At 33.7% G+C, this 51,178-nt stretch overlaps 4 protein-coding genes and 1 long non-coding RNA gene across 5 annotated transcripts in view; 3 read left to right on the forward strand and 2 right to left on the reverse strand.

The window, feature by feature from the left end:
* Positions 1 to 7,111: 7,111 nt before the first annotated feature.
* On the forward strand, positions 7,112 to 10,950 carry LOC144560871 (putative disease resistance RPP13-like protein 2). The gene is made up of 3 exons (XM_078310094.1): positions 7,112 to 7,824; positions 8,983 to 9,777; positions 10,261 to 10,950. The coding sequence occupies exons 1-3, from the start codon at positions 7,112 to 7,114 to the stop codon at positions 10,937 to 10,939; spliced, it is 2,187 nt and encodes a 728-aa protein (XP_078166220.1). The 3' UTR covers positions 10,940 to 10,950.
* Positions 10,951 to 12,304: 1,354 nt separating this feature from the next.
* Positions 12,305 to 15,078, reverse strand: LOC144560088 (putative disease resistance protein At1g59780). Its single transcript, XM_078309242.1, has 2 exons — positions 14,107 to 15,078; positions 12,305 to 13,567 (listed from the first exon to the last, which is right to left on the reverse strand). Exons 1-2 carry the CDS (start codon positions 15,051 to 15,053, stop codon positions 12,436 to 12,438), a joined length of 2,079 nt encoding a protein of 692 aa, XP_078165368.1. The 5' UTR covers positions 15,054 to 15,078; the 3' UTR covers positions 12,305 to 12,435.
* A 28,471-nt stretch (positions 15,079 to 43,549) lies between these two features.
* LOC144560103 (uncharacterized) lies at positions 43,550 to 46,635 on the reverse strand. The gene is made up of 5 exons (XM_078309255.1): positions 46,020 to 46,635; positions 45,335 to 45,903; positions 45,053 to 45,235; positions 44,741 to 44,945; positions 43,550 to 44,293 (listed from the first exon to the last, which is right to left on the reverse strand). The coding sequence occupies exons 1-5, from the start codon at positions 46,567 to 46,569 to the stop codon at positions 43,587 to 43,589; spliced, it is 2,214 nt and encodes a 737-aa protein (XP_078165381.1). The 5' UTR covers positions 46,570 to 46,635; the 3' UTR covers positions 43,550 to 43,586.
* Positions 46,636 to 48,975: 2,340 nt separating this feature from the next.
* Positions 48,976 to 50,798, forward strand: LOC144560867 (uncharacterized). Its single transcript, XR_013513503.1, has 3 exons — positions 48,976 to 49,019; positions 49,627 to 50,255; positions 50,311 to 50,798. It is a non-coding gene; the product is annotated as an uncharacterized LOC144560867 (long non-coding RNA).
* A 44-nt stretch (positions 50,799 to 50,842) lies between these two features.
* LOC144561022 (uncharacterized) overlaps positions 50,843 to 51,178 on the forward strand; it is a 7,177-nt gene continuing 6,841 nt past the window's right edge. Inside the window, exon 1 of the mRNA XM_078310242.1 lies at positions 50,843 to 51,178. This exon is cut by the window's right edge and continues 1,256 nt beyond it. Within this exon, the coding sequence (XP_078166368.1) occupies positions 51,084 to 51,178 (95 nt within the window). The 5' untranslated portion in view covers positions 50,843 to 51,083.

Consider the following 51,178-nt stretch of genomic DNA (forward strand, 5'->3'; position numbering starts at 1 on the left):
AATAAATTTTAGCACTGTGTTTGACTGACCACTTCTTGTTTGATCCCTATTCAATAACTGACTTCCTCCACTACTACAAAAAATATGTTTTTCATCGTCCCTTTACCATCGAATGTGCTTCCACACAGATGGTGTACATCATGAGTGGTAGCGTTGTAATTACGTTGAAATTTCTACCATCGTTTGCCGTTTAAAAAACCGATGGCGCTGACGGCCCCCTCTTTTCCATCGGTTAATTTTTAACCAACCGTTGGTTTTCATTGACTCTTTCACATCGGTTGGGCTATTAAACAGATGATGTATATGTGGTTATCTTTACCGTCCGTAATGTAGATGAACCGTCAGCATTAGTTTGATCAATACCAACCCTCTAGTTCATGAAAGTCCCCGAAGGATTTATAAATATTTAAAAGTAGGAGTTCAATTGGTACTCATCATGCAACAACATATTTATATGGTTCACTTGACAATAACATATTTATAAAAGTCCCCAAAGGATTGAAAATGTATGAAGAATATAAGTCAAAACAAAGAGAAGTGTACTCTATAAAATTAAAAAGATCTTTATACGGACTAAAACAATCATGTTGAATACGATATAATCGACTGAGTGAGTACCTTCTTGAAGAATGATATAAAAATAATATAATTAGTCCATGTTTTTTCATTAAAATATCAAATCTCGTACAATTATTGCAGTGTATGTTGACGATTTAAACATTATTGGATCTCATGAAGAGATTAAAAATACTGCAAAATTATTGAGAAATGTGTTTGAAAAGAAAAACCTTGGTGTAACTAAATTTTATCTCGGTCTACAGATCAAGCATCTAAATAATGGAATATTTATCCATCAATCAAATTTTGTTGAAAAAATTACTAAAGAGATATAATATGGGTAAAGCTTATCATTTGAGCACACCAATGATTATACGATCGCTAAATGTAGAAAATTATCATTTTTGCCCACAAGAAAATAATGAAAAAATGCGGCCATTTTTATTAATATCCCTGAAAAAAAAGAAAATTTTAAAAATGCCCCTCTCTCTAATTTTTTTTCATACATGCCCTGACCGCCTGGGCCTGGGGCGGCCCAAAACAGCTAGTGAGGCGCCCCAGGGCCCGGCGGCCCATACCTTAAGTGAGGCGCCACCCCCTGGGGCGCCCCACTAGTCCTGTGATTTAAACGCATTTTCTGCCTCTGTCACTTCCCGATCTCAGACCTTCTCTGGAGGCGATAACTGGGGAAAATAGGTATGTTTTTTTAATTATAATAATTAGTAATTATAATTATAATAATTAGTAATTACTGTTCCAAATTTACTGTTGCACTTACTGTAGCGTACTGTACATTACTGTTGACATTTACTGTAGCGTACTGTACATTTACTGTTGACCTGTACTGTATCGTACTGTACATTATTGTTGGTATTTACTGCAGCGTACTGTACAATTACTGTAGCAATTGCTGTACACCTACTGTAGAAAAATTGTAATTTTTTTTAATTTTGTTTATTTATTTTTCAATTAGTCATTTATTAATGTACCCATTATTATGTCATGTAATACTTGTAAATTTTTTTTTTAAAATGTAGTTTGTTAAAGAAGAGATGTTAGTTGCACTGTATGTCGGCGGCAAGCTAGAAAGGGATGAAGATGGCGTGCATTACACGAAAGAAGTCGCATTTGGCTTCGAGATTAATGAAAATACCACATTTGAGGAACTGAAGCAGCTAATATACGAAAAGACATCTGTAAACCCCAACAGGTATGAAATAGAGTTGGCTACACGGATTGACAACTCACGTGGGGGGGGGTAGACCTTACTTTGTTAAGTTTCCAATAACAGATGCCAATTTGTGGAGAGTTGTGTATACTCAATTTGTAGCTTGTGGGGTCCCGGTAATGGACATATATTCGAAGAGGGTTCCCCGCACGAGGGCTGGACCTTCAAGTTCGGCTGGGGCTGGACCTTCAGGTTATGACAACCAGGGGTACCATCAGCACTCCCCTTATGACCACCAGGAGTACCACCAGCAATCCCCTTATGACAACCAGGGGTACCACCAGGAGTATCACAGCCCCGGTAATGACAACCAGGGGTACCACAACTCCCCAGAAAATACTGAAGAGTTACCACTACCACCCAGACAGACACCCATAATCCCGAGATTTCCAACTATGCCAGAGTCAGGACCGGTACCCGTTAATCGAAATGATGTTGATGTTGATGTTGATGCTATTGATGCCGTACCAGAAAGAGAAATGGAAACGGGGGATGAATACCAAGGGGTTTGGGAAGATGATGACTTATCAGATGGTGATGCAAATGTAGCAGGGTTGTCCAGGGCAGAAAAATTCCCGATTAGAGGTCGGGGGAATAAGCATCCGGTTGCCACATTCAACGACACCACAGCTTTCGAAGAGGCAGACATTAGTTTCTTTGGTCCTCGTGTTGTATACAACAAAGAACTTGCCGCAGGGCAAGTTTATACCAGCGTAGACGAGCTTGTAAAGAAAATATATGAGACTCATGTTCACGGCAACTGGGAATGTATAATACACAAAAGGGACCAAACAAGGTTAGTTGTGCTTTGTTCAACTCACCCGCACTGCGAGTTCCGCCTTTTTGCAACCCCTGCGGGTTCAGGGGAAGCATGGATGATTAAGAAGTGTGAACCACCTCATACATGCAAGTCTGCGTCCACAAGGACAGACCATTCAAATCTGACAGCATCACTAATTGCCGATGCAATTGAGGAGGACATTAAGTTGGATCCATCGATGAGCATCAAGGCGGTGGCTATGACCGTCAGACACAAATACAAATATGTAATCCCAAAATACAACAGGCTGTGGAGAGGTCGTGAACTTGCGATTTGCAGGATATTTGGTAGTTGGAAGGACTCATATGGCTATCTGGCACCATTGCTCCAGGCCATGGCAAGTACAAATGTCGGCACCGTATATGAGCGATGGCATGGCCCTTTTTTTGATAAAGACGGTGTACTAATAGAGGGAGCTAAACAATTCAAGGGCATAGCATGGGCTTTTGGTCCTTGTATCCAGGCTGTGCCATACATCAGACCTGTTATCAGCATTGATGCATGCTTCATGTCTGGCCGTTACGAGGGGAGACTACTCATAGCATGCGCATATGATGCTGAGAACCAGCTGTTGCCTTTGGCGTTTGCAATTGTTCGTAAAGAGGACGGCGAGAACTGGGGATTCTTTATGCAGTTTTTAAGAAGACGGGTGATTGGGGAAGGGAAGTTTTTCTGTGTGATATCAGACCAGCACAAAGGAATAAAATATGTTTTTGATCGTGAAGATTACGGTTGGTCAACACGTACTGGCCAGTGTGTGCACAGGTTGTGTATGCAACACGTTGCGGAGAACCTTTCCAAGGCAACCGGAGGCGACACGTGGGTTACTGATACATTTAGATGGAATTGCAGAAAGAAAAAGCCGAGAAGGGTGGTAGAGATGACTAGCAGTTTTGCAAGGGTACATGCATTTCAATTGTTTACATATATTATTGTACTTTAAGAAAACAATTTTTTTTTACTACAATTGTTTACTTACATTATTCTATTTCCTTATTTTCTATGTAGTACATGCCAAAGGAAAATCTCTACTTAATGAAGGTGGGGAAAAATAATCCCCGAGATGTCAACGAAGATCCAGCATACGAGAAAATATATCAATCCCGGGATGGAGGTTGGCGTTGGGGAATTATGACCACCAACGGATCCGAGTCGCTGAATGCAGTATTCAAGCAGAGCCGGATGTTGCCTGTGGCTGCAGTTGTAGAGGACACATTCTACAAGTTAAATGCCTGGTTTCAGGAACGGCGTGCTAAGGCCGCAGAATTAATAAGGATGAACCAGTCATTTTCAACAAGGGTGGAGGAGAAACTAAGACGACACAGAGACAAAGGTGCAACCATGACCGTGATCCCGATGGGTAACGATGGAACAGAATTCGAAGTGCAAAATCCAAATGAGTACGTTCCTACCACCCGTAAACCAGACGGCACTATGGCGTTTGTCAAGAGGGCTTGCAAGTACGTGGTTAAATTCGGAGATGCCAGGGCGGTAACCTGTACATGCCAAGGACCCCAGCTAAGTCACATACCCTGCAGTCACGTGATGGCGGTATGCCGAGTGAGGAACTACTGTGAGGATCACTATGTTGCTGACATGTACCGTACCGATTACCTTGCTTCCACTTGGGGTGGATCTTTCCATTCTTATCCTGATCAGCATGAGTGGCCTGCATATGTCGGAGATAGAATATTACCTTCAGAAGGATGGATAAGAAAGGGAAGGAGGAGACACAAGCGTATTGTAATGACCATGGACGAGATGGGTGGTAGGCGACCGTCGGGAAATCGGGCTCGCCGTTCTGTTTTCGACAGGCGCAGGGCAGGTACGTAGAATTGTACAAAATTTATTTATTCTTTAATTATATTACTAACTAAATTGCATTGTTACATTTAGATGCAATAAACGAACACAACGAAAGAGAAAATGCCAGAGTTGTTGCTGAAGCAACCGGTAGAACACAACCCCCTCCTCCTGTAAGCCAATCATCTAGTAGCCAAGCCTCTACAAGTAATGCCGCACCTGCCACTGGTACCAGAAGAACTAGTCGTTTGTTAGGTTTATTCAGACGTGGTGGCAGATAAACTTGCTATTTTGCTTATGCGAATTGATTTATTTGGTATATGTGTATGTGTATGTGTATGTGTATGTGTATGTGTGAGTTTTTTTGTATGTGTATGTGTATATATGTATGTGTATATGTGTATGTGTATGTGTATGTGCATGTGTGTATGTGTATGTGTGTATATTATACATATAGTTCACCAAAGAAATAAAAATAAAAATTAAAGTTATAAAAAGTTACGACATCACTTCGTAAATATATCAAATATTATATTTTTTGGCATACACATACACATATACATAATATTTTATTTTTTGACATACACATATACATAAACCCAACACTTTTTTCAACAAAATTATTCAAATCAAAATACTAAGATTTCTCAAAAAAAAAAAAAAAAAAACCAAATTACTAATGGGGCGCCCCAGGGGGTGGCGCCTCACTTGGGGTATGGGCCGCCGGGCCCTGGGGCGCCTCACTTGGTGTTTTGGGCCGCCCCTGGTCCAGGCGGTCAGGGCATATTTAAAAAAAAATGAGGAACAGGGTTATTTTTAAAATTTTCTTTTTTTTCAGGGATATTAATAAAAATGGCCGGAAAAAATGCTTGGTCCTGAAGTACTATATTTAAGTGCAATTGGAGCATTATTATATCTCACAAATAATAGAAGACTTGATATCACATTTTCTGTAAATGTGTTAGCAAGATATAGTTCTATACCAACCCGAAGACATTGGAATAAAATTAACATGTGTTTTTATATCTCTGTGGAACTTGAGATATGGGTTTATATTGTCAAAAGGATACAAAATCCAATTTAATTGAATATGCAGATGCATGATATATTTCAGACCCACATAAAGCATGATCCCAAACTGAGATACGTATTCACTTATTATGGAACTATAATTTTATGGCGATAAAACATGCCGGACTGATCACCTTATACTCGACAGATCATGATAAAACAAACTCTAACGGCAACATTATCAAATTATGTCGAATTGATCACCTTATACTTGGCAGATCTAGAATGAGTTTGGTTACGGTCAATTATTCAAAGCATTGAAGAAGAATGCAAACTTGAAAACATCAAGAAAAATCCTACTCTGCTATATGAAGATAATGCAACATGTATTACACAAATCAAAGAATGACATATCAAAGGAGATCGAACTAAACATATTGCCTCAAAGTTCTTTTCGACACATGATCTACAGAAGGAGGGCGTAATAGATGTTTGTCAAGTCCGATTATTCGACATTCTAGCAGACCTATTCAAAAAATCTTTCCCAACAAGTGTTTTTGAACAACTTACAAAGAAGATAGGTCTACATCGATTGAAGGACATTCAATGATATCAAAATATGGAGGAAGTGTTATATGCACTGTACTTTTTTTTCCCTTAAATCGAGTTTTTATTCCAATGAGTTTTTTTGGTTGGATTTTTAATGAGGCAGTATACATGGACCTAATGTATCATTTTAATATTGGTTCAGATGTATCATATTAATAGCGTATAACGGAAAATGAACATTCAAAGAAAAGTGTTACAAAATATGATTTATGTGGATATTCATTTTGCATCTCCCAATATTAATCCTCAATTCATTGTCTCATTACTCCACTACTAATGACATTCATTTTCTCTTTTATTATTATAACTTTTCTTTATCTACAATTTCTAACCTATATATAGATATTTTGTAAACAGAGAAAAGATACATAAACATACAAAACAAGATAATAAAATTCTATTATTACTTCTATCTCTATTATTATTTAATTTACTTTTATTACAACTGCATTTAATTTTACAACAATTTAATTAATAAATTTATTTATTCTACTAATCTAATTTTATTTTTTACAACAGTTTAATAAAAAATTCGGTGCACTAGATATAACTTTAATTTTTGTTATGGGATCTACGTACAAATGATTTTCTGTCCATATATCAGTAAATAAATATAAATAAATAGAGTTTAGAAAAATAATATATTTTTTTTGTTGGGATAATTCTTGCGGGTCACATGTTCTGTTGTGACCTACAAAATAATTCTCCACAGGTGTTTCCGGCCCAAAATTATTTAGAGTTTGTTCACCCTTCAATTGGAAATGGATATGGGCACAAAAATTGAACTGAAAAGTACTATTTCCGTGAACTGAATTTTTCTTTTCTCATGGGAACAGTAACGCAGCCCACCATAGCCTTGTCTTCTGTGACTGATCTTGGGACGAGATAGGGACAAGGAATAATCCCGGACACCAACTCCCATCTCGCGGAATTAAATTAATTGTGGAGATACCCACAAGTCCCACATGAGTCATGACTAATGACTTCACAAATTGTGAAAAAAGCGACGACTTAATTATAAACCAATTCCAATTATTTTACCACAATTCGAAAATTTCCTTCATCTCTCATCAAAGAAAGAGATGTCCACTCTCGAAAGAGTTAAGCAAGTAGAAAAAGCAAAAGCGTTTGTTGAGTTTGCATTACAAAAACTTGATGATGTGTGGAATGTCGAAGCTGCTTTACTGAGTGGAGCTACATCTTTGAGCGAAGCCTCCAATCCGATGGTCTCGGTGAAATCTATGCTGGGAGAGATCCAGTTGGTACTAATCAACGCTGCACTGGAATCCCCATCCGTACCCTGTTTGGAAGATGATTATAATAAACAAGTTGTTAGTCCAGATCTCATGGAGTGGATAACTGCAGTGGCAGATATCTGCATCTGTACTGAAAGAGCCCTCTTCGATTTCTGGCACAAAGCTGGGAGAACAATACCATTCCTTCCTGAAGCTGTTAAGAGGATAAGCACTAAACCTGTCGACCTATTTGCTCTAAACAGGCTTGCAATTGAGATGAGAAAGATCCAATCACAACTCTACAACATTACCAACCATGATGCACTCATGTACTTGACAAATCACAATCATGCTGATGCTACACTGCAGGCCTTCCCACCACCTGCTTTGTCGTCCCCTCTTCTTAATAACGATGAGACGGACCTTGTGGGCTATGAAGCCCTCCAGAAGAGCATAATTGACAAACTGCTTGATCCATCCATTCCTGAACTTTTACAAGTTGCTATCCTAGGACCTGAGGCTGCTGGAAAAACCACACTTGCGCAAAAGATTTACCAGAGGTCTGTTCCTTTTATGGCATCACAAATTATCTTAATTCTTCATACATACAACTTGATACAATCCTACAACAACTATATGTTAGTTAATAAATAAATAAAAATAGAGTTTAGAAACTTTTTTTTTTTTTTTTTTTTGGAGAATTCTTGCCAGTCGCATGTTCTGTTGTTCATGCTATCCAGTACTCCAAAATTTCCATTGAGCACCGCTCATTGTAGAAAACCAAAACATACACATTAGGTCACCAGTAATCACACAAATTATTTTTCTCAAAATATTAGTAGAATAACTTTTAAATATATATAAATTAATTCTATTAATCACAAAAGATTAGTTTTTGGGGGGAATATAATGAACATTTTTGCGCACATTAAAAATGAAGAGGTGTCATATGTATGTGGATCCATCTCTTGCAGAATGCCTCTTTTGGTGGAGGCACGTGGGAAGGTGGAGGCAGAAAAAGAAATACAAAGAACTGGTGAGGTGGGTCCCAGTAGGAGAGAAAAGGTTAGGTAAAGAAAAATGAAGTTGGTGTCCGTGTTTTTGAGCCCAGCATTTTACAAAGAAAAATTGATTTTAAGAGTATATTGAACCAAAAATAGTTCAGGGGCTTAATTAAATCGAATGTAATCTTTTAGGATTCATAGCATGTTTTCGTCATCTTTTTCGTAAGGTTAGCTGGAGATTACTAGCCACTAATATAGTAATAGTATTACAAATAAAATAAAATTCTTGCTCAAGTAATACAAGCTTATACACTGAAGAACTGAAAACGCCAAATCAAGGAGGTTTACGATCCTTACAATTAAGTTATTTGATGATTCTTGAAAGATCTTGTTGACTATTTTAGGTGTCAGCTCTTACTTGAAGAGTCTCAATTTAAAAATGAAGGACATTATTTCTTCTACACTGTCCAATCTAAAATAAGTACAGTTGAGATTTATCACTGATATTATGGATACCATACAATTGTAGAGGAGCTAAATCCGATATTTGTGAGCAAGAATATCAGAAGTAAGCCACAAATTAATGTTTTAATATGATAGATTTAGCTAGATGATATGGCATTTGGACATTATTATCCAATTTCACATGCTAAATCAAATTTTATAGATGTTTATTCATTTGTTTATTTATTTCGTTCTTATGATTTTTTTTAGGATTGTGGCGAAGAATCACTTTGATGTCTGTTTCTGGTTATTTGACATGAACCGCTTCAATTACCAACGTCCTGAACTGTTCAAGCCAATCGACATATTTAGAATGATGTTGATAACTCTCGAGCCCGGAAACTCATCGGATGACCATGATGAGAAAGTTGTGATTCAGAGGATCCATGAGTCCTTGAAGGAGAAAAGATATCTTGTAGTCATCGATAATGTACAGAGGTACAACATATTCAAAAAAGCTCTTCCCAGTGAAAACAATGGGAGCCGGGTGTTGATAGCCTGTCAAGAAATGGGTAATTTTGAAAGAATCTGTCTCGACTTAGATCCTGAAATTAAATACCAGTTGCCATCCTTAAGTTATGAAGAGAGACTAAAACTAATATTCAGAAAGCCCTTTGAAAAAAAAGATACCCTTGAAGAGTATCCCCCTGATTTCCTACCAACAGCAAGCATAATTGCAGCCAGTTGTTTTGGGGATTCACCAATGAACTTGCTACTTTTAAGTGGTCACATACTGTTCAATCAACCATTTTCTCACAATTTTCAAGTCCTTGGGGACATTGCTGCTGCAGACAATTTTAGTGAATTTCTCACTATTATATACAATAAATTGCCAATACTTCTTCGGACCTGTTTCACATATATGGCTGCACTATTCCCTATAAATTACCTAATACATGCTAATTCACTAATTCGGCTGTGGATTGCCGAAGGAATGATACTAAAAGAAGATGAAAGAACACTGGAGCAGACAGCTGACCTCTACTTAGATGAACTCATCCAGAGGTATTACATTATATTATTAAAGATATTATTATTATTAATTGATAATTGCTTTCAATAATTAAGATTAGTTAAATCGAGCAACAAACAAACTAAATTGTAGGGTGTATTTCATCAGGAATGAGGACAAGATAAACATATTCATTTATTGTGTTGCTTGATTATAATAAATCTTAGTTGTTTTTTACAAACTTTTTAAAAATTGTTTATTATTATATTAAATTGCATATTAAATATTTCAGTTTTCGTATTTGTATTACTTGTACTAAATCTATTGTATGCCAAAGAGCAATGCGGTCAAATTTAGTGGTTTATCACAAGGCAAAACTTGTTCCATCACAATTCAGTGAGACCATATATATAAGGGAAGATACAACAATAAGAACACTTTATGAAAGATATGGTTGCTTTTAATTTTTTATCACCTCATGTTTTTGCCATTGCCCTGTTGGTGCTCTATTTTAATGTGAAAATTTTCATTCACAGGGGCTTTGTCCGTAGCATTTGGGCAAATTACCATAATCAACCGAACCAACCAATTCGTGTTGTTACTATACATCCTATGTTGCAATCTGGATTATTCGACATTTATACTGGCATAAATAATTGTCCCCCTATCAAAGTCATTCTTGGGGACGATGCTGTAGACATATTTGGCTACTATGGGGAAGGTGATGACAACCATGCAAATCTTGAACCTTTGCGTCGTTTGGCATTGCATTGCTCCTATGAGAATGATCAATTCTCTTCCTTTCAAGAAGGAAAAGCACGACATGGTTTCAAATATCCAAGCCTCCACTCTTTGTTCTTCTTCGGTTCTGTCGCGCCTTTAATGTTTTCTGAGTTTGTTTTCCTTAGAGTGTTCACGGTGTTCAATTCTCGTATTCGGTTCTGTGAGGAAGACAGATCATGCTGGTTGGAAGGTTTAATCAATTTGCGATACTTGGGTTTCATAGTGTGTTGGGTAGAAGGTGGTTCGCTTGGAAATATTCTTAGCCGTCTTACCAATCTCAAAACCCTGGATTTGTCTGAGTCATCCGTTTCAGGAATTTCAGAGTTCATGGAGCACAACACCAAAGTAACGGTGATAGGTCCTATTAAAGAAGAATTGCACGGATGCTGGTCCCCAATACCAGATATGACCCAATTAACCTGTCAGCAGTGATTCCATGTTTAGGTCGTTATTTGTATTTGTGAATTTGAAATTTAGACATCATGTTTATAACTCTATAGATTAATTGGGGCTGAAGTTCTATCATAATAAATATTTTGACAATGAACTAACAGATTGATTGTATATCAAGTTTTATGCAAATTTAATGTTATTTGATATTCCAACAAATATCGTTAAATATATATTATTATTAGTTCTAGATCGGTTAATTAATGTAAAAATTGTATAAAACTCAATTAAATTTTTTTATCTATATAAAAAAACATAAATGATATTTTAAAAGTTAAAAATTAAAAATTAATAATTATCTTTAACATTATCAACTGATATTTTTAAGATTCCTTGTAGGAATATTCAAAATTAGACTAGATGTAGGACAAGAATTTTTTTTATTTTTTTTCTTATTTTTAGGATTTGTATGGAAGTTGTTATAATGCGGGAATTCAAAAAAATATGATCTAAGCAAAGAAACTAAAAAAGAATGGCAGAGTTAGTACGAAAACCTTAAGTGCAGTGAGTACAATGATGACTTTGAGTGGTTTGTATTCTCCACTAATACAAAAAAAAAAAAAACGCTACAAACCATGGTTTTCGGGTTCTTCGACGTTCAAGTATTTATACTTGTTTCAGAAAGTATACATACCACTTTGAGCTAGTATTTTTACCTCGTAATGCAAGTATTTATATCTAAGATAGTCACTGTCAAGATTTTAAAAAAAAAAAAAAAAAGAGAGAAAAGAAGAAGAAAGGTCTTGTACAGCGTTACAACATAGTCGTGCCACAACGAGACACCGTTAATTTCCATTGTTGCCTAGACCCAACTTTCAGTTTGACCCTCCACTATTTTTTAATTCAACCAGTTTTCAAATTTGGCCCCTGGAAGAACCAACTTTTTATTTATAGCATTAAAAAATTAAATTAAATGAATATAAATATCATTTTCCTAAAATTTGAAAAATAGCAAAGCCGAAAGGAAGTGTTCGAGCCATCCACTATGATGGAACGTACCATCTTTATTCCGGTGTTGATGAAACATTTGGTCACAACCAGATGATCGATATACTTCATTTCAGTTTTATTATTTCAGAAAATTCTAAGAAATTGATACTACTCATTTTATTTATTTATTTAATATTATGAAAATTTAGGGCTCCGAAGTGGAAGATGCTCGTCTAACAAAGGCACAAGAGACTTATGCTTTGTAAAAATGATAAATAAACCTTACTATTAAGTCGCACGTGATTTACATAGCATCTGAATTTGTTAAAATCTGAAAACATCAAATACACTTGTAACTTCTAAGTTCTAATTCACTCTCGATGAAATAAAAAATTAAAGAAATACAACATTCGTCCACTCATTCCTAATATCTTGATAATTTAAACATTTACACACTCACCAGAAAATAACAAACATACATGAAAACAGGCACAAAATACATCAAAGAAACACACAAAGAGAGAAAATCAAAGAATCATTTCAAGTATCTAAGACAGCAGTATAGTAACATGGTCTCGCTCAGGAAGGTTATTGAGGTTGTCGCATTGAACAACACGTAGTGTTCTAAGCTCTGACATAGAGTTTTCTGAGACCATCCATTTCTCCAATTTTTCCAATTTCAATAGTTCTAAGGATTGTAAACATGGAAATCCCTTTTCTGAGCAAGCCATTTGCTTCCCTATGTATGCTCCATCTTGTAAGCTTAGAAATTTCAGTGTATTTAGCATCCCTAGCCGTGGCATAGGATCTTCGTTCAAACCAGACTTCTTTAGGGTGAGTTTGGTAATATTTGATGGGAACTTTACATTATCAATGAAAAGCTTCCTACAACTCCACTCTCCCTCTAACCGAATTGATTTCACAGTATCAAGATTTGGAAACGCCCGTGTATCGGCCAACTCCGATGGTACAGAGTCACCTATTATTGTCAATGATAGGAGATTAACTGACTGGCTAAGAAGATTACAAACAAATTTCCAATCCAGACCATCCGGATTTGAAAGGGCCAGCTTCCTCAGGCTGATTAGGAATTTGGGACACTCATTGATCCATGATTGAGGAACCACAAATGTTTTCAAGGTTTGTAGGTCAGTTATGTTGGCATTTACAGGAGGGCCCTCAATTTTACGGCTGGCTACATATACATGACGAAGTGCTTTGATTTTCCAAAAGGATTCAGGTAGGGTCTTTATGTTTGTATTTCTAACATCAAGTGTTTGAAGATTCTGCATGACCTCTATATTTTCTGGGAGTGCATCTATGCTAGTTCCTCTCAATCCCAGATAACGTAAATAGGACATCTTTGATATTGCTGCCTGTGGTACTGAGGACCTAAACAATTCCAACACTCTGAGAAACCTGGCATTTCTAAGAATGTTTCCATTAAACTTTAAAGCCAAAAAGGAATGCATATGATTAATTTCAAGTTCTCCATAATCACATTTGTTATCCCTGTGGATTGCTACACGAAACAGGGATTCAATCGTTCTCTCATCTGGGTTAGCAACCAAAAACCCCTCCTTGTTGGATTTATCTATGGCAAAATTATGGATAACTGGATTAACCCCACAATACTTGATTGTACCAGTTAAGGATCTCTTCGAAACATCAACCAAGGACCTACAAACAACAAAAAATGGCAAACGAATCCGGTCAATGTAGGGGAATGTTTAACAGTAGAACTAGCAATCTATTATACCCAAGATATTCATGCACAAGTAAAGATGAAAATTATTTTATATAAGCTTCAAAAATATTATTATTCACCGTAAATGGGTGAAGCAAGACTTGATCGGAATTAAATATCAAAAATTAATTGACATGAATCTACTATAATATAGGGGCTAATTTGTATATCAAGTATTCAACTATTCATAATGGCATCTTGCGAGTAGGACTGAAACCTTTCAGTGTTTTGTCCCTACTAGAGCCACTAAAGACCAAAACATCTAAACTTTAGGTAGATTTCCAATGACAAACACCCAAATTTTGGTCAAATTTACGTTCTCCTTAAATTTTAATTTGCATTGGGAAAATATGACACTATGTTTATATATTGTCATCCTAGCAGCTCGTCAGGGCCTCTTATGCCAGGAAATAAAAAAAATGGAATTTAAAATTCCATATAGATGCGTGATTTGAAAAATCATTGAAAGTACCTTTTCACAAGTTGCTCGAGGTACTTGTATGCTGTCTCCTCTACCGTGTCCTCTTTACTCTCTGTTGATATAAATCCTTCAGCAATCCATATATTAATTAGAGATCTTGTGGGGATCTTATAGCCTTTGGGATAACATGCTAAATAGAGAAAACACGGTTTGAGAAAGTAAGGTAAATCCTCATAGGAGTAGTTTATAATGTTCAACAATCTATCGTCATGATCATTGAACATGTACAACTCATCTTTCACTTTCTTCCATATATCGTTGATCATTTCTTTGAATGAAAGGAGACTGCCTACTAAAACCAAGGCTAGACGTAAACCATGACATGCCTTACAAATCAATTGAGGGAGATGATCCAGCTCTTTAGACAACTCCAGTAAAAAGGTTTTCTTTTTCGAATTTTCGCTCTTCTCGGTCAGAACAGGAAACGCCTTCAAGAGGAAGAGTTGTACGCTATGCTGCTCATTCAACCTTGTGTTTATTGGATCATCTAAAAAAATTCTGTCTAACTCTTCAAAATTTTCCCCGTAAACCTCGTCAAGAGCAAGCTCTTTCTCTGCTTGATTCACTTTCAACACGTAACAGCAATACACAATACCAGCAATAATATTCAGGATATTTCCCCACTCCTTTACCAGTTCATCAATGGTCTTATGGGTGTCATGGTCTTCGTTTAGAAATCTGTTGGTGTCATATTCCTCATGAATATCACTCATGAACTTCCCAACTTTGCGCACCGTTAGTCTCACTCCCTTAATTAAGGCCTGCTTGTGATCCTCGGGCTGCTTCTCAAATTCACTCCATCTCATGTACCTCCGGACCTTGACTAGCTCTTGTACAACAAAATCCAGATTATTCAAGCATTGGGGGCTGTTCTTTGATAAAAACTCTTTGAATGGGGTTTCTGATAGCCTCTCAATTATAAAAGGTAAGGCATCCATCTATATCTCCTTCTGTTATGATTCACCAGCATCTACACCTGGCAATTGTGAGGCTCAAGAAAGAAAAAAAAAATAAGAGATAGGGTATGCATGAGTGAAAATTCAGAAGTACATCAATTGACGAAAATTGTCAATTCTTTTTTTTTTATTGAGGAAAAAATTTGTCAATTCTTGCAGGATGAAATACTGCTACCTTTATTCTTTTGTAATGTATATCGATTTTAGAAGTAGATGCAGCTTGACATGCATAGGTAAGTGCAACCTACCTATGTGCTACACTTATATCTTACCAAATATGAGAGATAGGTTCAACTATGGTAATTGAGCTCCTAGTTACCTCAGTAACCGCAAACCAAACAACCCATTAATCTAATAAAGATAAATTACTCTCTACTAAGTAATCGCAAAAGAGCAATTAACAACTCTGTCCCCTATCAAATCTCCAACAATTCAAATTTACACCATTAAAATTGACCTGCGACTTCTACAATTTCAATACCCAGATGCCCCTTAGCGTGTTCCCTACCAAATATTTCCTAAAAGTCTCAGTGACCCTTGCACCTTGTGGGATTTAAATCCATGATGATGGGAAAATGACAGTATCACTGCCTATCTGTGCAGGATAACATACTAGATCTGTCATATGTTTTTGTCTCTCTTATTTTCTCGCCGAAGGAAAATCTAGTCCAATGATTTTTTTTAAATAAAAAAGGCCAGGAACTCTGTGGTTCGGAGTACCATTTGGCCTAAAGCTTTTGCCGCTGAATTTCTTTTGCAACCCTTATGCACAGAGTTCAAGTAAGTAATTCGAGGGGAATAAATCAAATTGGAGTACTGATTTGGTAATATGAAGTAACTTAAGAAAACTTGGCATGTACTTTTCTGAAATTATTGATACGTAACACTCAGAGGTTTAAGATTAACTAAAGAGTAAAATAAATTAAAAAAAAAGATGTGTATTTTGCTTACGATAAAAGATGGATTAATCTGTGAACTCTTTGGTCCAGGTGAACATCTAAATCGACTGTAGCATTTAAATGGTAGATCTTTCTCTCTCCTATCACAAGATCTAGATAGTTGAGTGTTTAAATGGTAGATCTCTGTCTCTATCTCTCTCTCTCTGTCTGTCTCTGTCCTCTCTCAAGGTCTAGATAGTGTGAGCGTTTAAATGGTAGATCATTTCCTCTTTCTCTCTCTTCTCTCTCAAGATCTAGATGATATGATGAACAATAGTAATTTGAAAATTTACATGGCCAGTACTCTGTAGAAGATATGTAGCGGGTAAAAGAACTTAATTGGGTGATGGCATACAGGGCTTTCAATACACGAGAGTCCGAGCAGGAAACAAATAAATAAATGTAGAAATTTGTCTGGTCTACTAGTCTGTCGCCTATTTTTTTGCTTTCTGTAGCACCAAAATAGATATCGAACAGAGCATGAGCTTTAGCGCTGACATCATGAATACACGATGTTGATCTCCATTATTCATTCATAAAGGAAATGAGAGCTAATACTACGTTAGTTAAGATTATATTATATAGTCTTCAACAATATTGGCCGTCATGTGATACAATAAAAATCATATTTTTCGGAGTTGGGAATTACCAATAAATATTTTTTTTATCGTCGTTGGACATTGCTTTAATTAATATTACATTTATGAGAATCTAATAGTGCAATCCATGAATTTTATATTGGATAATTACTTATTTCCCCCATCTCCTATCCCCCAAATGTCCTCCAATGATCTAACTAGTCGTACTTTCCTTTTTTGTTCCCTGTCCCTGCCAAATTCTCTGTTTCTCCAGCCCCTCTCTCCTTCGTATTTTCTTCCACGATTATAATCCTCTCTCTAGATCTGACTCAATTTTAAAATGAGATGAGATACTTTATCGTCTCCCAAATTGATCCAGGCGGAGGAAGCATACCCGTGGTGACATACGGTGAACCAGCACATGGAGGAACACGAGATCCGACTCCACAAGGTCTTCGGCGGGGCATTCCCACGAGGAGAGTGTGGTGCACTGTCGGAGGGGGTCCATGCTAGCCCCGCAAAGGCCATCATAGTGAACAGCGAGTTCTCATCCAGGTTTAGCGAATCCAAACCCATTAAAGCTCAACTTCTCCACCGCCCGACCAGCATCGACCTCATCCACTTCTATAAGGATCTAAAATCGAAGGAGGCGAAGGAACTTGAAGGAGAAGAGGATCAACAAGGAGCACAACATGGTTGTTGTACCATCTGACGGCGGACACTGCTTATTGGGTTCTGAACCGAGTGTCTAGTACAACTATGCCAACAGCATTTAGTACCCAATGCAATGGCGAACACAAGCATGTGTTACTATCCTCCTTATCAGATTGCACCTCTTCGATACATTTCCCAGTTTACTTTTGTCTGAAGCATATCATGGATTGATAACGAATTTTTGGTAGTATTGTTTTTTTTTTTATGGTTGGCAGCGAAATGCCGCCAACAAATATATTAATACTAAAAATTGTATTTACAAGTGACAGGCTGCTCTAAACTCTCGTAGTACTCCGTGGTGGGATGTAGGTTATGGGCATGCCATCCCCCTCCCTTACAACCTGTCAACTGTCTCTTGACCAGAATTGTACATCCATGGTATGAGTAGGTGTATTGGTTTCCTTTTGTCCAAGAATACCCTTCGGTTTCTTTCACGCCAGGGAGCCCACACCCCTACTAACCACACACTGTTTTTATGAATACGAAGTAACTTTAAGCACCCGGGCTGTGCTAAATCCCACTTTATTAATTGTAATATCTCCTCCAGTAGTAAAATTCATGTTGTACCGGGTCAAAAGCCCCCTCCAGAATGCAGAAGCATAAGGACAGGACCACATGATGCGATTCATTACGTCTAAGCAGGTCGCATTGCACAAATGACATCGAGGCTGAACTGTGCATTCAGGATACTACCATGGAGATTTTTGGTAGCATTGTTGTATTCTTATTTTGCTTTTTCATGATTTGATCAGAGTATACCAAGGTGCTTGAGGAGATGCGTGATATTTACAAAAATCTTAATAGTAACCATTAGAATTTCACTAATTTGAGATATGAGATGGGTAAAGCTGACAGCTTTTCAGGGAATTATTCTTTCGAGATTAGAAAATCGTTTTTCAAAAATAGAAATGGCAAGGAGGTGCCTTGTGGATTCTTGAATGAATTGCCAATCAAACAAGAAGGTTTACTTCGAATTTCTATTAATGCATGGTTTTTCTTATTGCATTTTGATATCTAGAACTTGTGAATGACATGAAGCACTTTGAAGGACATTGGAAGACTCGCACTCAAAGAACCACACACGTTGGCTAATCTGGTAAGAACAATGAGCCAATGATCTAGAGAGATTCCAGGTGGACTCAATAATCATGAACCTGAGTTTGCAAACGCACAACACTCTCTTTGATGTCAGTAGTTGTTTTTAGTATTTCTTTTTCCAAATTAGTTGTTAGCTTGGAATGTAGTTGTAGTTAGCTTTGCCAGACCAGTTTTAATTTTTAATTTCTCTATTGCATCTTGGAACGATTTGAATTTTAATATATGACCACGGTATTATGAGATATGAATACTTGAAATACTTGATATTAATATTTTTAAACATTATCCAATGTTATAAAGAAAAGTAATAATAAAATCTGTTAGATACAAACACTTGATACATCAATTATTTACACTTGCATGACTATATATGAATACTTTTAATACTTCATATTTATACTTTCAGATCTTGATCCGTATGAGAGTAATAATAATTTGACAACTTTCACACAAATCAGTATAATCGAATATTTCTTTTCTCTCTCAAAAAATAGAAGGCAGAATTGTTTTCCTTTTCTTTTTTTCTCTCTTACAATTATATTCCTCGCTCTTATATATAGGAGTATTTTAAAATAACTTACTAACTTTCTCTATTCATGTTGTCCAACCATATTCACTTGAAAGTAACAACTACTTAAATTAGTAAACAACTATCTTAAATTAGGAACAGTTGTTATTCTTTGTTAACCGACTCGGATCAATACTCCCCCTTTCATAGGATTTAGCTCCTCATGAAGCTAAAATTTAAGATGAGAAAATTCGGCTTCCCCTTTTTCTCTTGAGTACCACTTACACACTGATGGTTTTTGGTCTTTTTTACCAATAGATATCCAACTCCACTGTGTATTCTAGTGGTCTTCTTTTCAAAAATGGTGTCATTTAATAATATTTTTCCAGACTTGTCATCTTCTACTAAAGACAAATTTTCTTCTGACTCGTCATCTAACATTAACGGCTCAAAATATTTTAGATTATCAACATTGATCGTCTGCGAATGTCGAGACTCTCATGTATATTTTTGTTGATCCAACTATTGGTATCTTCGGTTAAGATCTCCATCAATAGTCTATTATGTTTATTCTCTCTTATCCCGATATGATTAGCCTAATAATGACTAACTTCCAATGGCAGTCTAGACTAACAACCAAAATCAAGAAAGATCGAACAACAAGAGTAATAAGATTTACTGCCAAACCCTAATAATGACTAACTTCCAATGGCAGTCTAGACTAAACAATGATCAAACAGAATATATATAAAAGCATCATGAGTAATAAGATTTACTGCCAAACCCTAATAAATATGCTTAGCCGCGGAACGACATGATCACAAGAGAATAAAGGAGGGATACAACCATACATGAAGTACTCACCTAGATCCCTACACACTCCTCTCTTATAAACTATGAAATATAAACACAAAAATGATCTAAGATATATTGTTCTTTAGTCCAGAGAGTTTATATACGAGTGATGGGGCTCCTGGAGAGAGTGGAGTCCAAGTTATCTGATCTGGATACAGCTGGAGCAGTTATTAACCAAAGAGTGCCTCAGTTATGGTCCGTATGGGTTCAAACGGACCGTACCCATAGAGTGTCGTTGCTGGATTTGGCTATCGCCTAATCCGCATTGGGCTTGGGTTCGTATCGGTTCATACAGCCCATAACAGAGCCCTAAAACCGATGTTGCACTTTTTTTATTGATCCGATTCATGCTCCATATTCAGTCTAGAGGGTTTATATAGGAGTGAGGGGTGCCTAGAGATGAGTAGAGTCCAAGTTATCTGTTTTGGATATAGCTGGAGCAGTTATTCACCAAAGGATGCCTTGGTTACGCTCTGTATGGGTTCATACAGACTGTACCCATAGAGTGTCGTTGCTGGATTTGGCTATCTCCTGGTCTGTATTGGGTTTGGATCCGTATGGGTTCATACGGCCCGTATCAGAGCCCTAAAACTGATGTTCTGCTTTTTCGATCGACACGATTCTTGCTTCATATGATGTAAAATAGCCCTGAATCTATTACAACGATGGACATAACGGTTTGCTCTAGAAATTTGAGGTGCCAACTCGATTTAAACTGTTGCACAACGGTCTGGATTGAATTAAATCATTGCCGAATGCATTAACTCGATTGGATGAATATGAATTAAACTGTTATAACACCTCACAAACCATTGCAACGGTTAGCCTTAAATTGGTACATTCTCATACTTTATAGATATCTAAACCTAGTCTTGAGATGTTGCTTCTATGTCTTCTACTAGGTTCTTTATGACTCATCCTTGATAAGTATAGTAATTGATCATCCATTCTTGATGTATGTTTTGCAATTTATATTCGTCTTGAACCTGCACAATATCTCAAGACAAGAAACTATAAAAATTTAACAAATATATGTTTTGCAAATCTAGTCAAACTGGTAAGTAGATTATGGCACAATCCAACAGGCAATGATTCAAAGACTAGGGTTATATCCCAGTGGGCTCCCTTGGCAGGTTAGCATAGATTGTAATTTAGTTTAAGTAGGGTCTTTGGAATATTTTAATTGTGAGGTAGAATAGGAAAGAATTAATTATCTTTTGTGCGAGATGGATAATTACGTACCTAGAATACTTAGAATTGATAGCCCAAAAGCTAATTGAACAACCGGAAAACCTTTCAAAACACATAAGCAAATACTTGAATATCTTGTGGGTAGTAATGGTACGCATGCAGAGTAATCTGTGGGACAATCTATGCCGCTCATGGTAGTGACAGTGTCGTATGCGGGGTAGAGAGAAGTCTGAATTTATATTTTTGTAATTCGAAGGATAGTAAACCTGAAACCTAGAGAATAGATTTAATAATTTAACTTAACACTTATATTTAATTAGCACCACCGCATCAAATCTAAAGAAAATCCATATAAACCAAACAACCTATCTAGTGGATCGACACCTAGACTAGTGAAATTGGTATAATCTAATACACTATCCCTGTGGATCGACACCCCAGTCTATAATATGCGGTTTGATTATGCGCTTGTAATTAAGTAGAAATTAGAGTTAAAAGGTATATTGATTTATACTAAAAGTAGTAGTCACGATTTGACTCATCATGCGACATAGAGATACGTCGAAACTTATATTTTGCATATTTAGAAGGATAGTAAATCTGAACCCTAGAGTCTCTATTGATTTTATTGTTTAATCTATGAAAGTTATAATTCCTTGATTGCATTTATTACCACCACCTGAAACTTTAATTACCTGAGCACCTAGACTAGTGAAAACTATTTTTAATCTAATACACTATCTCTATGGATCTACACCCCAATTATACTATGCAGTAGGACTATGCGCTTGTAATCTAATTGCAAGTTGAAATTAGGGTTAAAATGTATATTAATTTATACTAAAAGTAGTACTAATATTTTGGATCATCATGTATCCACTCATTCCTTATAGCTTGCGTAGATCATGTATCAGATTATCTTGAAAAATTGTCACGTCAACTTGTCATGATATATATCTTTCTCTTTCTTTGACCTTTGGACGTAAAAATTAAACCTGCATATATCTAAAACAAAGAAACTGTAAAATTTAATGTTTATGTGTTTTGTAAATTAGTCAAATAGCGTAAAATATTGCTTACAACAATAGCTTGTGGATCGATTATCAATAAAACATTAGGGTTATAAATATTATTTGAAGACATGTTGAATAAAACACTTATCAGACCTACACCGGTTGATGTCCAGAATTTTCAGCAGAATGCTCTCTGATGTTTTTGTCTCATCATGGCGTTGTGGCCCGCACAGGCCTCTGTGGTCCGTGGCTTCATACTTGGTTCGATCCTTCAGTTTTCTCCATTTTCCAGGCCCCATAAAGCTATGTGACCTGCAGCAGATGTTGATTGATCTGAGTTGCTCGATTTCCTTTGGTTTTTAGCTTAAAAACCTTCCATTTCTTCATACCTGAAAAAAAAAAACTCAAAAAGTGTGAAGTAACATATTTTTCATTAAATCCCTGAACTATGTGAGATTATTTTATCATTTCTAGGTAAAACCTAAGCCTTTTTTACTATATATTTGGACTCCATCAACACCCTATTCTATACAATTGTGGTAGGTTTAATGCGCTTGTAAACAGACCACTATATTTGCAATTAGGGCTAAATCGTAAAACCTCTTATCTGGTGAAAAGTTCGAATTTCTTCTAAGATTAAAATTTTGATGTGGTTATCGGCAAACAAAAAAAATACTCACTAAATCCCTACAGAAGAAAGGGTGGTCATGAAATACAACCTGCCAATTACGTAGACATCAATCATCATGAAGATGTAAATCATTTATTTCTTACATGTAAATTTGTTAAATATATATATGTATAGAGATGGGCTATGGTGCATTGCAATGCATGGACACCCTTGTGCATTGGACTATAAATCACCGATTCAAAGTCCAAATGACCGATCCAAACCGTTCATCTTGTTTTTCATATTAATATGTGCTTGGAGACCAAATTTTACATTTTTTGGAAGTTTTTTACTATTTATTAAGCCACTTTGAAAATCTAAAAATCTGGGTGAACAGTAAAAAAAACAGTAAAAATTTCTGGACCACCGGATCGGCGATTTTCAAACTGGTTTAATAAAATAGTAAAAAAAAATTCAAAAAATGTACAATTTGGTTTCCAAGCACATATTAATATGGAGAACAAGATTAACGGTTTCGATCGGTCATTTGGACTTTAAATCGGTGATTTATAGTCCAATGCACAAGGGTGCCCATGCATTGCAATGCACCATAGCCCATCTCTATATGTATGAATTTGTGATGGGCATTGTCAAAATTATTTCATAAAATGTGAGACAATATATCGTATAGTTAAATTTTATATACCCTATATAAAAAACATAGAACTGCTTTTATATATAATTATATCGTCCATTCGGAAACAAATGTAATTTGCGTCAATAGCAAAAAAAATAAAAGAATTTCATAAGAAATATGATTCTTCTAGCTAATTGTTGCTTTCCTGATTATGCCCTCCTTATTTTAAATTTAAACCATAATAGAGTTAACCTACTCATCAGTACCAATAGGAAATATTTTATTCGATGGGTAAGATGTCCATATCCAAAGTACTAATTAATTGAATAATTATATTCATCTCCACACTCTTATCTCTTCTCAGTTTCCGTACCTACAATTTATAAAAGTTATACTATGATCCCCACTAATTATTTAAACAAATCTAAAATTAGAGGATCCACATTAAATAAGGAAGGTGATAATTATTTAGAGGTTGTACTATTGTTCTACTATAATTATTTAAACACATCTAAAATTAGATGATCCACTTCTAAAATTAGAGGTTGTATTATGGTCCTCACTGATTATTTATCCATACAAAAAATTATTCATCACGATAAACGTTTACGAAGTTATTATTAAAGTATTTTTTACATAGGTCTAAATACTATAGTGTATAGGTATAAATTCTTGTAATACTTGATATTAATACTTTTATATGTCAGTCAGTGTCATATTAAAAAATATTTGCAAGTATAGATATAAATACCTGCACGACGAGGTATAAATACTTGTATAACGATGAGCCCGAAAGTACGTCATCATGGATCTCATTTGAAAGAGAAAATTGCGTAGTAGACGTTCCTGATTTTAGATTCGCAAAATCCTCATAGATCATCAGAAATGTGGATGCGATTGAAATGAGATAGAAAAAAACTCACCTCTAAAAGCGTGTATGGTCCCCCATATAGTTTGAGGTTTAGTTGGAGAGATAATTATTTATGTAAAAATTATTTACCTTATAGATATATATAAATATTTCCGTTCTTAAGGATAAATATTTCAGTGCATAAGTATTAATATTTTAGAAAAAAAAAATATTTCCGTTCTTATGGTTCTCCCACGATAGTTATGGAAATTAATGCGGGGATAAATGCAAAGATGAGAGTATTGGAATAATTATCAGGATAATTAGAGAACACGAAATAGATCAATGTGGGACCATATTAGAAGAAAACTACACAAATTATTCTCTAATTCATTATTGGGATTAAAATATATTAGATAAGACAAACAAAACGTAATGGTCTCATATAGAAAGTGTATGGGAAAGTCAAGGATTAGAAATTTATATAAGGATATTAAAATCAGGGTTGTTATCAATCATACCTGGGAAAAAAAGCTCAAAAAGTCTGAAAGTAACATATTTTCACTGAAAACCCTAAACTAAGTGAAATTATATATCATTTTCTACATAAAACCCAAGCTTCTTTTACTATATATTTGGACTCTATCAACACCCTAATCTATACAAGTGTGGTTTATGCCCTTCTAAACGGACCACTATATTAATTTGCAATTAGGATTAAATCGTAAAACCTCTTATCTGGTGAAAAGTTCGAATTTCCAATAAGATGAAATTTTTTATGTGGTTATTGGCAAAAAAAAAAAAAAACAAACAAACTCACTAAAATCCCAAATCCCAACAGAAGAAAGGTTGGTCATGAAATACAACCTGTCAATTATGTAGACAGCATGAAGATGTGAATCATTTATTTGTTACAGATATATACACTCTATATACAAAACATAGAGCTGCTTTTCTAATTAATGTGAGTGCAGTCATATCGTCCATTCGGAAACAACTGAAATTTGCGTCAATAACAAAAAAAACAGAATCCCATAAGAATATGATTCTACTAATTGTTGCTTTCCTGATTATGCCCACTGTATTTTAAATTTTAAATTTAAACTACTATAGACTTAACCTAGTTAAATTTAAAACTATATATGATGATAAGGTACGGTGTTCATATCATCAGTACCAATAGGAAATATTTTAGTCGATGGGTAAGATTTTCATATCCAAAGTACTAATTAATTAGAGAACACGAAACAAATGGGACCAGATAAGAAAAAACAACACAAATTATTCTCTAATCCATTATTGAGATTAAAATAGATTAGATAAGACAAACAAAACATAATGGTCTCATATAGAAAGTGTATGGGAATTAGAAATCCATATAAGGATATTAAAATCTGGGTTGTTATCAATTATTGGTGATTATTTTGTCTTGATGAGGACCAAGCATTTCTTAATATGTAAACGAAGAAATTTCTCCAAAGACAGATAACAATTTTGAATTAATGACATTACACATTATTGTCAGGGCAGCTAAAAACATTGACTTGGACGAAGCAATATTGATTGGGACCTTTTTATAGATCGACCCAATTTTAAGGATTGATAATTCTTAATATTTTCTCTATATATATGTTTAAGTATAAATAACTAAAAGTTGATATATAGAAAATTAAGAACTGACGCTTAAATTGATTAAAATTTGATAATTGACATAAAACTAATTTGAGAGGATACTCAAATCATTAATTACTAGTGTTTGATTAGTGAAGACTTGCTGGAAAAAATGGGTTGCATCATCGGCCCTTTTGATCTGCGCGCAGATGGATTCGCATGTGTAAGATAAAACAAAAAAATAAAATGCGCACTCGGCTTCTTTTTTTCTTAATTTGCAACATAACATATATCTGGCCGAACATAAAATTTCATGTTATCCGCCCAAGCCTGAAGGTGACTTAGTGGCCCTTTTCTTTTTCTAGACCGATCGAGTCCAAAAGAGCCCAATCCCGGTTCCAGTTATTCTTACCATTTTTTTCTTCTATAATTTCAAGAGCCCGCCCAAACAGATCAAATAACCTAACAGTACTACCATTAATCCTCTAAATCAAGACCAAAATTCAATAAGCCACCCAATTTATACTGTTGAATTGCACAACATAATTAAGTTCACAAATGTATATATCACTAGAACAGAAAGCGTGACCATACACTTCATATTATACATAGTTTTTCAAAATTCTCTCGTAAATCTGTGTCCAAAGTAAGAAAACACTATTCCAAAAATTTGCTCCGAAAATATGGAGAAATTGTACACTTTTTTACTGTTTACAACCGTATACAAATGTGCTCCAACATTCATACACAGTTGTAAACAGTAAAACCGTGTGCAATTTGACCATATTGTACACGGCTTTTAGTACAAAAAACCGTGTATGAATATCAGAGGGCATTTACTATATAATCCATGTGTGGTGAAAGAAATACAAATTGTTCCACATCATAGATCCATGTCTTCTTGTTATAATGCATCTCTCTTGCTCACTATTTTTTCTAAGTCATTTCTAAGGCATCTATTCCTAGTAGGGTTGTACATGGGCGTTCTCTGAGTCAAGTAAATCTAACCTGACATTTCCATCATTATTCTCACGCATGCATACTTATGAATATGAATTCCCCAAATCAAAAAGTGGATTCCCGAATCCATCGAATCCTATCCCACACAATTTCGTGACAAATGAACAGGCCCTCAGTGTTCTATTAGTGCTCATCAAGCATTTCTTATTTATCATCCGAGTGAGTCTATAGTATTATGCATAGCACAAATTGATCGGTAATACGAATCAATTTTGTAGTTTTTAATTTTGTACTACTCTTATGCAATTTTATTCTATGTAAAAGCACTTGAAAAAAGTTCTGTTTGACCTTTCTTTTAGGCTTTCTCTTATGCAAAAGAGGAAATAAATATGTGCACAAAGCTCCTACACAAGATGAATTTGCTTAACATTTATTCTTTATGACAAATTGAAAGGAGTAGAATTGGTCTTAGAGATGGGATGAAGAAATAAAAATGCAAAAGATTCTTTTTTGTTTAAGGTTAAAAAAATTGGAGAAGATTCAGATGGATGGCATGACTTGAATAGAGTTCTAGTTCTTTAATTTCCTTTCATGTAATTAGTAATAAAGAATCTTTAGTTATCGAAGCATAATGAGTTAAATAAAATATTTTCAATGGTATTTTTTTTAGTTGTGTTGAGATTCAGACGCTTTAACTTTTTTTGTAAGGATAATTTTTTTTTTTGTGGAGTGCGCATGCTTTAACTTTTTTTTTTATCTATGTGTCGGTTATGTTTGTTGTTATTACTTATTGTGTATGAATTTAGAAAATGTAGGTATATGGGTGGTGTATTGGTGTGTTTATTGGTCAAGTTGTTCTCTAATTGTGCAATTACTGAACATGTATGTCTACATTTCAGAAAATAACAGATTAGATCCACCCATTAATCTTTTTGCGTTTGGATCAATCAAGAATAGAGCTAACCTTGGGTTAGCTCCACTATTCTCAATTCTTGTTGATCCAAACATAAATTAGCAATTTGGGTTAGCTTACTACTAACCCATAAAAAAGGTGAGTTAGCAAGAATAGAGCTTATGGGGTTAGTGATATTAATAAAATATTTGATTCATCTCAATTAAAGTTAGTTTAAATATTAAATTAGTATTAAATATAATATAATTTTAGATTAGATTAGTATTAATTAAACTATTTGTTTAAATATTAAATTAAACATAATATTATTTTAAAATGTAGATTAGTATTACATAAATATAATATTAAATTAGATTAATATTAAATAAAATGTTAGATTAAATATAATATAATATTAGTTTAAATGTTAAATGTAATATAATATTAATTTAAAATTAGTATTAAATAACTATAATATAAAATTAGATTAATATTAAATAAAATATTATATTAAATATAATATAATATTAATTTAAATATTTAATGTAATATAATATTAGTTTAAATATTAGATTATTAAATAAATATAATATCTAATACGATTAGATTATTATAAAAAATATTATAAAATATAAAATAATATTACTTTAAATATTAGATTAGTATTAAATAAAATATAAAATAAAATATTACTTTAAATATTAATATTAATATTAATATTAATATAAATAAAATATAAAATATAAAATAACATATTACTTTAAATATTATTATAATATAATATTAATGTAAACATTAATGTAATATAATATTACTTTAAATTTTAGTTCATAATTCAATAAAATATTAGATTAAATATAATATATTATTAATTTAAATATTAAATGTAATATAATATTAGTTCAAATATTAGATTAGTATTTAATAAAATATTAAATTAGCATTAAATAAATATAATATCATATTTAAATAGATTAGTATTAAATAAAATATTCGATTAGTATTAAAAAAATATTAGTTTAAATGTAATATAATATTAGTCTAAATATTAAATGAAATAAATATTAGTTTAGATATTAAATGTAATATAATATTAGTTAAAACTTTAAATATTAGATTAGGTTAATCACTATTTTATTTATTCTCTCCATCGCTATTCCAAACATACAATCCAAACGATATTTTTACTAACCCGAATAGTCTCAAGTTAGTGCTATTCTCAAACCATTCGGGTTAGCACTATTCTCAACCATTAATCCAAAAATTGCTATTCTTGCACTAATCCTTGTTCGATCCAAACGTACCTATATATAAATATATATAAATCTTACCAATTTTGGTTCACTTGAAACAAAAATGCTACAAGATATAAATCTTACCAACTTTGGTTCACTTGAAACAAAAATGCTACAAGTATCAATCATAACTAGTTAAACTAATTATCCTTTTGAGATTGATAAAGGAATTAAATACTTAATTGATTGCACCATAATAGCTTTAAGTTTTTTTTTTTTTATAGAACAAATAGTTTTCAACAGTTGCATTGGTAAATCTTGGTACTGTACTAGCATGGTATTTTAATGTACCAGATCTTGATATATAGATTCAACTCTTTTCATTTTGTACTGTACTACCAGAATGATATATTATACTGCGAAACAATTATAAAAGTACGTGATTATAGACTTACAGTTAATGCATGTTTGAAAGTCACTGTTTTTTATGGTGCAGAATTTTAATAAAAACAGCGATTTTCAAATCATCTTAATAAATAGTAAAAAAATTCCAAAAAATGTAAAATTTGGTCTTCAAGTAGATTTTAATATAGATTAAACATCTAACGGTTTAGATTTGTTGTTTGAACATCACATATGCTAATATAGTCCCAGAAGCACCTCGGTCGAAGTGCTTCCGGTAGCAAATTAGCCACACTCTATATATATATATATATATATATATATATATATTTGTGTTGGTTGAAATATGGATAGCTTAATGCATGTTTAATTAATATTAATTATTGCTTCGCTGGGCTTAAAAATAACTAGCAAATATATGAAAGTTAGTTTCTAATAAAAGCATAATTATAAATATATATACACATATCACCAATAGCTCAAATTAAAAATAGATGACAAAATTAAGATAACAAACTCCAACGTAAACAAAAACGATGGTCATGTTACTTTTGTCATTAGCAAAAATTTCCAAAATCGTTGTGTTAAGAATCTTTACTATTGCTTAAAAAAAACGCAAGCGATCGGTTTTCAAACAAATGTCAAATTTTAGATTTGAACTTGTAACGAATTGTTTTTTTTTCTGTAGTAATCTTTTCGATCTTTAACTAGTCACAACGGAACGAACAAGACATGCTAAGTAGATATTTTACCTCCCGTTGGTCAATGTCCTTGAAAGATGAGACTTGGCCATTTATTAATTTTCCATTGATAGGCGTGCAAAAACATTGTCGGAATGTCGGTACTTTGGATTTATGGGATGCTTTGGCAAGGATTTCAATGTCAAGTATTAGCTGAATGGAAGTTTATTCTCTTTATGAAGTTATGTAAATTTGTATAGTTTTTGTTGAGAAGAATATTAAAATTAATCCTTTTGAAAAAAACAAATTTAAACGGTTAAAAAATTTAACGATCGACTTAATAAGTGATATTTTTATATTTTTAACTTTTAAATGATTGAATTTGTACTGAATTCAGTACAAAGTTAAATGTAAAACAAAAAAATATTTTTAAGTTAATTTAATTTAATGTATTTATTGTTTTATTTTATATTATTATTTTACAAGAAATAAAATTGAATAAGGACACTAGCCTTGCTCATATAGACTTGAAGATATGAAGTTAAAGTTTAACTTCACCAACCAATTTGATAAGTAAAAATGTGGGCCAAGCTGTTTTATTTAAATATTCACTAAAATCACCTAACTGGATTTCAAATTTAAACCTTTCACGGGGGTACATTGTTTTTATCGCTTATCTTTTTTACTTTTGTATATTTTAATTAGTTTGATTTGTGCTATGATACTTAGCTTGAATATGATACCTTTCACACGTGGAATTAATCGGTCTCTTTTGCCATTTTGCAACAAATGAGTTCAGAAAAATGTATTTATTAATTGATCTCTTAAAAATGTGAAAAGTTGTCAATTCAATATTTTTTTTTCTATATAAGAGCTAACAAATTCAACATACGACAGAGATACTTGTTGTAAGTATTTAAAGGAATTTGTCAAGTCTCAATCATATGGTAAATTTCAAATCATTTTGATATATGGTGAAACATATGCTAAATTATGTTATATATCATATCGAGAAGGGATCAAGTTACAACAATTTTTGAGTTACAACAAGTTACAACAACCATTTTCTATATTTTTAAAGTCTAAATCGTCGATCCAAATCGTTAGATGTGATCTCCACAATAAAATGTGCTTCTAGACCAAATTTTACATTTTTTGGAATTTTTTTACTATTTATTAAGATGGGTACAAAATTCAATGGTCTGAATTTGACTAGTTTTTGTACCCATCTTAATAAATAGTAAAAAAAAATTCAAAAAATATAAAATTTGGTCTTTAAGCACATTTTATTGTAGAGATTACATCTAACGGTTTGGATCGACGATTTAGACTTTAAAAATATAGAAAATAGTTGTTGTAACTCAAAAATTGTTGTAACTTGATCCCTCCTCATATTATAAACATATTATAAATCATGCTTATATTTAATATTAGATTTTAAGATTTATCTTTAATTTTGAAGATGATTAAATCTATCAAGTAATTCCCTTTTCTGCCCTTTGACCAGCTCACAACGGTGGGTCAGTCACCTTGAAAGATGAGACACATCCATTTATTAATTTCCATTGATCTATGTGCACGAGATTAATTAAATAATGTTTATTTACGGGCTGTCTGGTGCAAAAATATTGTCGTTACAATTTGGATTTGCAAAAATATTGTCGCTACTTAATTAGGCCATGATTTCTATGTAAAGTACGAGCTGAATTGATGTGTATGTTCTGTATGAAGTTTTGTTCGTTTGTATATTTTTTTTTGTTGAGAAGAATATTTAAATTAATTCTTCTGAAATGACAAATTATTGGATTTGTATTGATTCAGTAAAAAGTTAAATGTAAAACAATAAAATATTTATAATTTATTTTAATACATTCATTTTTATTATTTTAGATTATTTGACTTTACAAGTACTAAAATTGAATAAGGACACTAGCCCCAATCATATAGAGGCTTACAAGATTTGAAGTTTAATTTCACCAACTAATTTGATTAGCTTAACTACATACTAATATTAGTTCTTTTTCTGAAGTAGAAATGCGGGACAAAATTTTTTAATTTAAATATTCACTAAAAATCACCGAACTGGATTTCAAATTTAAACCTTTCACATGGGTACATTGTTCGTATCTCTTATCTTTTACTTTTGTATATAATTTAATTATTTTGATTTGTGCTACGATACTTAGCTTGAATATAATTCCCTAACAAGAGTTGTGTGCTAAAAGAACAGATTTGGCGTGGAATTAATTAATCGATCTCTTTCGTCGTTTTCAGCTAATGAGTTCAGAAAAAATTACTCAATAATTGATCTCTTAAAAAATTTAAAATTTGTCAATTAAACATTTTTAGTATACTACCTAAGATAATTTTTCTTTGTATAAGAGCTAACAAATTCAACATATGACTGAGATAATCCTTGTAAATATTAATTTGAAGGTAATTAGAAGTTCAATTTTCATCTGTATTCCAGAAAAAAAACATGCAGTGTGACTTTACAATTTGTTTTCATAAAAACTTAAATCTATAAAAAAATTTTGAATAAATCACATCAATAATATTTAAATCTATAATTTTTTAAAAATTTCTACAATCTGAGGTTAATAAATTAAGGAATTATTTCCAACAAGCTCTCATCTGATATTCAGGCCCAAACAAAATTAAAGGCCCATTGATTTGTCATTTATTTTGTCAAAACAGTTTATGTACTATTTGACCAGCTACGTTGCCTTGCAATTCACCGATCTAAAGATGCAATATAATAATATTTCATTGTTAAATATTATTGACTAGCTTTTAATAGTCGACTGTATTTGAAAAGTTGCATTTTGTGTCTTTTAAGATAATTAATACGGAGTAATTTAGGTAACATTGGGTTTTACAAGTTATGCACCTTGGTTATGGTTATTATATGATTTTATTTGGGGAGTTTAAATATTTGAAAAATCATATTATCCTCTATATAAAAAGGTGATTTCCTTCATATGAATAATGTAAAAGATTTTAAATTATTGTAAGAGATTTGAAGAATACGAGAGATCAAAATTTTAAAAGAAATTTTTAGAAAATATTTAACTTTGTTTAATAAAAAAAAACACACACAAGAGTATCTGTAAATTGACTAGAAACATAATAATACAATAAAATTCATATCTTGAAATGAATTTTGATGAAATAGGAGAGGGAGGAAGCGGTAGAGATAGAAGCCGCTTCTGTTATATATTTAAAGGAAAATAAAATAAAAGACAGAGAAGGTTTTTTTTTTTTTTAAAGACTTGAGTCCGTTTCATTACCATGAAGCATAATAGTCTTAGAAACACCAGACGGAAAAATTTACAGATAAATGATAAACACAACATGAAAAGATAGAGAACATAGAGAAGTTAAAATCGAAATATGTTGCTATATATACCCCAAATGGACTGAGACTTTTAGACAGTAAGATAGAGAATAGAGGTTTGAAGAGGGAAATAGAGGCTTCGTTTGTTGGTAAATGGAAAAAGAGGCCGAAAGAAATGGAGAAAAAAACATATGGAGAGGGATCAATGCGAAATAAAAAGAAGAGAAAAAATATTGTTCAAAATAAAAATTATTAGTTCCAACACGAGCGTGGCAAGGATTTCATACGAAAATATTATCTATACATATTTAACTAATATAAAAACCACTGTATGAAAATTGAATGGCAAATTTTTACAAGTAATTGAGGTTTACAAAATAAGGAGAGGGTTTGAATTGTTTTTACTAAACAGTTTCTTGCATCCAGTTATTTCCATCAAGCTCTCATCTTATATTTAGATACAAACTAAAGTCAATACTATTAATTTGGAGGGCTAGCTAATATATAGTTGTAGGAAGCAGCTCTTCAATGGGCCTCGTTTTTAACAAACAACAACCATCCAATCGGCCCACTAAAGAGTTGATAAAATAATGATCTTTCACAGTTAAATAAATTGGTTTTCCTTAATCGATATCAGTACAATATATGTACTACTTTAGACAAGCTCCGGTTGCCTTGGGAAGAAAGAAAGACATAGCCTCGTAATCAAGCAAACATAGAAAAAAGTGACTAAAAAAAAGATGTCTCCTGTCTCCTGGGGTGTAGGAAATTCCTGTCCCCAGAGTCACTGCGGGGTGGGCCCAGTTGCTGTTAAAGGGTTTAGGATTAAAGTAGTTTTGGATTTAGAGTTATATGGGAGCCCACTCTGCAGTGATTCTGGGGGCAGAAATTTCCTGCCCCCAGGAGGGCAGACAATTCGGTTCCGTTTAAAGGAAGTTGAGAAAGCTAAAGCATGTGTGGTCTTGAAGTTGCTTTACTCTGTGGAGTCTTGGTTATGGGTTGTAGTACGTCTTGGTTTTGGGTCCTGTGATTCTCAAATAATCACAACAGATTTATTTCCCAAGTTATGACGATTGAATATACTTTGCTGGTTGCAGAGGATGTGCAACATTTTTGGACGCTTCATTTGTTGAATCACCCTCTATCGTACGTAATTTGTGATAAAGTCGTCGAGTTATAATGAAAATTCAGTTTCAACGGATAGACATTAATTGTATGTATGTTACACTAGAGAATTATTTGAAGACGATCATATTCTCCAAGTAATTGTAAATCTGTTTTGTTAATTTATAATTTAGAGTTCCTCTACATATTTTGCTAGTTGCTACTAATCAAATCCTACTTTATATTATATATATATATATATATATATATATATATATATATATATATATATATATATATATATATATATATACAGAGGTTGACTAAAATCAAAATGGTAGTTCCTGAACTTTGCTGCTATCAATTCGTTTTTCATTTTTTTAAATTCAAAACGTTGATCCGAACCATTCAAGTTGATCATCTCTATATTAAAATGTGCTTGGAGACAAAATTTTACATTTTTCCGAATTCTTTTACTATTTAGTAAGCCACTTTGAAAATCGCTGATCCAACGATGGCTTAACAAAACAGTAAAAATCAGAATCCACCGTTGGATCAGCGATTTTCAAAGTGGCTTAATAAATAGTAAAAAAATTCAGAAAAATGTAAAATTTTGTCTCCAAGTACATTTTAATATAGGGATCAACTTGAACGGTTTGGATCAACGTTTTGAACTTTGAAAATTGAAAAACGAATTGGTACCACCAAAGCTTAGGAACTACCACTTTGATCTCAGCCAACCTCTATATATATATATATATATATATATATATATATATATATATATATATATATATATGAGTACAACTAGGGTGTTCTTAAGCTCACCAAAGTGTTTGGTGAGCTTAACTCCAAAACCCATCAAATCAGTTTCAAATGACGAATTCGAACAGTTGGAACCCGCTTACCTTACGAGTGATGAGCCTACATGTGTAAATTTTAAACATTCTAATTAAATTAGTATAAAGTCAAGCGGTCAAAAAACGTTCAAAAAATGAATGCACTAAAATTAATTTATTAACCTTCTAATTTTGACCAATTGACTTTATACTAAATTAATTCGAATGTTTAAAAAATTCACATGTAGACGCATCACACGTAAGATAGGCGGGTTCCAACGGTTCGGATTCGTCATTTGAAACCGATTTGATGAGTTTTGGAGTTAAGCTCACCAAACATTTTGGTGAGGTTAAGAACACCTTAGTTCTACTATATATATATAGATATACATATATACATATATACATATACATATATGTATATACATATATACATATACATATATCTATCTCTCCTCCTTATTAAGGAGCTTAGTGTCTAGATCTTGTAAGGCTCCTGATTTAGTGATTTTTTTTCGGAAGGATGCTCAACCGTTGAATTTTCAGATCGCACGTAGACGAATTTTCCAAATTATGCGCTTCAACACTTAAGCATGCACTGGTCGTGCCGCATATGGTCCTAGCGCCCGTAGATCGCGCGCCACACCCGCCTCTGAACAACACACGGCGCCTGCGGACTGAGCCTGTGCACCGCACACCCTTTTTTTTCTGCTGAAGGCGGGATTCGAACCCAGTTGGGTTCTGTTGGTGCCAAAATTCTTACCACTACACTAGAGTTCACATGTGTTATCTTGCAGATAAATATAGTATTTAACTATTTTTCTCTACAAATTTGATTTAAATTATAATTATATAAATATCATATATAAAATAATAAATATATATATATATATATATTAATAGCCGTATCGTATCCTTCATTTTTGAAAATTGCCGTATCGCCGTATCCGTATCGTATCAGTATTATTATTGCTTTGAGATTTGTGCATCACGTATTTGAACGGTTGATTTTCAAAAAGGTCACGCAAATAATGAAATAATGAAACGCTTGATCTTCTTCATTTTATAATATTTTATAATGAAATAATCTGTTTCCGTTGCAACGCACGGATACGATGCTAGTATACATATACATATATACATATATACATATACAGATATACATATATACATATATACATCTACATATATACATGTATGTATAGATATATACATATATACATCTACATATCTACATGTATGTATAGATATATACATATATATATGTACATATATATACCTACATACATATATGTACATACATACATGTATGTATGTACATACATACATGTATGTACATACATACATACACATATGTATATGTATGTATGTACACACATACATATGTATCTATATGTACATACATACATATATATACATATGTATATATATGTACATACATATACATACATACATACTGTCACACCCCAAATCCGGGGTGCAACAACCTATCGTGATATTTCCAATTCAATATACGCAAGGCATGGATCTTTTTATGCATTACCAATATAACCCATGACATTAATCCCAAACCAAAATGTTTACAAGATATATCTGACATTTGGTGGTGGAAGATGCTAGAGAAATACTCTCTACATCCTGTCAGATATTACAACCCAAAATACCATATCTCTTGTTTGGCCTGCTGTCAATTATAACCCATAAACGCATCTCTTCTTCTAACAAACCTGTAAAACCCACAAAATGGGGAGGGGGTGAGAAATAACAGCGATATTTCTCAGTGCAGAATTTGATTCGGGCTACTGGATTCGTAAGAATCCATATCCAGATTAAATCCTCGCAACTTGACATTAATAGTTCTGTTTATATATATTAAATGAATGCATATGCTCAATCACAGTATTCAATCGAATCTCAACTCATAGAATTTCAAATGAAGCTCAACAGAGATATATTTGGCTTAAACTCATATTATCAGGTCTGGTAACACAAGCAAATACCTGTATATGTTGTGTTTGGCTTATACCGTTCTATTCAGTCTGGTTTATAGTCAGACACTTAATAAAATTTAACAATTTAATTCAATGATACGTAATCCAATAATATAAGCAATATTGTCACCTCTCATAGGTAGTGACTAGCAATAGACATTTACCACAGTTTCACTATCCTTACAGTCACAATTTACAATATCCTCTACCCAACCGGTACTGGGTTCAGTTGAGGCCATTCACCATATGCGCATAAGGGTCCTGGATCAAAGTCTAGTCATGACCTAGACTTTGCAGTAATCAATAAATTCAATAAAATTCGGTAACTGTGGAATCACTCAGTTATTTAAAACAAGAAACAAACAATCGATAAATCATACCAAAATGACAAGTCATCCAACTTACCAGTAATTCAGTTTCATTTGTATTGTGTTATGCATATGATGCAACAGTTCAAATAATGCAGTCAATCAGATATTCAACATGAAAAACAAATACAATTTAATTCTTAGAAATGAATACCAAAACAAAGCCAGTGAACCCCCGCACCTGATAACGTAGGCAGATAGAGCGACCAATCGTTGCATATAAGTTGTTCTTGACAATCTCGTCAAGTTTCGCTTTGCGAAATCGATACCTATGACATAATTATATATCATCAATTATTACTTACAAAACCAGTTACATAGTAAATAATTAATTCATGTATTTATAATTCGTTGTTAATTAAAGTCATCATGTACTAATCATTTCTTTATTCTTTAATCATTTTCCAATTAATGACTTCATTATCCATTTTTAACTCAAATCGGCATGGATTAATTGTGCAAAGGTCCACTGTTCTTAAGTCCCAATAATCAATATCTAAGTTCAAAGTCAGAGCCTGATTCCATCTAAATTTATGGGTCCTTCCCCCGTTCATATCTCTATTAACTTCCTTTTATTTACTGCTACTAATTCTTAGCCGAGTCTAAGACCCAATTTCATCATTTTGTGCTTTTCTTTATATATTTCCATCTGACCATGTATTCAATATATGTATTTAATATTCTGCAAGACAGAGGGTACGTAAGACCTAAGAATTTAGGAATGAGGTTTATTAGGTCAATAATTAGTATTTAAGAATATAGTTAATTGAACCGATATGAGCACTAATACCAATTGTTTAGAAATGACATTAACATCATTGACTTAGATTCTTGGTTCTATATAACCTCAAACCGTAACAATTATGACAGAATCTTCCATCCAACACAAATCAGAAACAAACCATTAAGAGCAACCAAAGAGAGAGAAGTGATCATTATTGCTATAGGGTTTACACTTTACATCAGATAAGTGATAAAGAGAGAAGAGAGGAGTACCAATAAGTTGCCCTAGTTGCACTAAAAGGAAGTATCACGCAACCAACAAGTTCTATTAATCGCTAGAGCTCAATCAGCAAGGAAAATAAAGGACCCCTCTCAGTTTCTTTGCAAAAGCAAAAATATGAAAGAGAGAAAGAAATGTTCCGGAAACAACTAAGCGGAGGAAGCAAAGAAGAAGTGCAAGTAATAGAGCAACCAGCTCTCTCTCAGCAGCTGCATATATGTATAGCAGCGTTGGAGTTGAGAAATTTTGCCACGTGCTGAGAGAGGAAAAGAAGAGAGAAGTATAAAGTGATTTGTTTGCCAGGTGGGCCCCATAGGATATGTTCAACTTATTTTATTCAAAGTTGTATTAATTCTCTATTAATTAGATGCAATGTATTTATCTCATATAAATTCCTAATCTCATTTTTCAATCTTATATATATTGGTAACACATACTCTTCTTAATTTCAAGATTTCAAATTTCTAATTAATATGATAAGTATTTCCTTGTAATTATTTAAAAAAAAATGATTAAAATATTTCACTGATTTATTTATATCATTTCTAATTTCTATTTTTTTTTTCCTAAAATTTCACTCAAGACTTTTTGTTATCAATTTCAATTATATATTTCATATTTTATATTTTACGAGATGTTACACATACATATATATATATATATATATATGGGATGGGCTACGCTACTCCATGGAGTAAAACACGTTTGTACTTCATGCCGTATTTTCATTTTAAAAATTCAAACGACCGATCCGAACCGTTAGATGTGATCTCCATATTGAAATGTGCTTGGAGACCAAATTTTACATTTTTTTGAATTTTTTTTACTATTTATTAAGCATTTTTCAAAATTTATGTTTTGCTTTAAACAGTAAAAAACAGTAAAAAATTTTGGACCATCGGATCAGCAATTTTGAAAAATACTTAATAAATAGTAAAAAATATCAAAAAATGTAAAATTTGGTCTCCAAGCACATTTCAATATGGAGATATAATCTAACGGTTCGGATCGGTCGTTTGGATTTTCAAAATAAAAATATGGTAGTGTGGAGCACCAACTCATTTTACTCCATGGAGTAGCGTCGCTCATCCCATATATATATATGTTACTATCTTGGTTAATTATGAACTTTTCTGTTAAAAAAATATAACAAAATTTTTTCAATTGATGTGGTTAATGATCCTTAATTAATTAGATAGATATTATTGAGTTGGGATTATGTGTGTTATTAATTATTTCATTATAATGATTAAATGGGATATATATATAGGAGTAAAACTAGGGTGTGACATGCTCACCAATAAAGTTTGGTGAGCATAACTCCAAAAGTATACCGGATCGACGTCAAATGCCGAATTCAAACCGTTGAAATCCATATACTTCATGAGTGATGCATATACATGCAAAATTTTGAAAGTTTCGAGTTTATTTGCTACACGGTCAAGTGGTCAAAGAAATAATAAAAGTTGAATATATAAAATAACTTATAAATTAACTTATAAAATGTTCATTTCTTTGACCACTTGACCGTGTAGCAAATAAACTCGAAACTTTTAAAATTTTGCATGTATGTGCATCACTCATGAAGTACATGGATTTCAACGGTTTTGATTTGGCATTTGACGTCGATCCGATATACTTTTGGAGTTATGCTCACCAAACTTTCTTGGTGAGCATGTCACACCCTAGCTTTACTCTATATATAGTAATTAAATGTGTTTTTTGTAGTACGTAGTACACCATTAGTTAAATTGATTTACTTGCATGACCAATATTCCAATTATTTAATTATCATAGCTGCCAATCAAAAATACAACATTGGTTCAATAAGGATACCAGACAGTGTTGATCAACCTAAAAACCAACAGATCATGAAACAACCAGATGGTAAAGTAATCTTCTCAGTGCCATCGTTCGTTTAGCCATTGCTTATAGTTGAAAATTTTAGTTGTCCTCTGTTTTTCGTACCAGCAAGTTTACCATAAAAAGGTTGCTGCAATCAGCAAAGTTTCCAACAAATTAGTATCAGAGTCAAGTTCGGTGGACAAGCAATTGAAGACAGAGTCAAGTTTATATTGATTTTTGAGCTCTCACTCAAAGTGTTCTACAGAAATCCCCTTTGGAGTATGTTCAATCGTTCTATTCGAGATTATTTTCCAAATTATTGGTACATATGTTTTTCAAAAAATTATAAGGTGAGCAAAAATTAATGTTATCCATCGCATTTTCACATTTCATTTATTTTTACTCGTAGGGTGTTTAATTCTTACTAAAGAGAAGTTATAAGCATATAACTATTTTATGTTTTCTACGAAAAATTTTATGTCGAAAATTGTAAGTAATTATTATTATTTGATTTTTGGACTAACTAAAATATGTGCGCCATTAATTAGATGGTCTTAAATCGTGATGATAAACTCTGCTCCAACAGATAGTTAGTGAGTAATCATTTAATATATTTTATTAATCTATATATTTTTTAAGCTCCGAATAAAATAAAAGAGCAAATAGCTTTTTATAACAAAAAAACTGCAATATATAAAAAATCTGTATGTCTCATATTTAGACAAATTACTAGATAAAAAGATAAAGGGAACAAATCGATGAATTGATGACCAACGTTTAAAAAAATAAGTATAAGCATCTACTAATTAATTATACATAAATAAATAAATAAATAGAGTTTTGCCTACATAATTGCAAGAGATGACATGGGAAAGAGTCAGAAGGCCCACGTGCCGTATTTATAGGCCCAAAAATACTTTACTTTTATTAATCTGCTAACCAAATCAATGATGATGTTAGATTATGACGCAAATTTATTGGTGTGGATCTCCCAAAAGATTGCACCACAGATGTGCAACTCCATGTTCTAAAGACTTAAAATACAAAATAGTACTATTCAATATATTGTTCCAAAATGCAGTCATTAGTACTATAACTAAGCCACTAAGCAGAAGGCTGGGGGTAAATTTGGTAAGCAAAAAGAGGAAGTGAGGTGTAGTGTTCATGGATTTTTCAGTCTCCTCTAAGCACCTCTGAGCCTTCCATACCTGTTATCTGTGTTGCTGGTACCTCTTCCTCTGGAGGTAAAGTTTGACGTGGGACGACATCTAATTTTTCAGGAAGCTAGAGTTCATTGCTCTCTTTTACTTATCCTGCAGTGTTACATGTCCTATAAAACACCATAGAAATAATGAGCAATATAATATTTCTTATTAATTTGATATTTGATTAATGAAAGCATATATTATTTCCGTATTTCAAAATAGTCAAGCAAACAACACTATATACTCATAAAAATGTTATTCTGTCAGTTAGTTATAAACTAAGAACAACAGCTATTCAAGGGGATGTGATGTCCCTGCAGCCTATCGGGCTTTATCGTCTTCCTTCTATTTGAATTTCAGTTTTGACAGCCCATAGCCATCTCCAGTGCAGATAAGGGAATAAAAAGATATCCAAAGAGCATCTCGCTGATTTAATTAAAGGAGTTGTCGGCACCATTTCATTTGGGCCATCAATTATATCTTTCTACTTTAATTAGGCCCAAGCCCAAACCGATTTCTTTACTGCAGCCCAATCATTTCTGAACTTCAATTCAACCATGAGTCACATGTTTTTTATTTTATTTTTTATTTCAAAACTCATTTCTATATTAATATGGGCTTTCGCCATCTCCATTCGGTGCGGCCATGACAACAACACACACATATATATATATATATTTCTAATATATAACTCATGACAAGAACACATATTTCAATAGATATATATTTTTAGTGTTTTCCAAGCAATTCACTTGTGAAAAATTACCAACAAATACAATGTGTATTTTGTAGATTTATTTGGTGGGTACAACAAACGCCTATCAACAAAATTGTGGGATAAATTTTACTAACCATCCTTAACGGACATATATGTTTAGAACGGTTAATATTAATTTAATATTGCATAAACCCTAATCTCAATATTCATACAATCCGTTCGGAACAGATTCCATCTGTCCTAACGGAATTGGGTAGATCTGAAGTCCCACTATAAATAGAGTGACCCCATTTCAAATTATCCCAAGCTAGTCACCTCCCACATTCAAAAAACATTTATTGTGCATTCTTGAAAACTTTCATTGCTGAGTGAGTTTAAACTTCAATATCATTTCTAGAGTCTTCCCATCTATATTGTGGAGATCTACTTAGTGCTTCCTTAGAATAGTCGTGTGACTTCCTCTTGTAGGGCAGTAAAGGGCTCATTGGCTCGAGTGTCCTCCGCTCACCATATAACCATAGTTCTGTGATGATTCTCTTTGAGACTCCCGTTTCTAAGATCAGGTGAACAACTAGCAGACATTTGGACAAAAGGGGTGGCTAGCAAAATGTTTTACGATTCAATTGATAAGTTGGACATGATAGATATATGTATGCCAACTTCAGGGGGTGTTGAAATACACATGTAAAAGGCGCCACAATCAATCTAGTAGCTCACTTATGAATTATTGTCAAGAATCGACGAAGAATCGCTTGACTCGGCCAATTTGAACCAGTTTTCCACTAAAAAATCTCACAACAAGGAACTCGGTCCAAAATCGGATGGCCGTCGGCCGATTCCAGTCCGACTCAGCCGATTCCGGTTTGAATAGGCCAATTTATCCTTCTATGGTTTGAATTTTTATTTTTTGTTTTGACACTTTAGATAAAATAAAATCGGCCTACTCTGATTAAGAAAATAAAAATTATAATGCATTAATTATTCGACCTCTCTAATTTTAATATTTTTTTTTATCCCTTTAATAAATGGGATCCTACATATATGCATGTTTGAATTGAAATTGATGTTTATCGTTCACAGATAGATAGAAGATGCACATAAGAGTTAACAATTCAAATAAACAATGAAAATTAGCATTCCGAAGAAACTTTGAGTAATATTAAAGAGTACAAAAAATGCATCCCAAGTGCAATTCAGAAACAAACAAAGCTTGAAAACAGAAAGAAATTATGGTCGAGTTATGTAGCCATGAAGCTACATTTATTGGAACAATGGAAATAGAAAAATACAGGAGTAAACATTGATGCATGTGTTGTAAGGAGCAGAAGAGCAATCAACAGCATCTTTTTCCAATGCATAGTTGACCAGTCATGTGCCAACTTTCTCCTCCACCAGGACGTAAATACGGGCATGCTGGTACATAATTAGGCCCCTTCAAGAGCCGTCCATTCCATTGTGCATTTGGATCCCCAGTTGAGAATTTTGTCCAATTAGGAGTCGAATTCTCGTATCTACTATGCGTAATGCGATGGAACTCACTCACATCCTTATTTTTGTTTATGTTATCTGGGTCGATATCAACAGAAAAGATTTCTCCGTAAGGCCTTACAGAGTGCTGTAAGAGAGGTAATGAAATCGGTTCAACCGACACAGCAGCGAGATCTGAAGTTACAACAATGCTTTTTCCATCTGGACTGAAGACCGGATGGTTCACATGCCCAGCAATATCATTTCCGCTCCTTAGCACTCTTACCACCGGATAATTTGGATCGTTCGCATTCACTAGATAAACTGCAAAGTATCCTGGATCAAGACCGTTGTCGAATGGTGGTGCACCTTCGGGCTTATCGCGGGTTGACGAGAACACTATCCAGTTTCCATTTGGCGACCATTGGCAATGTGTGTCAGTCCAAGGCCCATTTGTTAGTCTTTTTGTCTTGCCCCCAGAGTACTCCCCAACTTCTGCATTCTCCATTATATATAGATTCTTGTTTAAATTAGGTCCCCCCTCTCTTGTGGATCGGAAAACTAGCCTTTTTCCTATAACAATTATTAACCAGATCAAATAAATAGTAGAAACTATATATAAAAATTACGGGATGTAATTTTGACAATTTAAGAAAATAACTGATTAGATTGAGAGTTTGGTCAGGAAGTATGGAGCATTCGGATTTATGATAGAAAAATTGACTACTCCGAATGTTGGATCTTGGCTCTCTAAAAAAACCTTAGATTGAAATTAATTATTGTGAGCTGGTGAGCAATATTTATGTTGTTAAAGTTTTTCTACCTATAATTGGAAAACCAAGGTATCAGAATTGTGTTCACATATGAACTAAAACTTTTAGGCGGAACTGTTACCAAGTAATAGAATACTAAAAACTTAAATGGATAAGCTGATCACAAATTCACGAACTACATGTCATATTGGAAAGAAGAAAAGCACTTGTGTTTTAGAATTACTTGGCAATCCAATTAATTACATACCTTGTGGATCGGTGGATGGGAAAGCATTATTGTAATTTCCCTTTGTGAGCTGTCGACGTTGCCCGCTACCACTTGATGCATCGGGTATTGCAACGATTTCCAATTTTTCTGTTTTAGTGAAAGCTGTTCCCATGCATAAATACAATATATCCAAGTCTGGATTTTGGTTCCAAACTGGCGAGAAGAAGTTGTTTGGGCCTTTACCCTACACCGACAAATTTAAACCATCGTAAGCAAATGAAAAATCAGGAATAAGACCAGATTTGAACATATATTTTGCAATCAATAGATATGATGTGAGTTTATATGCACCCTGTAGGCAATACGCAATCCATCGCTGTCAGCTACCCACACATTCCTGAACTCATTATCGACGAACGCGAGTTTTTTGCCATCTGTGGAAAATGTTGGAAATGCACCAGATACCCTAAACAAGCCTACATCTTTATGCGGCGACTGGATCTTGTCGAAATCTTTTCCTACAAGACTGTTGATCTGCACAGGTAAAAGACTAAAAGTCTCAATTTCAATTATATATGCACAGGGAGAGAAAAACAAATGAATTTCTTTAAAGTACAAGAATCAATTTAGTACCTTGCAACTATTGAAGCTGCAACGATGGTAACCTATGCGATTTCCCTTATCGATGATAAAGGGATTGAAATGGTCAGCTTTAGGATTGATTTTTCGAGTGATTTGTATTGGTTTATCTAGCATATTTATATGAAAGATCTCAATATGCCGGTACTGATCTTCTGTGCGTTCATCTTTAAACTCTGATTTCAGACGCATGGTTGCCACAGCCACTTTGGTTTCATTGATGGCTGCAGGAGTTACAGCATGAAATTTATCTGGAGTGACAGGGATGGTTTTATTGGCATTTATATCATGTCGAAACACACGCCAAGCTATCGGTTTTTCTTTTTTGGCATCAGCATATTCCTTTCTGTGGAAGAATAAGACATTATCACTTCCCCATGTTGGCCAGCCACCATTTACTATCACTCTCTTGCGTTCCCACCCCAAGTTTGACTCGTCAACATTCATCACATAAATGTCAGTCTCTAAATCCTCAATGGCGCCATGCCAACCCTTTCCTGCAAATGAAGCTACTGCTATCTTCTTTCCAGACGGTGACACGGAGGGACTTAAATCAAATTCCCCTGTTGACATATATATGAATATGAAATTACTGAAGAGAAAATCTCATTTTTTTGCTATATGTACAAACATGATTAAAAGTTAATAGATAAAATATATAGAAGGATGAAAAAAGTACCTTGTGGAGTGACGCGCATAGTTTCCCCTGTTTTAAGATTGATTTTATATACAACATTCCAGGGGCTCCGACGGAGTTTTACCGGCTCTTTAGTGGATACGTAGATGAGGAAATGATCAATTGTGCGACTGCCCATCTGATAACCACCGCCAAAGCAGCCACTGTCTTCTAGGCGAACACCATTGAATGAATCGGTGCCGTAGATATCGGCCAAACTGAAGATTTTGACTTTAGGCGGTTGTTCAGCGAGGCAGAGAGCTATGTGAAGTGTTTCGAGGTTTTTGTCTCTTTCAGAAACAAAAATCAAGCCGGTGAGATGGCCTGAATCAACGTCAGCTTCTTTGGCTTCAGAAGCCAATTTCGGACGTTTGATAATCGTCTTAAGAGCTGCCGGTGGAATGACTTGGCAGTTGTAGTTGTATGACTGGCCATCAGTTAAGCTAAGCTCGTCTTCAAAGGATTTTGGTTCAACTGGACAAGAGAATATGTCCAGAGGCACCGGTGGTCTATAGGTCGCAAAAAATGCAATGCAACCTCTGTTCTCTCCCATTCTAACAATTGTTGTCTTTTTGTTTGTTTGGTAATGAAGTGTAAGCAAGCAATATATTCATTCACAAGCTGCTCTATTTATATAAGGCACATGGATGACAGGGAATGTAATTTTATTGTATTTAAATCCGTGTATTGTACCTCTCGATGATAAATTCCGTTTAATTAAATAACAAAAAAAAATCTAGGGTTTGAATGAATAAAAAATCTCTCACAAATCACTCTAATTCTTACAATAGATTGAGTATGGTGGAGTATATTTTCGGTTGTTGAATGAGTATTGAAGTTTCAAGATCAAGCAACCAAGGTATCTCTATTTGAGTTGAGAAAAAGATGATTGACGACTAGGGCACCCCCAAGAAAGATAAGCAAATCTAGGTTTGTAGAAGTTACTATATCTGACGTCTGTCTTCCACAGAACATAGCGATCCATCCGTTCATATTTTGAACATAGTTAATACTTAGAAGTTGTAGATATCGGTCTTCTGGAAATTTCAAGTTTGATTTACTCAAATTAGAGTTCGTATGACCAAACGACGGCCAAAATACAAAAGGTGTACAGGCTGACAGAATTAAACCATTATGACGGTCCTGGCAACGGTCAGCCTCTGGAACTTAGATCGTCAGGTAACTAATCAAACTAATTCGGTTCGAATCTTCTTCAAACTCAAACTCAAACTGAGGTAAGCTCGATTCGGTTCGATTCTAGCTGTGCTGTCCAATTGGACCTGTTGGCATACTTTTTCTAATATTTATAATGTATGCATCGAATATGATAATAGGTAAGTTTAAATGTCATGTGATACTCATATGATAGATACCAGAGGTAGATAAATTTTAATTATTTTTTCTGTTCACTAGTGTAAAAACTGGAATCAGGATCGGCCTATTTGGATCGGTTATATGAGCCAACCGATCCTAAAAGGTATTTGAACTTTCAGGATCGGTTTTTAAAAAAAATGATCTTAAAAACTATTCAGATCGGGTTTTATTGTCAACCGATCCTGATTTATGAACTTTCAGGATCGGTTTTTTGTTAGAACTGATCCTGATACTATCAGGATCAGTTATTCTAAATAACCGATCTTAATAATTCAACTATCTGGGTCGGTTGTTTATAAAACCCGATCCTGATAGTATCAGGATCGGTTCTAACAAAAATCCGATCCTGATAATTGAAATATCTCAAATAAATCTTATTAATTGAAATATATCAGAAAATAGTATCTGGATCGGGTCTATACATAATAACCGATCCAGATAACTTAAATACATCTAACAAATTAAAATATATCATAAAATAGCATCTGGATCGGTTCTGTACATAATAGCCGATCCTGATAGTATCTGGATCGGTTTTATTGCTAAAAACCGATCCAGATACTATCAGGATCGTTTTTTTTTTTTTTTTTTTTTTTTTTGCAGAACCAACTTTGAAAAAAAAATAGTATTAGAATCAGTTATTTCAAATAACCAATTCTAATACTATTTTTTTTTTTTGCAGAACCAACTTTGTGTGGTGCACTGTATGTAGTCTAAAATGCTCTGTTCGGATTGAAAGCAAATTGGCACAGTGACAGCTTCAAAATTGAGATAGCAAATTTCATTTTATAATTAGTTTTTTTTCAATATTTTAAAATTTTTATGTTTGTAATTTTAATATTGAGAAGTATATGTAATTAGGCATTTGTGTTATATGTAATTAGTGTGGTGATTAATAGAATATATATATGGCTGTTGTATATGGCATATGGTTCAATTATAAATTTTTTTTGATGAAAATTAATGTAATTTATATTATTAAAATTTATGTGATAATATAATTAATTATTTGACATTGATATTTCATTTTGAAGTCATTTTGACTATTGAATTTTTTTAGACAATCATGCATGATGCATCAATGACTTGTGCCATATAATAATATACATAGGACTTGAACCCTTGTTGTGTGGGGTTGTGAAGGAACGGATACGAACATCAGCATTTGGTCGATCGGAACCGTTAAAATGAAAGAACGTCATATTAATTTCACCATTATAAAATTTGATACAATTCGGGATTCATTTACTAGTTCATCAAAGCAAAACAATATAGCAACATCGCACGGCCGTAAATAGTTTACGTTGGATCAAGACTTACAGTTGTCACGTTATAACAATTTTATTACAATAAAAATATATAAGAGGGTTTATATGCAAAATTCATCAACTATGTAATATTAGCAAATTGGAGGGGCTTAATTGCAAAAGAACCAAAACTTAATAAAACCCCTTTTTCCCTTCCCTTCCGAGACCCTTTTCATTTCGGGGGATGCATGAGGGTGTGGTTGTGTGCGCAAGGAAAAGAAAAGAAAGAGAGAAAGGAAACTTAATTGCCGCGAGATCGATCGAACTGTCTGGAGATTCGAGATCAGAACCAAGTTATCGATCCTTTCAAACTCTCAATTTGGTATATCTCTAACTCTCTTAACCCTTCTTGAAACCCTAATTTTCTCGATTTGTCGAATTTTCGTTTGAAACTCGAATTAGGGTTTGATAATTGAAATTAGGATTTAATGGAGTAAATCATAACTTGTGGAATTTATCGATTCTTGTTTAATGGATTAAAACCTTGAAATTCTGGAATTAGGGTTTTGTAATGAATTCGAGAAATTGCGAATTTTGTCGATCTGTTGATTAGTTAACCGTATAAACTTGACATATATAAGAAAACGAGATCTGTTGCTTAAACCGAATACCAATTGAATATCGATCGAATTAGGGTTAGTTGAACCACAAATTTTGCATGATATACTTGCATGCATGATACATCGTTTTATATGAACCATGCACTTGTTATAAATGCAACATGGTACAAAGCAACTTAGCTAAATCATGAGTTTGATTTAAATGACCCATTTGCATGATATGGATGCATAAGTATTTCTTTTAAATGCATGACATGAATACATAACTTTACATGTAAAGCATGATTATATTTTCTAAAGCTAAGAAAGAATTGTAACATGGAATGGTTATAATGGTGATAAAATAAATCAATTAAACGTGTAAAATAGGTGGTAACTTGGTAAGGCAAGAGATTTCCGGATCCTTCAAGACGTCCGATTCATAGGCGAGGGATACGTGACTCGATCAGGTGCGGGGTTTCTGGACTTGTTTGATATTTTATATTCAGAATTAAACTGTGTTTCGATTGACATGTTGTTTATTGATTAAATTGCATTATCGAATTGTGTTGCATATACATTGCATTGCCCAAATTAATTGAAACTTGAATTGTTTTATCTGATTGATCTGCATGCTGGTATGGTTATTATTTGTGTTGATCTGAATGATCTAATTTGGAATTAAAAGTCACCGTGATTTATTTCACCATCGGTTGGTGGATATGGTATTAATGTCTCCCATCGTGGCGACGTCACCCAGGGGGTGAATTCGGATTTGTCAAAGTCTATGCATGGACTTTGATGCCCAGTGTTCTAAAGCTTTAGATCGTCTGGCCCTTGGCAGTTCCCAGTACCAGTTGGGACGAGGGGTAAGTGACTCTGTATTATGATTTTGGTTATGGGTGACTTGTGTATCGGAGGCATTACCCAGGGAGTAATGCGTTTGGACGTTCAATTGGATTTAAATGGATTTTTCGGATATGAAATGGAACCAGACTTTTACTTAAACGGTTAAGCCTGTAACTACAGATGAGTGGGAACGAAATGAGTTGCAGTTTGGTGGAACATCTGTAGTTACTACCAGATATTTTGAGCTCGAGTTAAACCAAATATTGTGTGATTGAATTCCATTTTGACAAATCCTGATTTGTGATTTCATTTGCCTAATTGATGTCGGGTTTATGCATTCATGTTTATATATTATTATAAACTGATCTGAGCTTTATTTGTGTTTTATTTTTTAATATAATCTGTGATTGCAAGTCCAGGAACGAAATGTGGCAAATTTATCGCACTGAGAATTTATTTCTCATCCCCTTTTTGGGTTAATTTTTCAGGTTCCGGTTCGGCAGATCTGAGAGAGGCACGAGGTCGGTAGGCCTGGTTTCACCGCTGCTTAGACTGTCTGGTATTTTGACATTAGAGATTATGTATATAGTTATGTTTTGATTGTGTATATATATAGTCTCTATGTCATTTTGTGATGCGTATCCATCGAGATACGGGTTTGTATGATATTACCTGACCAGCTGGGATTTATGTTATTTGTTTGTTTGGTTGTTTGTTTGGTTGTTTGTTTGTATTTTTATTTCCTATTATATCGTAATTGCCTTGTAGGCATACGGGCAACCGTATGTCTACGGCAGAAGCACCTGTCGCGCCTCGTTGGGCCGCGGGGTGTGACAGGTCTTCCCCGGGTGGTATCAGAGCATGGTTTAGAACCTGAACCAGACTTGTTTGGATACGAGAGTGGTATGCGCATTAATTGGGGCCGGCACGACTATACGAATTTCGTATGATAAATAAGGAATATAGAATGTTATAAACTAACTTTGTTTATTCAGAAAATGGAAACACACCGAGGTAGAGGCAGACCTCGGAGGAATCCCGAACCTAATCCGGAAATAGTTATCGAGCCAGTTGTGGATCAGGCTGGGGCTGG

Source organism: Carex rostrata, chromosome 10 (genome assembly GCF_964058835.1).
Source record: "Carex rostrata chromosome 10, lpCarRost1.2, whole genome shotgun sequence".
Classification (NCBI taxonomy): domain Eukaryota; kingdom Viridiplantae; phylum Streptophyta; class Magnoliopsida; order Poales; family Cyperaceae; genus Carex; species Carex rostrata.

Coding starts and splice junctions, on each gene's coding strand:
- LOC144560103 (XM_078309255.1), bottom strand. CDS start 46,569: ATGGGAGAGAACAGAGGTTGCATTGCATTTTTTGCGACCTATAGACCA. Junction 45,904..46,019: donor TATGCGCGTCACTCCACAAG/GTACTTTTTTCA, acceptor ATATGTCAACAG/GGGAATTTGATTTAAGTCCC. Junction 44,294..44,740: donor CCCATCCACCGATCCACAAG/GTATGTAATTAA, acceptor TAATTGTTATAG/GAAAAAGGCTAGTTTTCCGA.
- LOC144560871 (XM_078310094.1), top strand. CDS start 7,112: ATGTCCACTCTCGAAAGAGTTAAGCAAGTAGAAAAAGCAAAAGCGTTT. Junction 7,825..8,982: donor GCGCAAAAGATTTACCAGAG/GTCTGTTCCTTT, acceptor GATTTTTTTTAG/GATTGTGGCGAAGAATCACT. Junction 9,778..10,260: donor TTAGATGAACTCATCCAGAG/GTATTACATTAT, acceptor TTTCATTCACAG/GGGCTTTGTCCGTAGCATTT.
- LOC144560088 (XM_078309242.1), bottom strand. CDS start 15,053: ATGGATGCCTTACCTTTTATAATTGAGAGGCTATCAGAAACCCCATTC. Junction 13,568..14,106: donor CTCGAGCAACTTGTGAAAAG/GTACTTTCAATG, acceptor TGTTGTTTGTAG/GTCCTTGGTTGATGTTTCGA.